General features: G+C 37.2%; 1 protein-coding gene across 1 annotated transcript; it reads left to right on the forward strand.

The window, feature by feature from the left end:
* Positions 1–2900: 2900 nt before the first annotated feature.
* On the forward strand, positions 2901–59580 carry LOC128664631 (zinc metalloproteinase-disintegrin-like VLAIP-A). The gene is made up of 12 exons (XM_053719446.1): positions 2901–3025; positions 11011–11089; positions 25285–25361; positions 30769–30943; positions 34856–34918; positions 35347–35415; positions 37318–37487; positions 38017–38098; positions 41566–41696; positions 43978–44155; positions 53598–53687; positions 59365–59580. The coding sequence occupies exons 1-12, from the start codon at positions 2901–2903 to the stop codon at positions 59578–59580; spliced, it is 1455 nt and encodes a 484-aa protein (XP_053575421.1).
* The last annotated feature ends 12509 nt before the right edge of the window (positions 59581–72089 follow it).

The following is a 72089-nucleotide window of genomic DNA, read 5'->3' on the forward strand; positions in this document are numbered from 1 at the left end:
TGGACTACCTAGGAGGCATTTTTATGCTTACCTACAAATGAGACACTATATAGACCAACTGATTAAAACTGACTCACATTTTTGGGAACCACACGCACCTAACCCTTCTATGGTATCATTTAAGTTAGGTAAATTCACACTTTCAGGAATATACAAAACATTACTTGGCAAGATTGAGACAAAAAATTTGGGAACACTGGTGGATAGGTGGAGCACGGACTTGAGTAGGGAAGGCCTGCCAGAAACAATTCTGCAAAGCTTAGAGAGTGTGAGAAGGGCGACCCTATCCATGACATTTAGAGAGTCCCAGTTCAGAATGCTACACAGAGATTACCTGACTCCCCGCAGGACATCTAAATGGAATTCTATGGTAGTGAATGAGTGTAGCAAATGTAGACTGACGGACCCTGATTTCCTTCACTATTTTCTTATGTGTCCGAGGATTGGACAGTTTTGGGGACGCATTGCTTATTGGATCAACAAGACCTTGTTGACCAGAGTCGAAATTGGAATAGAACAGGTATGCTTTTTGAATTGGGGAGAGCAGAACCCCAAAATGAACCCCTTACTAACGACAGTAATACTAGTCGCAAGAAAAGTTATACTGAAGGTCTGGACTGACAAAACAGCGCCCTCCTTTGTGACGTTTAGACACAGCCTCTTTAGGCAGCTTCTCATAGAACAAATAGACACTAAGATGGACACTAACAAGCGCCTAAAACACTTTTTGAACAAATGGCGGGTTTATATAGCTACACTGAGTATTGAAAACCAGAGGCGGATCTTGACACCCTTTGCTCATACTGAACTCATGCTAACAGCCTCCCTGAGGGGTGAATGGGGATTGTTATACCAACAAATAGGCGATGGAAAGGGAGGGAGGGATTAAGACATAACAAGGTGCTTTCCTGTGTTTTTTTTTTTTTTCTTTTCTTTCCCCACCATCATCGAGGCCGGAGGGGTGACCACAACAGTGTCACTAAAAGACATACTATTGTCAACAGTGGACTCATACTAAAAGATTCTGTTTGTTATTATTTATAAAGTTAAATGAGGAGGAGGTATATTATAACCACCAATGAAGCTCAGTCACTAAAAACACAGAAAATTGTATGCTAAGTGAGACAATTCCTTGCTAAGTACTGACGCATGATGTTATGGAATCTATTGTCCTCACCAATGATAAACTCCTAATTGTGTAATCTTTCTGTAGATTTTGTTGTAAACCTTACTGATTGGTACACTTGAAATTGCAATGTTTGTAACATGTATTTCACCTCGTATATCCTCAATAAAAAGTTAATATTAAAAAAAAAAAAAAGTTAGCAAAAATATTTAGCTCTTTAGGGTTATGAACCTCTAACCTTAAGGTTCCCAGTCAAGAGAGTTACCACTAGGGTAACAGAGTATACTGGCTTCAAAAGGAAAAAAGATATACTTAAAATTAAAATATTTAAAAACAATTGTTACAATAAAGGAAATTTTATAAGAATAATTTTGCAAAATAAGAACAAATAAATGAATGACAATGTCCGTGAGACTGCGTGAGGGAGGAGAAAAGTCAGGTACGTCAGGGCTGAGTGTCGGAAGAAGATGGAGAAAGGAGGAGTGGTTAACTACGCTAAAAGTAATGTTGTTACAGATACAGAGGTCTTAAGCTTTAAGGTAAGGCGGGAAGGAGGCAACGGTGGGAAAGAGGGAAGTGAGAAGGGAGCGTGAGCGTCCAAAATGGACGAAAAAGAAACAGTGAAGGAAAAATTATATTAGAATATAGAAATATCTGAAAGATAATGGAAAAAATTTACACAACCAACGAAAATAGTAATCGAAAAGAGGGGAAACAAAACATAAAATAAAACGCAAAAGAAAAATGTAAACTAAAAATAAAGAAAAAAATAAAGAAAAGATAATAGAAAGGAAAATGAAAATTTAAATAATAAATATAAGGGAAAAACTATATAGAAAAATTATAGAAAACTAACAAATATTTATTAAACTGCAGAGCAAACTTTGTGAATACTTATCTTCTTGAGCAGCAAAAAGAAAGAGGACAGTTTGGATCTTATTGGTCATTATTTGGATATGTTAATGACTCTGATTGGTCTTTTTTGTCACTGTCCACTCAAAATGTTATCTCATTGATCACCATTTTTCTGGCAGTTTGTTCTCTGTTTTATTTCTAATGTATTATGTTGTTTTACCATTACTTTTAAATGCTGTCCTGAGCAGTAAAGAGAAGGATTAAGCAAAATATGAGTCTCTGGTCTTGTAATAAAATCAGCAGCATCTTACTACTTGGACTTAAGGGGTAGTTCAAGTAGACCTACTACAGCTGAGACCTATTAACACCCTCACATCCCTTGTTGTTTGATTTATTCCTATCCTATCCTGTCCATGAGTCAAACAACAAGGGATGTGAGGGTGGTAATGCTACAAGAACTGATAGCAGGAAGAGGACCTAAATCTGTAAAGAAGCAATGTATGTATTGGTAAATGCAGCCCTACCCCAAAATAACATTATAACAAACACACATCTGTCTTTTTTATTAACTCCTATATGTTATCCCTTAAATGCATTTCAGACCGACATGCGTCTTACATTTGCAAAATGGTAGCATGCAAAATAATTCACGGTAAACTATCAATGACTAAACATAGATTTTTTATAACTAAAATAAATCTCTTTATGTCTATGAGCATTTTGTTAGATACCAAAATTATTGACATAGATGGTGCTTATCATCAAGCCAAAGTAACAACCCTTTTTGCCAAAACACACAAGAAATAAAATAGAAATCTTCATATACACATATGCAAACAAACACAATGTAATTTTTTTCTGGGACAATCAAACCTTTATGATTCATAGTATTGTTGAAATTGTTTGTTTAAGTGAGGTGATGGGTATAAAAACTGGGATGTTCACAGTAGCAATTGTAGACTCAGAAGAAACCTTCTACATTTACAATGATAATGCTGAGATCTGCGCTGCTTCTTGCTGGACTACTGAACCTCCAGGTTTTAGGTAAGTAGCTTTTTTATGTAACATTTTTTTTAAAAAATTATGAAATAAGAAATTAAAAATTCTAAAGAGCCTATGGAGAAAAATGATTTCTTGAGCATAAATACATCTCTAGAAAATCTATCTATCTATCTATATATTTGTGTGTGTGCTGTCATATGTGTGTATTTTTTTTACACTTAGGAATACCAAATAAACCTTTAAAAACAATCAAAATTACCTTGAGTACAATCTAACTAACATTCCCATTAAATTGCCTTATTCTTTACACACCATTCCAATCTAGCTACAACAAGAGCTTTGAAAAGTATCTTATCATGGAGAGAAGCAAACTATTTGGATTTCCTATTTCCAAACTTAGCTTTTTCTGCATTTCCAAACACTTAACAAACTTAGAAGCATTACTGCATTAGCCAATGGCAAAGCCATACATCACAAAAACTTGTGCCACCGTTTTTATCAGGGTTGCTGGAGGGTAAGAATAAGGATAGATGTCAGCAATTATTAAAATTAGTTTTTCTAAGTTGCAGAAACTGCAAAAAAAGAATTGTCTATCACTAATTATAAAACAAAAATATGAAAGCGCAGTGATAATTAGTTTGTGTCTTTTCTTTTATTCATACTCTATTACGCATTATTTTTATAAAATCAATTGTTTTTGTTCATGCACACACACATATTCCTTTAGAAACACTCGAACCGAGCAGGTATATCCTTTAAATAAACATAGAGCTAGCAGTGGCTAAATGAATAAAGCCCAATATTAAAGGTCTATTCTGGTACAGTGAGCTCTATGTGTCATCTGTAAAGATATTGGCTGTTACGACATGATATTTTTTGATAACCAATAACAACTACAATTTGCAACGTCTTCGGACAAATACCAATCTAATCAAGAGGGTAGGATTTGTATGAAGATAAATATGCAGTATTATTGTCGGCGCAAACCCCCTCTGAAGAAGCATTAATGTGAAATGCATATCAGGAGAATTTGCACAGGAGTTGAGTCACCCTTTTTTTAATTAGCTTACTGAGCAGTTTATAATTTATGAAAACTTTAATATCAAGAAGTTACAAATAATTGTAGTAATATCCATATGTGCCTAGTGGTATAATATATATGTAAAACCAGTTATATATTTTAAAACTATTAAATGAAAAAGCCCAAGAAAGTGATAACATGGTTAAACCTGACACTTCAGTCTGCCAAAAGTAGTGACAAACCTGGTAACCTGGTGATAGAGGAATCTGAGGATTCAATATGACCTTAAAAAGTGGAATGACATCTTATATCACTCATACAAAGTACAGATAAGTGCAAGCATGAGGGGAAATACTATTAATTTAGATGGTACCTCACACCTATTATTACCTCACATGCAAAAACCAACAACTCTACACTGTGTTGCAGAGGCTGTGGATCAAAAGGCACCTACCTACATATGTGGTGGGAATGCCTAGAGATAGCTGCTATTTGGAACAGATTCTTTGCCTACCTAAGCAGAATTTTAAATAAGACCTTAACTCTAACGGCCCCACAAGCCTTATTACATGAAAGAATCCATACGTTTAACACTCATATTAACCAGTTTATTAAACTAACATGCACTGCTACAAGACTCTGTATAGCAAGACACTGGAAGGAGAGAGCTCCCACGTGGGAGGAAATAGTGGATATAATATCACTCATTTATAAGATCTCAGAACAGACGGAATTGCTCCAAGACACTACAGAATATGGTTTTATTGGATTTTACATGATAACAAATAACTCGGGTCCTTTAGAAGATTACTTTTAGAATTAGAGGTAGATTTATCAAATGTAGGGAGGACATGATCACTGTCGGCATTTAGTGAAATGCTTGTGCAATGCCGCCCTGTGCAAATTTGCGGCCAATCGGCCGCTTTGCCGGGGGTGTCAATCATCCTGATTGGGATGATTGCTGTCCGCCACCACAGAGGTGGTGAATGAGTTAAGGAGCAGTGATCTTACAACCGCTGCTTCTTAACTTAAGTTTCAGCTGGACCTGAAACTTCAGGGGTAGATTGCGGCATCCGCTGCTTGATAAATCTACCCCTATATATATCGGTATGACCTTAGGTATGGAGGATAGTATACTTTTTAGAGGTCAGGATATAACTTAGAAGCAGAAACTTTTTTCAATAGAATTACACAGAAGACCACCTAATGAGTGATACAACGAGGCGACATCTCTTCTCTTTTTTCATTTCTCTTTTCCCTCTTTTTCTTCTTCTCCCACTTAATTTAGATTTGTGTCAACATACTTTATGTTATTTGCATCTATGAAAAATATGTACTCAGTAGGACATTTATAGTTTTGTTTTTGTGATCTGTTCTGAATGGGTTGTAACAATTACAGCCATCATACAGGTAACATCCTAAATTTCCACTGAAAAAGACATTGTAATATCTTCAAAATATCATATATGTTTTGCTAACTCTTGTCTATTTTTGTTACTTGACACACTTAAAACTTAATAAAAAATATTTAATCATAAATGAAAAAGCCCCTTGAATAGAAAGCTCTCATATTACCAGAATAGATCTTTAATATAACACACACTGCTCAATCTATGTTTATTTAAATGATATATCTGCTTGGTTTAAGTGTTTTTTAATGGAATGTGTGTGTGCATGACCAAAAAGAATTGATTTGATAAAAATAATGCGTAATAGAGCATGAATAAAAGAAAAGACACAAACTAATTATCATGTTTTTGATTTATAATTAGACAAAAAAACTTTTTTGCAGTTTCTGCAATTTAGAAAAAACTAAGTATCTTTTTTGCCCTAATTCCATAATATGAGCTAGATTAAGAGTACTCAAAAAAGGTGCCATTACTCATTTATTTATTGATAACAGTAACTGAGAAAATCAAAAGGACATTATTTACGTTTAATGTATTTTGCAGCCCCCTATTGTGAAAACTAGAGTATTTACATGATGATTACAAATATTACCTGTTATAAATTGGCAGAGGTGGTGGTACTCAGTACTGATGAGTACCCCCACAAAAAAGCCCAGCATACATATACATATGTACAGTATATGTATGTATCTCTATGTTAAAGTCCTTTGCAGTTCTTTTTTTTCTAACACTTTAAACCTCATACCTTAGAGTCCTTATATTTTTTTTAAACCATTTTTATTAGACAGTGTTATTATGAGTATTACTGTGCTTTTTAATGTATTTTTGATGTGTTTTGTGCCATGTTTTTGTCTTGCACAACAGTTAACCAGAGCTCTGAAGTTGTGCTATCCTAATTCAATTGCCCTCAAGTGAAGCCATTTACTTTCAACTTGTAATACATGCGCTACTTCTGACACGTGCCAAGAGCCGCAATAAACCCCTTTTTGCTTGCGCACTACTGTTAGCACACATGGGCAGGCTGGACTGGGAATAAAAAGCAACACTGGAAAATATGAAGACCAGCCCTATGTTCCGTTGAGATGGTAGAATGCACATGCCCCATTTTTCCCAAAGGGAATTACTGGGACACTCCTTCCCCAATATTTTTTTCAGAATTAAAGTATATTACTTTGTATTAAAAAAAAATGTTAGAATGATGCTATATATCAATCCTACAACCCAATTGCATCAATTAATCACCCCTTTAAATTGTGGCTTTCCAGCCCCAGGTGCTGCAGCCCACCGGGAAATCTCCTGGTAGGCCAATCTGGCACAGCAACATGGGCGTTCCATGGGCATATATGAAATTATCTTTCAAATCCCAGTGTTAAAACATTTTCGTACTACAGTTCTTACCGTTTTCTTTTTCCTACCAGTTAAAAAGGTTTCACCAAAATACTCAAAACACTAATTATTCTGAAAAGAAAACATGCATATGAAAATTACAGCAGATTTATGGTACAATGCACTAAAAACAGTGTAATTTGTTTTGAATTAAGCATAATATTCATGTTTTAAAACACGCCAGTTTCCCCCTCTGTGCTTCACTCTACACTGTGAACTTTTACCTAGCAGAGAGCTCTCATTATTTGTATGGGGTATAGACCCTTTTTTATAGAATTCCATGGGGGCTGCCTCTGCAAGTGTTGGTGTGGAAAACCACATCTTGACCAGCTAATTTTTTAGAATCGGAGCCTTAGGCCCCTATTTAAGAAAGTCTGGCGGACCTGATCCGACAGTGCGGATCAGGTCCGCCAGACCTCGCTGAATACGGCGAGAAATACGGTCGCCGTATTCAGCATTGCACCAGCAGCTCAAAAGAGCTGCTGGTGCAACGCCGCCCCCTGCAGACTCGCGGCCAATGGGCCGCCAGCAGGGGGGTGTCAATCAACCCGATCTTACTCGATCGGGTTGATTTCCAGCGATGTCTGTCTGCCTGCTCAGAGCAGGCGGGCAGGTTATTGAGCAGCGGTCTTTGTGACCGCTGCTTCATAACTGCTGTTTCTGGCGAGCCTGCAGGCTCGCCAGAAACACGGGGCATCAAGCTCCATACGGAGCTTGATAGATAGGCCCCTTAGTATTGTTGTAATTAATTAAAATTAGCATGCTCACATACAATATATAAACACACAGGCACATAAGAAAAACAGATATGTTCCACAAAGGCTCCTTAGGGTATGAATGTGTAGGACCCTAGAGAAAGGGGCAAATAAAACTAGTGGTCCAACAATAACTACTAGGAATCTGTTCCCAATTCCTTACCCTTTTGTCCCTCTCTCACTACCCAGGATTAGCCTCACAGGCTTTTGTACTACTTACCAGACAGTATTTAATTCATCATCTATATTAGCAAAATCATAGAATCAATGCTGCCTATGACTGGCTACTGTGGTTGTTTATAACAAATGTTTAGGTCCCTAATCAATTTGTTAATGACAATTGTGTTTGTAATCCCTTCATATCCCTATAAACCCATAGCTTATTCATTTGCTTGTTATCAACCAAGTGTAATTTTAGAACTTAAAGTTAATGAAACTCATGATTCAGCTAGAGCATACAATTTAAGCAATGTTTCACTTTACTTCTATATCACATTTGCTTGGCTCTATTTGTGTCCTTTGCTGAAGAGCACACCTAAGTAGGCTCAGGTTCAGCAATGTGCTTCTGGGAGTTAGCTGCTTATTGGTGACTGCACACATATGCCTCTTGTCACTGGCTCACCCAATGTGTTCAGCTAGCTCTCATTGCTGCTCCTTCAACAAAAGATATTATGTGGTAGATTTACCAAGCAGCGGATGCTGCAATCTACCCCCGATGTTTCCAGCTCGCCGGAAACTTAAGTTAAGAAGCAGCTGATGATTGCGGCCAATTGGCCACGAATGTGCAGGGGGCAGCATTACACAAGCATTTCACCGAAATGCTTGTGGAATGTTAAATGCTGACAGCGTATGACACGATTCTCTTCCATGAATCCTGTCTGCCCGGCATTTGATAAATCGGCCACCAAATGTCTGAAGCAAATTTGGTAATATAACTAAATTAAAAAGTTGTTTAAAATTGAATGCTCTGTCTAAATCATGGAAGAAAAAGTCACGTTAATCATTCTAGTATAAATCATTTGCGCTCAAGCGATCACGTGTACTTTCAACTCTTAATATGAGTGGTAAACTCGATGAGCAAAAAACCTGCAATATCACTCGGGCACAACCGTTTGCGCTCCACTCGTAATCTAGCCCTAAATGTTTTAAGGACAAATTACATTTTGTGTTCAACTTCACGTCACTTTAGCTTTTTAACAATCTATGCAACTCTCTGACCCATATTGTAATAAATGGGTCTTTATGAACCATTATATTTTTTGATTCACAGTCTCCAAAAATAAGTTTGGCTTTTTTATTTATATTATTATGTATTTCTCTTTTAGCATTTCATCAGGTGGTCTTTCCAAGAAAACTTCATGTCCAGCACAAGAGGGATACACAGGTACTTCCTACCATTTAAATACAATACAACATTTTTCCTGCAATAAGAACTTATGTCTCCCAACAGTTATCTTTCTGGCCAAACAGTAACCACAATATGTTCAAGAACCATGTCTCTTCTTCAGGTGTAATGAGAAATACAAAATCAGCAGCACTATATAAAACATTTGAAACCTTATTCCAAAACTGGAAGAATTTACAAAGACAACATTTTGGGCACCAAGCCCTTAGTCATGTCATGTATAGATATCCTATAACACACACCTTTAAATAATCTGCCAGGTAATATAGACAACCCCATTTTAACCCTTACTTCACTTTAAGGGGTATTATTTCTCCTCAATACTCCCACGTAGTCATGTATATTGGAAACAAGTTCCAATCAATCTCCCTATTCATCCCCTTGGGTATAGGGAGTCTAAATTGTATATCCAAAAGGCTTCACGTATATATTTCAAAAATAGTTCCCTATTCCCAACCTGACTCATAGGTGGGATATGTTCAATTATTTGGAATCTTAGCTGAGAGATAGAATATTCAGCAGACAAAAAATGTTGGGCCACTGGCGCCTCATGATCATTCCTCCTAATAGATTACTTTTGCTGGACAATTCTGTCCCTCACCCTTTGTGTAGTTTCTCCTATGTAGATGACCCCACGCGGATATTACATTAAATAAAAAACATACGTGGGATTACATGTAAAAAAAACACAAATTCTTAACAACAACAAAAAAAACACACATGCTTAATATTCTCTTCAAACAAGTCTTGATGGTGGAGAAACATGCATAAACACAAATGTCTCATAATATTATGTTTTAGTTGTTTTTTTTAAGACATTTTTGCTTATGTCCGTTTTTCATCTTGTGGTACTTTACTTGGGAGTAAATATTATTTTCCTGTTTTGTGTGGCTATCATAAAAATAAAGGTATCAAACACGTTTTTCCTAGACTGTAAGAAAAAGCACAGGCTAAGCATCCAACCACATCACCATTTTTATTTATTTTTTTTCTTTCCATTTTCTTTGTCTCGGTCTTCAAAGAGCAATTATGCAGATGTTGTGCAATATGAATTGCAGTTGAATGGAAAGACTTTGATTTTACATCTTGAAAAGACAGAGTAAGTGAAATATGAAATATTTATTGTATAACATACTACTTTTTCACTTATGTAGATTATTAGAATTAAAAGTCCCACATAGTAGAAAATATTTTTATTATTAATTGCACTTTAATTACTTTTCCTGTAATTTACCTCTGAAAATTAAACTGTGCTTTTCTGCTGCACCCAATGACACTGGGGTTCATATATCATGCTAAAGTATAGTACAGTTTGTCTTATCATCCTATATGCTACACACTAACTGCTTAAATCAGTGCAGGAGTTCATTTAAACCTGGGAAAGCAAAGGACAAGGTAACACACTCAAGAGGGTTTACACAAGGTGTATACCTGGATAAATTATAAATGGGCTAATTTTTTTTATAACAAGTTTTTAATTTTGTCAGGTTCAAATAGACATTTTTAAATTAAATTTGCCCTCTTTACTTAGTTGAATGCAGATTGTAACCCATTATGATTAAATTAAGAAGTAATATACTGTTTCCTTTTTTCATTGTCCTTGGATACAGCATTTGGAGAAGAGAGGCGCCTTTATATTTTAAGAAATTGCTCTATATTATTACAATATTTTATTTTTTAACACATTTATTTCTTTACAATGTATTACATTATACAGAGTTAAACCCATAGTAAAAGAAAGGAATTTGTTAAAAAAAAATATTGTATCAAAATAGTGGTTTGTTTTACACTAGAATGTCTCTTCACATTGGAAAATAAAATTTGAGTTTTCCTATTTTTTACACTTGATTATGCTTTGTCTTTGTAAATGACCATATAAGATGTATATATTCTAATCTTGTGTATACTACAGGGCTGTCATCAGAAAAACTGGAAAATAAGTTTTTTTTTATTTTACATAAATATGCAAATTAGCACTGAAAGAAAATAATATCCTTTTACAGATACATTCTGTAATATTGACAAAGACATATTTTTTTTGTTTCCCACAGAGATTTGGTATCTGATAGTTACTCAGAGACTCACTACCTCCCAAATGGTGCACCAATAACAATCATCTCTGACAATAAGGTAACGCAGGTTTTACAATCTAGAGATCATAACACTAACAATCTAGTTTTCATAGGGTTACAGAGTAAAGAACCATTGGCCAGATTACTGCATAATACACCAGATGTAGAATTTAGTAAAAACAAATGGATAATTAAGAACACAAAAAGTGTGTAGATACTTAAACTGATGGTAATCTTTCCCCTTTGTATAAAGAGATCTGGAATGTTAGCGTTATTTTAGATGGAGCATAATTAATCAGCTGTAATGCAGATGTGCTATTATTTACTTTTTAATGTAGCATTGAAATTCAAGTCTACCACTCTGGCCGCTCACTTGAAAAGTAATTTTTTTTTGGTGAGCTAATGGTTTGAACTGTTCACCAATCTGCACTCTTTGTGTTTAGCTCAATTAACCAGAGGTCAGATCTCTGGTTAACTAAAAAAAAGTTGCCCCAATTGCCCCCCAAATAAAGAGTACAGTAGTTTAATATTACATAAAAATATTAGCATTAGTGAGGTGATGTGGGGTGTTATTAAAAAACGGCACTGGAAGTGCCTTTATATTGCGGTCTATGGGAACTGTGTTTTTACTGTAAATATATATGTATATGCTTATATACAGTACATATATATTAATGCGTGACTATGTGTATATACACATATAAACACATAAATATATATGCATATACGCAAATACATATATATTTCTATTTTGCTGCCCAGTACTGCGCAAATTGTCCCCTGCACTGCCCTAGGTGCTTTGCTGTGTCTCACGGCATAAGAATGAGGCTCCCATTGGAGCCCATAGAAAGGCGCTCTCATGAGTGCAAGGCTTCCAGGCAATGTAAACATGAGGTTGCGTTCGCATTGCGCCTAACTTGTATTACCAGCGCACATTTACATGCCCTGATATGACTGAGTGGCGCGCAAATATTGCACTCGCAAAAGCACAATTTTGTGCCCCACTCGTAATCTAGGCCTAAATAAGTAGCACTCATTTTGAACCATCGTTTGTAAATAAGTAGGGCAACACTCAAAACAAATCCAATACAATCCGGGACACCTGAAAAATTAAGGACAGACTTCCCAAATTTGAGACTGCTCATGAAAAATCTGGACGTCTGATTACCTTAACCCCTTAAGCCAATATAATGTATATATACGTTGTGCAGTACTTTGCTTATCGTACCATACAACATATATATATATACGTTGGAGCTGCTGTTAAGTTACAGCCAAGAGCTGGAGTTCCTGAGCTCCAGGCATCTGCATGGATATGGAACCGTAGCACGATTGGTGCTCCAGGTCCATATGAAGGCAGGTGCCAGATTGCTACAGACGGTGACACTGTGTGTGTCATCATCTGTAACAATCATCTGCTGGTGCCAGCAGGAGGTATGGAAGGGAATCCGGTAGCCGTGTGGGCGGTCCAGCAGTGGAGGGAAGGGGAGGAAGTGGGATGGGGAGCTACACTACAGAAAAAAAGTTGGGGTGGGGAGTCCCTAAATAATTATATCATGGGGAAGGACCACTACACTACAGAATTAAAAAAAAAAAAAAAAAGAAAATATATACAGGTAGCCCTCAGTTTACGCCGGGGTTAGGTTCCAGAAGGAATGGTTGTAAATTGAAAATGTTGTAAATTAAAACCCAGTTTATAATGTAAGTCAATAGGAAGTGAGGGAGTTAGGTTCCAGGCCCCTCTCAAAATTGTCATAAGTAACATCAAATACATTATTTTTAAAGCTTTGAAATGAAGACTTTAAATGCTAAACAGCATTATAAACCTAATAATATAGATTGTATCAACATCAAACTAAGTTTAATGAAGGAAAACATTTGCTAAACATCAACTAATAAAATAATTACGCAACATATTGTATCATCATCAAACTAAGATTAATGAACAAAAACGTTTTTTTACTTGCATTTTTCTGCAAACAGTTCTCTGCATTGTTAGCATGTTAGATAATATTGGGTCTGCACCTATTCTATGCATTTCAATCTGCAGTGATTAATAGGCAGTTAGGCACCCTCACCTCAAGCAGCTGGACAGGAAGATAAAAGGGAAGTGGCTGCTAGATCTTGTTGCTTGATAGGTCTGGTCTGCTCTGTGTACACAGATCATTTTCAGTCTGCTAAGCTTGCATTACTTTGCTGCAACACAAGCGGACAGCTCCACCTACTGGCTATTTTAATTAGTTCACTGCTTTCCAATGTTTTTCCGTCTGTCACATGACTGAAAAAAAGGTTGTTATTCTGAAATAGCGCAAATTGAACCTGCGTAAACCGAGGGCCACCTGTATTTAGATATTTTATAGGTACTGGCAGACAGATGCCAGTACCTAAGATGGCAGACACTAGTTATAGGGGAAGGGTTAGAGAGCTGTTTGGGTGGGATCAGGGAGGTTGAAGGGTAAGGTAGAATCCTATACTTCAGAAAATAGAAAAAAATATATATATTTTTTAAAATGCCTTAAACCTTCATATTGGCAGGCTGTCTGTCAGTACCTAGATGGTGGTGACCAGTGAGGAGGGGAAGAGAGCTGTTTGGGAAGGATCAGGTAGGGATCAGGGGGTGGGAAAGTAAAATTAACCTTATAAGCTAACTGATTAACCCCTTCACTGCAGGGAATAATATAAGTGTGGTGCGCTGCTGCAATTAGCAGCATTCTAATTACCAAAAAGCAATGACAAAGTCATGTATGTCTGCAATTTCTGAACAAAGGGGATCCCAGAGGAGCTTTTACAGTCATTTGTGGCATGATTGCACAAGCAGTATGTAAATAATATTAGTTTTATTTTCTATGATCGCATTTGGCAGTGAAATGGTTGGTGGCATGAAATATACCAAAATAGGGCTAGATCAATACCTTGGGTTGTCTACTTACACACACACACATATATATATATAGTTTTGACAGGTAAAAAAAAAGCTATGCTCTATTTATGTTTAAATGGAGTGACAGCAAAAATGCTTAACATTCTCCAGTAGTTTTTCTCTGAAAGTCCCAGTAGTGAAGGGGTTAATTAGCCACTGTCTGTAATAGTACTAGCTGTGCAGAGTATACTGCACAAAGCAATGAAGAAAACAGTTTTCTGTTTACATTAGCAGAAATAAAGTGAAGGGACTTAAAATAATGAAGCAGAAGCTGCCTCCCTGCCCTGATAGATGTGCTCTGTAGTTGATTACAATTCCTGCACAGTCTGGGTTACCTTGGCAACAAACTAGTTTCTTCAGTGAGGGCAGCTGAAACTTACATTACTTCACTGCTCCCTGACAAGTTGTTTTATCTCCCTAAACTAACTTTCCCATATTAGTTATTTCTGCTAAAGTTAGGCAGAAAACTGCTGCCTTCTATGGTGTACAGCATATACTGTGCACAGCTTGTACTGCCACAGCAAGTGGTGCCTGCTAGATGAGTAGGTTGCTCTATGCAAGTGTTACAGCTTCTTAGGGAACATAGAAAATAAGTGAGCTGTGTGTAGAAGAAACAATACTATATTATCATACAGTTCATAACAGGGAATGACACAGGAAAGTGCACTCTCAATTTTAAGAAATTTAGTTGCAAACATTTTTTTTTTTTAAATTCAGGTTTCAAAAATATTGTACAGACATCAAGCAGTATATGGCCATGAGACAATGGCAGATACATTTTATAAAAGTTCACAAACAACAACGTTATATGATTGATGTCCGCACTAGGACACTTGCAGGAACATTACACAGTTTTGAACAAGATGACAAAAAAAATATAATGTATGTACAGATACTCGTCGACTTACGACCTATGCGACTTACGGCCATCCGTACTTACGACTATCGGTCGCACTGAAGAGGCGATACGTGCGCAAAGGCGGTACCGGTCGCAAAGGCGGTACTTACGACCATCGGTCGCAAAGGCGGTACTTGCGTCCATCGGTCGCGCTGAGGGTGATGCTTATTTGCGTATGTGCGTAAAGGGGCAAGGCAGTGCTTGTGTGCGCAAAGGCGGTACTTACGACCATCGGTCGCAAAGGCGGTACTTACGACCATCAGCAAGACTGCTTGTGTGCGCAAAGGCGGTGCTTGTGTGTGATGAGAAGTGACTGTAAGCAGCAGCCTTTGTATGGGTCTGACCATGTCGCAGTCCAAAAGGCCGGTACCGTGTAGTGGCAAAGAGGCTACAAAGAAGAGGAAAGCTCTTGATTTGGAGTTAAAAATGAAAGTAATAAAGCAGTATGACGAAGGTAAAAAAGTGAATGCGATTGCCCGTGATATAAAACTGTCGCATTCCACAGTTTCCACAATCATTAAGGACAAGGAACGCATACGTGAAGCTGTAAAAGGTTCCGCACCAATGAAATCAACAATAATAACAAAACAACGTCAAGGGCCCATTCATGAAATGGAGAAATTATTAATGTTGTGGATAGAAGATCAAATACAAAAACGTACACCCATAAGCCTTCTAACAATTCAGATGAAGGCTAAAAGTTTGTTTGAGACTTTAAAGGAGAAAGCTGGTGAGGATTACAAAGAGAATTTCCAGGCAAGCACTGGATGGTTTAAACGTTTTAGAAGAAGATTCAGTCTGCATAATGTGCGGGTTTCAGGAGAAGCAGCAAGTGCAGATTCAGAAGCCGCTGCAAAGTTCATTGACACTTTGGATGAATTAATCCAAGAGGGAGGGTATTTACCTGAACAAATATTCAACGTTGATGAAACGGGTCTGTTCTGGAAACGGATGCCTGAGCGCACATACATTCACCAAGAATCCAAAACCATGCCAGGTTTTAAAGCATTCAAAGATCGTGTAAGCTTGTTACTTGGAGGAAACGTTGTTGGTTTTAAGCTTAAGCCATTTCTTATCTATCGCTCAGAAAACCCACGTGCATTTAAAAACATTAATAAGCACACGCTGCCTGTGTATTACCGGTCAAATGCTAAATCGTGGATGACTCAGGCATTGTTCACAGACTGGTTTGTTAACTGTTTCATTCCCCAAGTTCGTGAATATTGCTTAGGGAAAGTAATCCCGTTCAAAATTTTAATGATTTTAGACAACGCACCTGGACATCCACCACACCTGGGTGACCTTAATCCTGATGTAAAAGTGGTTTATATGCCACCTAACACAACACCACTCATTCAACCTATGGACCAAGGGGCAATTGCCACGTTTAAAGCATACTACCTCAGATCTACATTCGCCCAAGCCATAGCTGCTACAGATGCTGATGATGACATAACATTGCGTGATTTTTGGAAAAGTTATAACATTCTTCAGTGCATAAAAAATATTGCAGCAGCGTGGGAGGATGTAACAGAAAAGTGCATGAATGGAATTTGGAAGAAGTGCCTAAAACGATATGTGACCAGATTTGAGAGATTTGAAACAGAGGAAGAGCTTGATGAAATTCGAGAAAACATTGTAAGACTTGCAAACAATCTTGAATTGGAATGTGAAGTGGAAGATGTAGAAGAGCTGTTAGATTATGAGTCAAAAGAACTTTCAAATGAAGATCTAATAGAACTGGAAGCAGAGAGAGTTGCAGAGGAAAATAGGAGAGAGGAAGAAGACAAAGAAGAAGAAGAGCCAGAGAAGAAATTCACTGCAAAGGGGTTGGCTGAAGGCTTTACATTGCTAAATAAAGCTGTCTCCTGTTTTGAAAACATGGACCAGAATGTTGAAAGATTTAACAAGGTTGACCGTCAAATTCAGGAAGCTGTGCGTGGCTATCGTGAAATCTATGAGGAGAAAAAGAAACAAACGCGTCAAACAAAGCTCAGCATGTTTTTTGAAAAGAACACTGCATCTGAAACCCCTCCAGCCTCAACTCACCAAGATGATAATACTGTAACTCTGATGACATAACTGTAAAAGTACAGTAAAAGAAAAATTTAAGTTCAGTTACTTTTCTAAAAAATTTAAACTAAAATACTGTAAGTGTTAAAGTTCCTGCAAACTACTGTACAGGTACAGTAAATGTTAAAATGTTATGTTAAATGTTAAAATGTTATGTTATTATTTGCATAGTACTACAGGTAGAGTACAAAAAAAAATGTTATTTTATTACAGTACAGTATAGGTACAGTACAGTAATAGTACTGTATTTGCACAGTAAATATTATGTTATTATTTGCACAGTACAGGTACAGTACAGTAAAGGTTATTTTATTATTCATACTGTGATGATACTGTATTAGTAAAGGAATTTAATTTAAAACAACTCTGGTGTTATTGTTATTATTAATCATGAAATGTCAGCCCAACACATCACACAATAGACCATATTATTTACATGCCATATATTTTGTCCGACTTACGTCCAAATCGTCTTACGACCGGAAGGTCAGAACGTAACGCGGTCGTAAGTCGACGAGTATCTGTATAGTAAAAAAGAAAAAAAAAAAACATAGCTGTGCCTAACAGCTGCAAAACCTTTATAATTGTTTAGGTTCCATTACCTCCAGATACTCAGTAGGCCACATATGGACCTATATTAGACGTTTCCCATCATAATGGAAGGATTAGGATAGGTCTAGAGCCCGCTTTTTTGACTCATGAAAAGATCCTTATACAATTATTTAAATAAGCTGTAAGTGAGAACAGATTCCTTTAACTGCTTATTAATAGCAAGAAAACATCAGTAAATAATTATAGGTAAGGTTAATAATAAATTATGAGGGACCTCATAAAGTAAATTTAAAAAATGTTACTTGAGTGCAGGAGACCCTATACATATAGGACTTGATTACGAGTAGAGCTGTATTTTGCGCTCAAACCTCTAGAAGTATGTTTTTTGCGCTTGTAGATTCACGCTCGTATTATGAGTTGAAAGTAAAAAGTTTGCGATCTCGTGTTTGCAAAGTAGCTGTAAAAAATAGATTTTGAGAAGTCGTGAACGCAAAATTCCATTTCCCTGTAGACTTCAATGGTGCTGAAAAGGTTGACACCCACAAGTCATGCAAACACAATCACAGTTATTTAAAAGAAGATAATATTGCATATTTCATAATCTAATGTTCTGCAAATAAGCAGAATATGTTCTATTTATTCTTAAAGAGATATTTAAATATATATCTGATGGATTTTTGCCAAATATATATATATATATATACATACATGATTATGTTTTAAAAGCGTTAATTTGCTAAACATGTTAGGAAATTTGCCAGAGGAGTTTAGGATCCTCGTTTTTTTAACATGTGGGACCAATTTAGATAGCACAAGGAATGTACTATGTTGGGGGCTAATATGCATGGCAATAATTAAAGTGGGCATTTGAATAACATAATTTAATTGATCTACCGGTGTGCCTGAATTTAACTCGGCTTTATAATTGGGCCACATAAAATTAGCACTACCTAGTAGTAGTATATTAAATTGACTGATTGAATTTATAAAATATTGTCTGTTTATTACCCTTGGCATTTCATATAGTGGGTCTATTATAGACTTAATATTCACAGACACGCAATTGGATAAAGAGCAGCTTGCAAATACTTATTTAATTGCTAGGGCAGCAGAGATATTCAACTCTAATCTCTTCCCTACTCATTACCTGATTTTCACATTGAAGTCACATAATGTACATAAATATATACATAAGCTTATAACTATATCACTGATTCCTCTGTATTTATATTGACTAGATACACAATTGTCACAATTATTTAAAAGTGTTGATTTGATAGTAGCGAATACTTCATAGCTACTTTTATGGAGGAATCGTGTGTCTATATATGCAGCTATTTAATTAAAAATTTAGTGACTGATTATATGTGAAGGTGTATATACTATATTTTGATAATACCAAATTTGGGGAATTTAGACAAACATTTGCCCCCCAATTATACTACGGATTTTCAAACACTCTGAGTGGGGGTTTTTGCCTATGAAATATCCATGATGTTTGCAATTCAACTATTAACTCTACTTTACCTTCATATTTAGGTTACACCCTCTTGCATAAATATCATTAATAAAGTGATAATACTGAATATGCGTAAGCGGGTTACCTATATTGTGCCCATCAACAATTAATACACATTACAGCACCTAAATAACCTGGTGCTAATCATCTTGGTTCTCACACTGATTTTACTAATAAAGTTTTATTTTTATTTTAATACATTCTCATATATAAGTAAATCCACTTGTCAAATGTGTAACATTTTTGTTTCTGAAACAGAAACAATTAGATTTAGCTTTATAGTGGAATATGATGGTGAAGAGTGCTATTATGTACATACCTTTAGTAACTGGTGTTGCCACTAACCCTTTGCATACTTACTTTGTGTACAGCACCTTACCCTTACGCTATAGCATTATAGAAATGTATTCTTTTTATAGGGTCATCACCATTTAGTAGTGCCATTCTCTTTCTCTCTTTCTTTACTAGAAATTATTATATATAGGTATAGATTTATACAGTATACAAATACGTATATATATATATATATATATATATATATATATATATATATATATATATATATATATATATAATTATATAATAAAAACAAGAGAACCAGAGCAAAAACTCAGGGACTTCGCTACGGCTTGCCCAAAAAAGAGTGTGCAGACAAGACTTCCTCAACTGTATACTCAAGGGCTAAAAATTTGGCTGTATTTATCAGACAAATAATAATAAAAAGTAGCTAAAAGAGGTTAGTGCAGCTAAGTCACAAAAAGTAAGTAATATCCCTATTGAACTTCCAATAGACAGAAAATGAGAAAGCAAGAAATTTGTGATGAAAGCGCATAAAACCTGCTGTCTATGATCACCTAAGAGTACCAGGTGACGCTACACTACAGTGAAAGTTGAAACTGTAGAAAGATAGTATTGATATTAAACGAATGAAAGAGGATTGAAATGACAAAATCCTGAGTGAATTATTCAGATGCAAATACAAGTTAAATCTAATACTTAAGAAAAATTCATATATACAAAATACTAGTTAATCTAATGGTAAAGGAAGATAAAAAATTAATTAATTAATAATATTGGTACATAAAAATGATATACCGTATACACAAATAAATAAATAATTAATGATAAAATATATGGGAGTGTACCTGTAAATAGTAACCAAAAGTTATACTTAAAAAAACTTTAAAAGCTAATATTGACAAAATAGATACCAATTAACATCCATGTGATGGCATAACAGAGTGAAAACAACCCAAAACAGAACAAAAGTGAAAATAAATATAAAAATAAATAAAACAACAGTAATACAAGTAATGTAATTTCAATATATATAAATATCTCCCAAATCAGTCTATAATAAGAATATAGGAGTCCAAAAAAACTGATGTTAGAAAGTGCTATTAGAAGATGCTGCTGTTATAAAGCATATTCATCATCTATGATCCAACAACGTTTTCTATAGCGAAATTCTCCAGAAGCAAATATATGCAGATGATCAACTGTGCAGATGTCTCTTTCCCAAAATGTTAATGGATGGGTACTCACCAGATTTCACCTCAATCGTATGAGGTAAGGGTATAGCCAGCACCGGAACTCGTCTGTGTTTGGTGGAGCCTGAGAGGCAACTCGTGATATATCTCTTTTTCTGCTTCTCCTTTTGTCACCAGAGAGACAAGGTGATTTGTCTGTATTGCTCCGATGTTGATTATATATTAATAAAACAAAAAGGAACACCAACAGTGTAATTCTGAATTTATTAGAAGTAACACACACACATCAAAGGATTAGTTGTAAATATGCTTACTAGAAATGCCCTCAACAAATGAGGTATGAAGCGAGTAAAACGTAGTGTATTGACACAAATGATATAAATGCTTCAGAGTATTGGCAAACTACCAGGACCGGGTAGCCCGTATATGACTGCCTTACGCGTTTCAAAGTTTATCTCCGTGGGAGTACTTCTTCGTCAGAGGCTAATAGTAAAAACGTTGGTCCTGGACGTTGTTTTTAAAGGTTAAAATAAGTGGGCGTGTAGTCCTGGTAGAAGCCGATTGGAGGACCAGTGGGAGTTGGACCTCTAGTGATAACCAATTGCAGACAAGGTGACTCGGAGCATGGCCCGTTACTAAATATGCCTAGATGCTCCGGGGTGAGTTACATATATGATATAGGATTATGGGCTATAGTTACAGAATATGATTAAATGGAAACTAGATGATTTAACTAGAAGTCTGCAATAACGGATTACTACTAGATGATGCATATTAATAAAGTAACATCAAAGTCGAAGTTAAAAGACACTCCCAAATGTGATCGTCTAACAAAATGAGTGAGATAATACAACAACAATAGTTAGGACAATAAAATGAAAGCAAAATGATATGTGGTATCAGTCCTAAACAGTTAAAACCTAGAATTGATATTTAAATATCCTAAAACATATATGTGCATGTATATATATATATATATATATATATATATATATATCAGTGTCAAAAATTCCTGCCTGACATTAAAAAAATTATTAGTAGTTAATAGTATAAATTAATATAATATATAACATTAATATATAATGATTTATAAAAAAAATACATAATAAAAACCTGCACTAATTCATACGCATAGGTCAAAGGTAGGTATAAAAATTCATAATAATGTAGTTGTTAGGGGAAGTCTAAATATTTTTTAGCATAAAAATGCTATTACACTATGTATATATGCATGACATTGTTTTTTCAAGTAAAAGACTACATGCAAAGAACATACCAAGTGTATTATGTCTGTAGATATATATAGAGAATATGAAATAAGAGGAGAAAAGAGAGGAAAGAGAGAAGTGTGTAAAATGGAGAAAAAGGAAGAAAACTCTTCCCTTTACTTTCATAATTTAAGAAAGTTCATTTTACAAATTAGAAAAGCAGACACATTGATATATTTATTTAATCCTTGGGGTGTAGTGTGTCCAGACAGTGAATACAATAGGTTTCCCTCTTTCTCAGAGTCAGAAACCTATTTCCTCCCCTTTCACTAATTTTCACTTGTTCTAGAATAGTGCCCATAAGGCCCTGTGGATTTTTATCATGTTTCCTTTTATAGTGTTTGGATAGGCTGTGGCCTTCAAAGCCTGTTTCAATGTTATCAATATGCTCAAAAAGGCGTTTTTTATAGGGTCTTTTTGTGCGCCCTATGTATTGAAGGCCACAGCCACATTCCAGGAGGTATACCACATAGCCCATAATCCTACGTCATATATGTAACTCACCCCGGAGCATCTAGGCATATTTAGTAACGGGCTGTGCTCCGAGTCACCTTGTCTGCAATTGGTTATCACTAGAGGTCCAACTCCCACTGTTTCTCCAATCGGCTTCTACCAGGACCACACGCCCACTTATTTTAACCTTTAAAAACAACGTCCAGGACCGGTGTTTTTCCTATTAGCCTCTGACGAAGAAGTACTCCCACGGAGATAAACTTTGAAACGCGTAAGGCAGTCATATACGGGCTACCCGGTCCTGGTAGTTTGCCAATACTCTGAAGCATTTGTATCATTTGTGTCAATACACTATGTTTTACTCGCTTCATACCTCATTCGTTGAGCGCATTTCTAGTAAGCATATTTACAACGGATCCTTTGATGTGTGTGTGTTACTTCTAATAAATCCAGAATTACACTATTGGTGTTCCTTTTTGTTTTATTAATATATAATCAACATCGGAGCAATACAGACAAATCACCTTGTCTCTCTGGTGACAAAAGGAGAAGCAGAAAAAGAGATATATCACGAGTTGCCTCTCAGGCTCCACCAAACACAGACGAGTTCCGGTGCTGGCTATACCCTTACCTCATACGATTGAGGTGAAATCTGGTGAGTACCCATCCATTAACATTTTGGGAAAGAGACATCTGCACAGTTGATCATCTGCATATATTTGCTTCTGGAGAATCTCGCTATAGAAAACGTTGTTGGATCATAGATGATGAATATGCTTTATAACAGCAGCATCTTCTAATAGCACTTTCTAACATCAGTTTTTTGGACTCCTATATTCTTATTATAGATTGATTTGCAAGATATTTATACATATTGAAATTACATCGCTTGTATTACTGTTTTATTTATTTTTATATTTATTTTCACTTTTGTTCTCTTTTGGGTTGTTTTCACTCTGTTATGCCATCACATGGATGTTAATTGGTACCTATTTTGTCAATATTAGCTTTTAAAGTTTTTTAAGTATAACTTTTGGTTATTATTTACAGGTACACTCCCATATATTTTATCATTAATTATTTATTTATTTGTGTATACGGTATATCATTTTTATGTACCAATATTATTAATTAATTAATTTTTTATCTTCCTTTACCATTAGATTAACTAGTATTTTGTATATATGAATTTTGCTTAGGTATTAGATTTAACTTTTATTTGCATCTGAATAATTCACTCTGGAATTTGTCATTTCAATCCTCTTTCATTCGTATTTAATTTCAACTTGTAAACGGAGCGGAATTTAACTTGAATGCAATTGGGGTAAAACCTTGATATTGCTTGAGCGCAAATGATAGCGTGTCACTCGTAATCTAGCCCATAGGGTATTGGCAATGGCCAGTATACACTATAAATAATCAAGTGCCTAGTTGGAGAATTGACCCCCTAGATAAAATAATATAGCATTATACTGAACTCTAATAATTTGAACACGCTCAGTATTTACTGCACCATTGTCTTTATCTCAATAGAAAGACAAATGTATTAATATTAGGTAGAAGCTAAGCCTTACAGAAGATGTGCAAAATGTTTATCAAATCTTACACATAGGAGCTTGCTATAGAGGAGTACTCTTGTCTGACTAGTATAGGAAGTTTTCTCATGGCTCATGTCTAGGTGGGGTATCATAATTAGGGACCTCATGTTAAAAGGAAAAGTATTATAAATTATAATATGGTCATTAACAGGTAAAATAAACTACTAGAGATTGCCCATACCTCTTAAAGAGTGTTGAAAGCCTCAGCGAGTCACTCGTCTAGGCTCTGGAAATGATTCTGAAGCAACAACAACAGGATATCCATCTCCCATTTATCTAGTGCTTCCATGGCCCTCAGATCAAAAGTTTGATCACCCCTCTTGTGAAAAGTAGTACTAGGTAAATCCTTGTGAAGGTAAGCGAATGGGGTGCTGGAATACCAGGCTATCCACGTCCGCTCTACACAGAGTTACTGGGGGGTGTCAAGGTCTCACATATAGGCTGCCGACTGGAGCCTCGACAATCTAGATTAGTCCTAGGGGGTCATAAACACAGCATTCTTGAGATCAGTCAGCTCCACTGATTACACCATGGTAAGATTAGGCTTAGGTTATGTAGGACACTGTTTAAACCTAGGTGATATCCGGCGGATTATATAGTGTTCTCCAGGAGCTCCTGATAATGCGTCATGGCCACTGCCCGGACATGCCCACAGCTGCTGCAAACATTTTAATATATATATATATATATATATATTGCAAAAAATTTTTTAAATTTTGTACTTTGTTTTCTGACCACAACTTGGTATCAGTTGTTGAAGAAGCAGCAAAGCACTTCTGGTAGGTTTCTAAATCAAAACATGGGTAAGCAAATGACAATGGGTATATATATGTATCTAGGTTTTTTGCTGCTCCTGAGCTTTTCTAGATAAATCTTTCAGCAAATGTTAACAATAAAAGGAAGCAATTTAAATAATAGAAATACATTGGAAAATTGTTTAAAATTGTATGCTCTGTCTAAATCATGAATGTCTAATTATGACTTTACTTTCCCTTTAAGGCCAATGTTTGTTAACCCCTCTATCACCTCTGAGCTGGCAGTTTAAAATCACCCTGGACTGATCCACCAGACTGATTTACAGCCCCCTGCTTTTGCATAACTGGTTGCGTGAAAGCAGGGGGCAGTGTTGCATGAAATGAATGCTAACAGCATTATACTGAATATTAACGAGATCATGGGTGGTTAGCTTCCCCATTTGGTAACCTTGGTTATCCGGACAATGATAAATTAGAGCCCTATGTGTTGTCAAATAAACATGATAAAAATAGAATCATTGTTCTGTTTTAAGTCTGGCAGTCATATCCAGTAAAAATAATATCTATGAAAATGCTATACAAATTTGGTTAAAACAGTAAAATTAAATGTACAAAATACAAATTAAAGCAGTCAATACAATGAATGGTTTAACAAGCAAATAAGATTGAACAAGGCAACACATTTTATAAATGAGTATAAAGCATTAAAAGTGTTTCTTTTTTGCAGGACCATTGCTATTATCAGGGTCATGTGAAGGATGACAATGACTCACTTGTCAGCGTTAGTGTATGCAGCGGGATAAGGTAAGATAGAGAGAAAATAGCTCTCTTCTACCCTTACCCCTATACTCACACAACTTTTCAACCTCTCCCTCAGCACCGGTATATTTCCCTCTTCTCTAAAACATGCACTGGTCACACCTATCCTCAAAAAACCTTCTCCCGATCCAACCTCCCCATCCAACTACTGCCCTATTTCCCTACTCCCTCTTGCCTCAAAGCTTCTTAAAAGCTAGTATATCCACGTCTATCCCTTTTCCTCACATTAAACTCCCTCCCTGACCCACTGCAATCTGGATTTCGCCCCATCACACTACAGAGACAGCAATCATTAAGGGTACCCATGACCTACTTACAGCAAAATTGAAAGGCCACTCCTATCTGCTTATCCTCCTTGATCTGTCTGCAGCTTTTGATACTGTTGATACTGTTGACCACCCTCTTTTGCTTCAAACTCTACAATCCTTTGGCATTTGCAACACAGCCCTCTTGTGGTTCTCTTCCTACCGCTCTAACCGTACCTCTAGTGTAGCCTTCTCTGGGGCTTCCTCTGCCCTGTTACCACTTTCTGTTGGGGTACCACAAGGCTCTGTCCTCAGTCCCCTCTTCTTCTCAATCTACACATCATCATTAGGTTCCTTAAAAAATTACATGAGTTTCAATATTATTTGTATGCTGATGACACCCAAATCTACCTCTCTGCACCAGACCTATCTCCTTTCTTGCTAACCCATGTAACGAACTGTCTTTCTCATATCTCATCCTGGCTGTCCTCTCACTACCTTAAGCTAAATCTCTCCAAAACTGAGCTCCTTATTTTCCCTCCTTCTTCCAAAATCTCCACTTCCATTTCTCTATAACTGTCGATAACACCATCATTACCCCTACCCTGCATGCCCGATGTCTTGGGGTCACACTTGACTCAGATCTTTCCTTCACACCTCACATTCAGTCCTTGGCTAAATCCTGCCACTTTCACCTTAAAAACGTCTCTAAAATTAGACATTTCCTTACACAAGACACAACTAAGATTTGAATCCACTCCCTCATCATTTCCCGCCTCGACTACTGCAACTCCATTCTCTTTGGTCTCACTAGCTGCTGCCTAGCTCCTTTACAATCCATAATGGATGCGTCTGCCAGGCTCATCTTCCTTACACATCGCTCTTCATCTGCTGTACTTCTCTGCGAATCCCTTCACTGGCTTCCTCTTGCCTCCAGACTTAAACACAAAATTCTGACTCTGACATACAAGGCCCTCAACTGCACTGCTCCCCCCTAAATCTCAGACCTTGTCTCCAGATACTCGTCCCCTTTGCTCTTCTCACAACGTCCTTCTCTCCTCCTCTCTTGTTACCTCCTCTCATTGCCATTTACAGGACTTCTCCAGACTGGCTCCCAACTTGTGGAACTCTCTGCCTCCCTCCATAAGACTCTCCCCTAGTTTTGAAAGCTTCAAGAGCTCCCTAAAGACTCTACTGTTCAGGGATGCATACAACCTACCTTTCCTAATCCCAGTTCCTCTCCTCCATTGCTATCGCCTTGAACCCCCTTAGCATGTTAGCCCAACTGTTTGCAGATCACCTTCATAAGAGCTGACTACAACAGTGCGACTCTCAGCAGGGCCCTCTACCCATTTGATCCCTATAAATGTTACCTTGTATACCGCCTATGTTTATAGCACTGCGGAATCTGTTTGCGCTCTACAAATAACTGATAATAATAATAGGATGACACTAAAATACTTGGGTAGAATGAGACGCTTAAATTCATTTTTTTCTCAGTCCCATTTACAAAGGGGCAATTTAAATTGCATTCCAGTTTTTTTGTAAAATGAATGTACTGGAGCTCAGAGAGTTAAATTCCGCTTACAAGTTGCACAGAAATTTAGTAAATGCTATTTTCAAAATTACTATAGTCCGCTAGAACTTAACTGGTTTTCATACAAAAATAAATAAATACATTAAAAAATCTTAGTTGAATGTCCTTTTAACTTAAAGGGATATGAAACCCAAATATTTTCTTTTGTGATTCAAACAGAGAATACAATTTTAAAAACGTTTGCAATATACTTTTATTATCAGATTTTCTTCATTCCCATGGTATTCTTTGTTGAAGCAATGCCTAGCTAGGTGTCTACAGCACTACAGGGCAGGGAATAGTGCTGCGATCTAGTGCTCTTGCAAATGGATACATTCTTGCAAAAGTGCTGCCATATTGTGCACCAGATACTTGCATGCTCCTGAGTTTACTTCCCTGCTTTTGACAAAAAATTCCAATAGAATGAAGATAATTTGATAGAAGTACATTAAAAAGTTGTTAAAAATGTCATGCTCTAGCTCAATCATGAAATACAAATGTGGGGTTTCATGTCCCTTTAAGGATATGTCCATTCATGTCTATTGTTCTGAATGTAGCATGCTGGGCACTTTCAGTGTCTCATTTCACTGTATCCCCCGACTCTGGAATTTGTGCCTTCTAATGGACCATAGAACAACCAGACTCCAAATTTCTATATTCAAAATATTTATTAAAAGTGAACAATAAAAAGCTTGCACAGGCTATTAGAACCAATGCAACATGTTTATCAGCTCATAAATGTTTCATCATGGCCACCGCCCGAAAGTTCCCATATTTAGCAGATTGAAGGGACATGAAGCCCAAACATTTTCTTTCATAATTCAGATAGAACATACATGTTTAAACAACTTTACAATTTACTTCTATTATCAAGTTTGCTTCATTCTCTTGGTATCTTTTAATGAAGGAGCAGCAATGCACTACTGGGAGCTAGCAAAACACATCTGTAAGCCAATGACAAGAGGTAAATATGTGCAGTTACCAATAAGCAGCTAGCAAAGCTCATGAGCCTTCCTAGGTATGTTTTTCAACAAAGGGTACGAGAAGAACAAAGCAATTAGGTAATAGAAGTAAACTGGAGAGTTGTTTACAATCATATGCTCTATCTGAATCGTTAAAGAAAAATTTGTTTTTCATATCCCTTTAAAATTTCATAAGAGCATGCTGATTCCCTGCTAATGGACTCCATGGGCTCTATTTAACAAGGGCCGAATGGCCCCTGTTCCCCTTGTCTCCGCGCGAGCCTTCAAGCTCGCCGGAAACAGGAGTTAGGAAGCAGTGGTCTTAAGACCACTGCTCCTTAATTCATACGCCTCTGAGGTGGCGTATAGCAATCCGCCCGATCATGTACGATCAGGCTGATTGACACCCTCTGCTAGCAGCCGATTGGCCGCAAATCTGCAGGGGGCGGCATTGCACCAACAGTTCACAAGAACTGCTACTGCAATGATAAATGTCGATAGCGCATGCTGTCGGCATTTATCGATGTGCGGTAGACATGGTTCGCTATAGCGGATCATGTCCGTCCGCACAATGATAAATAGACCCCCATATAAGAGTAATTTCTCTAAATTAATCACTGCAGTGAAAAAAAAGATTTTCTTTAAAAATAAATGTTTTAAAAACGCACTCTCAATGTGTTTGCAAAATGACTTGTTATGCTACCTTACAACATTCCTTTGCTGTCACCAATTGAGAGACATATAGAAATTACCTTTCATAACATCTGGCTACCAATGTGCAGCATTTAGGAGGGTAAGGATTCTGAATTCTATGGAATGTACTCCAGACTCTCTGGGGCAGGACTATAACTACAATTTTCAAATATAAATTACAGGAGAAGCAGGAATAACCCATAATGGAAGTACATTGTAAAAAATTTTCACTAGTATAATTAATCTCAAACGTTACTTTCTCTTAAAATGTTTAATTTCCTTTAATTAGCTGTGATTGTCATCCATTAAATAAAATGCAAGTTTGGAATGCCAGGCATCTGTTTGAAATGTAACAAAGGTTTTCATAAGCAGGGGATCAGCTTCATAGTAAGTTTGAATGATGGGTTTGGCTTAGTTATTTCCATTACATATATATATATATATATATATATATATATATATATATATATATATACACATATATATATATATATATAGATATCAAAATAACAAGAGTATTGCATTGAGCAATGATACCTTTTTTATTGGACTAACTATACATTTATAAGTTGACAAGCTTTCGGAAGATTTCCTTCCTTTATCAAGTCTAAAGCAATACTGATGACCAATTCAATGGAATTTACAGATTGTATCTTAAAACACAGAATAGCTAAGAAGACAGTGCAGGGAGAGGAGGAGGTGTCGTAAAAATCATGAGGGGGCTTAGGTAACAGGCAGACAGTGTCCAGTGTAGGAGAACAGACAGGGGAAATATATAGCTTTACATAGAGCATATACTGACATAAAGTTATATATCAACATTGAATCAATATCTCTAAAGATGTGAAATTGTATATACAGGGGGAATACAAAAGTTAAAAAAAACACGACACTTTTGTCTTTTTTTAACTTTTGTATTCCCCCTGTATATGCAGTTTCACATCTTTATAGATATTGATTCAATGTTGATAAATAACTTTATGTCAGTATATGCTCTATGTAAAGCTATATATTTCCCATGTCTGTTCTCCTACACTGGACACTGTCTGCCTGTTACCTAAGCCCCCCTCATGATTTTTACGACACCTCCTCCTCTCCCTGCACTGTCTTCTTAGCTATTCTGTGTTTTAAGATACAATCTGTAAATTCCATTGAATTGGTCAGTATTGCTTTAGACTTGATAAAGGAAGGAACTCTTCCGAAAGCTTGTCAACTTATAAATGTATAGTTAGTCCAATTAAAAAAGTATCATTGCTCAATGCAATACTCTTGTTATTTTGATATCTAAATCTCTGGACTAACACGGCTACTCCAATCAACGTATATATATATATAAACATTACCCATTTCATAAAGTTTATAAAGGACAAGAAATCATCTATGATTTTGTAGAGTAGTTTTTCAAAGAATAGAGGTGTGGCAGATGTAGCTGGTGGTGACAGATGGATTTTAGCCTTGACAAGTATCTTTGGTTGAGTTATTTTTGTGAGATTATATTTGATTTGATATTTGGAGAAAAAAAATTTATGTCCCCCCCCCCTGCATACAATTTGTTTGTGTGTTCTTTGGGTTTGACAAAAGGTTATTTGTTTGTCTGGACTCAATTTGATATTGAGAATAGACATAAAAATCTGATGAACCACTGTGTGCTTTGTTATTTGTGAGTCCAATAGATGCTCCCTGCTACAAGTTATGTAAATAATGAGAAGATTTGGGAATTTCTTTACCATTAATCTGACACTATTTTTCCCTAATTGAAAACAGATATATCTTCTTACTTCCAGATGTACTTTATAAGTTGTAGATTATAATTAGCAATATGTTTATATGATGAGCTTTACAAATACATTACATAGGTTTAGGGTCTCACTTGAGATATCTATAAATTTACTTCAGTATATTCGTTGTCTTTGTAGTGGAGTAATATTGACACAAGGACTCAGGATTCTGATAGATCCCTTAAAGAACACGGATCACGAAGAACATGTTGTGTATTTAGATCAAGAGGAGACCCCAAGAGTTTGTGGAGTGACAAATAACATCTGGACAGAAGATGAACTACTAAAATCACAAACCATCAACGATTCTGAGGTGAGATAAAGAATTATGCTAACTATAGTGGCTATTTTTGTTACCAGTCAAAGGAAATAATCAAGTGTATATGATCTCCTCAACCTCAATGATGAAAAGAAAATGACATATAGAGTAACATAGATACTGTTTATTTTTCTAACAGTTAAGAGAAACTTCTCATGAACGTTCAAGGAAATCTTAAATTTTACCATTTGTAATTACTAAATTTGTAAGGTTGGCCATAAGGATAACAATAGAATTATAGTAAACATCTTAGTAATTTTAAAATTTTTGGTACTTTTGCATTTTTAAAAATCAATTACTTTTTGAAATATAGCACATAATCTTCTTGAGAATATATGACGCCCAGATGTTCCAATGAGAATATTTTGGCAACTCACTGTCAGTCTGATGTTCACAAACTGCATTCACACAGAGCCCATAAACATTAATACATTTGGCTCATAGTTTCCTGAATGATGATTTGTTTTTATCTTTTAAATCTTAATGTTAACAGGGATATCCATTTTTATTTTGTACTTGAGTAAGTTATAATGGAATATACATCACTATAGTATATGAAGAATACTATTAAACTATAGGGGGTGTATTTCATCTGTCTATAAGTGACTTTTAAAAGGATGATGTTGCTGTGATCATCCAATTTCTCTAGAAACTAAAAAAATTCTTACTGCCAGTCCAAACACTAAGCATCCTAAACAATCACAAGCAAGTGGGGATCACCTTTATATTGCTTAGTAATAACAGCAGGTTCATGCATGAGTACAGAGTAAGATATAAAGCATCTGTGTCCAGAATTTTAGAATAACAGGCTATATTGGATTCTTTTTTTTATACAGAGGGGTGGTGAATAGTCTTTTTTTACTCACAACAATAATATTTTCTAATACATAAACAAAATCTTTACCACACTTAGATTCCTAAGATTGCATATAGAATTATGGATCAAGGCAATCACTGGATTAAAAAAAGGGAAAAAATAAACATAAAAATCAAAGGATAACTATTTTGAAGTTTGTCGACTTTAGCATCAACAGACCTGTTATAAATGTACACCAACTCTAGCTGTAATATAATTGTATTTTAAAGTGCAGTAGTTTAAAGTTACATTAATGCTCAAATTATTATACATTAGAAGTTATTCACTGCATTGTAGATTTGCATATAAAATTAACGTAATTGTTTTAACCACTTAACAATAAGTTCTACTTTAATGTACACAATTTCATGTATAAGGCACTTAAGGGAACAATAGAGGATAATAGCAGGACGCTCATACTATTACACAATCATCTCATCTTATTAATAAAGTACCTTAGCAACCTTATCAGCATCTGTGAATTACAGCCGATTGACTTTCTCCCTCCCAGCCTAATGAAACAGATGAACTTGGTTGGTGTAGCTACATGAAAATTGGGCTACTTGGACATTTTTGTACAAAACACTTGGGTAAAGATTCAATAATCGGTCTTAGCCTTGTCTTCTTCCTACCTAGCCTTTTGGAACAGATTAAATTGGTTGGTGTGGCTACTTGGAAAGCCAGAACATATACTCAGGCATTACTCAAACTGTTTGGATTTTCACTTACATTCCCAGACAGAATTATATTTTTGGATAATGATGTCCAAGCTCTAGGTCAGAATGTCCTGAGCCTCTAGCTTGAGGTTTGAGTATTCTTATGTCTTCTATATTTTGCTAATTGCCATGATTTATAACTTAGAGGACACACCTGCTGTTAGTACAGGTTTTTTTGTTTGTTTTCTGTAATATTAAATAGATGCCCTATATAGGATTACATGTTAAGACAAATGTATATAAAAAAAGACGTCATCTGCCACACATGCTATGCATTCTCTCATTGGTATATGCTTGCTGTTGGTAACATAATAAGAGAATAAAGCTTTCTTGAGTCTGAAGTATTCTTGTGTGGTGTCTTCCTAAACTAAGAAGAATATTGGCCTAGCAAAGAATCTGCAACATTGATAAACTGGTATAAATTCATCAAGCTCATCACATTAACATTTTTCTTAGATGTAATTCTTCAAATGTGGTATATAAGGCTCTTGCAGAGTGACCATCAACTTTAAAAAGCTGAAATTGCAGTATAAAGATAATAGATTTTGAATTAATTAATGAATTAAACTAAAACGTTGAATAATATTTTTATGGGGTAGGGTATGGTTTTTAGAACCAAGGGGATGTGGCTGGAATATGTTTGAGAACCACTGCTTTAATGTTTAAATAATCTGTGCAGAGGACCCCTTGCATATTAATAATTTAATAAATCTTACATTGCACTAGACACCAATACATAATACAGTTTCTTTCACCACCTTAAGTCATGTGGATAGCTCTACATCGGAGTCTGATATGCGTTTTCAATCATTTGGTGACAAGTCTTATATGGCTAAATGTTGGGCGAAAATATATTGTATTATTAGGATTTTGACTTTTGAAACAGAGAAATGGAATATTGTTTAAGTAAAACAAACCTACTGATATAAAATTTAGACGGCCAGAATGAAAGGTCAACCGAATAAAAATGGAATACCCGAAAACATGAACAGAATTCAATGAACCAGATTCAATGTCTGGTTACTTTGCAGTAAGTGTAGTAAATAAATGGAACTTAACTACACCTCCCCCTATATTTTTAAACAAGAAGCTTTTTACCTTTTTTAAACTACACCTCCCCCATATTGTATCAACAGGAAGCTTTACCTTACCTCTCTCTTTCTCACAGCCTACATTCTATCACCAGTATCCCAGCCCTGCACGCACTAGCCCTCCAATCCCCCCTCCACCACCCACCTTGGTGCTTACCTTAACGTGAATGTAAAGTTTGACGAATGTGTGCCCGGTTTTTAAAAATCCTTTTAAAAACAGGGGCACTTTCATTCATCATACTTTACATTTCACTTGTTTTGTTAAAATACCTTTTATTCTTGAAAGTCATTCCAGTGCTTCCCCCGCCCGTCGCAAGTCTCTTCATATGTCAAAAATGACGAATCCGGCTTACTCCAATCATGGCTTGGCCTCAGGCAATGTTTGCTCTGGGGGGGAAGACGTGATTAGAGGAAGCCGGATTCGTATGAAGAGGCTTGCGACAGGCGGAGGAAGCCCCAGATAAGCTTTCAAGAATAAAAGGTAAGTATTTTAACAAAACGAGTGAAATGTAAAGTTTGATGAATGAAAGTGCCCCTGTTTTAATAGGATTTTTAAAAACCGGGCACACATTGTTCAAACTTTACTTTCACTTTAATATATAAACACCTCCTAACAGCAATTAGGTGCAGCTGTCACTAATGAACCAGGATAGAGACACTACTTCACACTCACAGCCTCTGTACTGACACTTTACCATATTCTGTTACACTTTCCCAATCCTCATTTGCTCACTCACCACACATTTCATTCACTCTCAGTTTACACTGCCTTATATCAGACATATTTTCCTTCTCCCTTACCTTCTGTGCCCATTCCCTCTCCTTTAGATTGTAAGCTTGAGAGCCTCTCTACCTGTAGGCCACTTTGTATTTAAAGTGAACTACTACTGATTGTGCTCAAGGGCAGTGCATTCCTCTCCTTTTGTATATCTCAATTATTGCTCCTACAACTGTATTGTACCCCTACTGTACTTGTTTGTTTGTGTACGTAATGCATGCCTGTAATGTTTTATTATTACTTGTATAGCGCTGCGTAATCTGTTGCCGCTTTATAAATATCCGATAATAATAATCATTGACAGGGACAAATATTTTAAGACATTGCCCAAATATCCGAGCAATAAGTAGGACTTTCCTGGCAAATGATAAAGCTGGGTGTTTTGGTCAACCAGTAAACAGACCAACAAGATAAACTTTTATATGATATTTGTATTCTAAATCTGTTTTCTTTTTATTATTTCAGAAACAAGAATTATTCACATCACAGAAATATGTCCAGCTTTATATAGTAGCAGATAAATCAATGGTAAGTATAATATAAGTAGTGCATACTTTTCTGCATATTTTTTTATGGGTTTTAAGTTAAAAGCTAACTCAGTGGAAGATGTGATGAACAGCCACAATCTCAAATTGTCTTTTGATTTTTCCTCTAACCCTAGACTACCAGACAGGAAAATCAGAAATAACTCTTAGATCATTTGCAAACCACTCACCATATGCTGGTGAAACACAAGATAATGAACACAGATATCCTCATTTAACCAAAAACATTTAAAAATTGCAATTGTCACCATTGGTGTTTAAATAAAATCTGCTAATGGAAAAAAAAAACGTTGTGTGTTACATCTTCCTGACTCATTCAGACTGTCTGTTATATAAAAATATATATGTCCAACAGAGTGAAAATACTCCATGTTCTCTTCATACGTTTAATTTCATTTTTATTTATTTCAGTTCACAAAATACAACAGCACAGAAGCTGTCAAAAAGAAAATTTTTGAGATTGTTAATTATGTCAATATGGTAAGTTCACACATCTGTTCTGCTTTAAGTGGTAGAAGCACATATCTGGCTTCTAAAATGGGCATAAGATCATGATGAATCATGATTTATTTTTAGAGTACACTCAAAACTAGATATTAGAATTCTAAATAAAAATGGACACTGTGGGGCCGATTTATCAAGCACCATATGGAGCTTGATGGCCCTGTTTCCGCGCGAGCCTTCTGGCTCGCCGTAAACAGAAGTTATGAAGCAGCGGCCTAAAGACTACTGCTTCATAACTTGTCCATCTGCTCTGAGGCCGCGGACAGGAATCAACCTGATCAAATACAATCAGGTTGATTGACACCCACTGCTAGCGGCTAGATTGGCTGCGAATCTGCAGGGGACAGCATTGCACCAACAGTTCACAAGAAGTACTGGTGCAATGATAAATGCCGGCAGCGTATCATGTCTGCTCGCACTATGATAAATCTACCCCATTATCTTATTCCCAAGAGCTTCCAGTGTAATTTAGGGGGGATTCTAAACCATCAAATTTGTGGGCGCAAAAACTAACAACAAAGTCAAATATTGTGCACGGGGTATAGGTGTGGAGTCTGATCTTATGCTATCTGTTGCTACTTTTTTGTTTTTAAATTAGTTGTGGGGGGTAAGTATGGTGCATCACAATTTGCAGCATACATAGAGCTGGTATAAAAGATGTCTTGATTTATCACCAAGTAACCTGAATAAGACTGACAAAGTCGTTTATGATAGGCTGGGAATGAAGGAGAGAGATGATAGGAAGGACACTAAGAAGTTGCAGTAGTATATGCTAGACAAGGTGTAAGTGAGTAAATTAGTATTTTGGTGTTGACTTGGGTAAGAAAACACCAAATACTTGGATAAATGAAGTGAAAAAGAATACCAAGTATGAGTCTAAGAAACTGAACCTTGGTATAAGTGGTTAATTATAAGTCCAATACAACTAAGAATTCTGGCTTGGTACATGTAGAAGGGGGCAAGTTGATTTTAGGTAAAGAACTATAGGAGGTATGAGGACATCCACAAATTGCTGAGTGACTGTTTGTGATCTATCTGGTTCAGTACAGAGGATACAATGTCTGAGGAAAAGAGATAGAGTTATATGTACTGAACGCTGAGCCTTGTGGTACTAATAGCGTTTCAGAGAATCAGTTTGTGTGATACTGAAGGAAACTCAATGAGAACTGGCAGAAATGAATAAAGAGTCTGTTAAAGTAGGTGATAATCCTCAAATAAGGTGTCAAATGCTGCAGAGAGATGTGGAAGAATAAGTAGGAAACAGTATCCCTTTATTTAGAGGTAAAAAGGTAGTTACTTTTGTGAGTGCTGTTTCTGCGTAGTGTCTATGCTGGAAACCTTATTCACCTGAGTCACTATCAGGATGACTGTGTGTATAGAGTCTAGTTCTTCACTGTTTTTTTGTATTCTTAATGAAAGTAGATTAGCTTAACTAAAGTTTGCTTATGCTATCTGTTATGTGTTGTTAGGACAGCGCTAGTGGTGATGTGTTATATAGACTTTGGGGTAGATTTATGAAGCAGCAGATGCTGATTCCGACCCACTCCACTTCAGTTCTCAGTTTAACACTTAACCATCACCTATAATACCTCACACTGTAAAGCATTAAGAGGTTAAGTAAAGTTGCAATAAGGTCTTTACTCACAGTGATTCAAATTGTATACAACTCACACAGCTCTACTCTGAGCTCCACCACTTCAAAGAAAATGCCTACACATATTTTACCCAACAGAGCTTCTTACAGGTTGTGGTTACACCATTTCAAAGCCAACTTGACTGCAGTTTAAAATTTCACATATAAGCAGGCATTCAAGAAGAGTATTATATTATTTAGTGTAAACAGATGATTATTCTATGTTTTATCTTGTGTTCATATAGGTATACAAATCTATAAATACTTTTGTGGCTTTGATTGGCTTTGAAATCTGGGATGCCAACAATCAAATTGAAGTACACACCTCAGCATCAATTACTCTGGATAGATTCTATAAATGGAGAAAAAACAATCTTCTACCTAGAAAATTACATGACAATGCACAGTTACTCACGTAAGTTATCCTCCTTGGTCACTTCTGTGCTTATTCAATTTAATACCTGGGGATTGCATTTTACTAGGTTTTCTCTTAGAACGAATGTACACCAAAGAAAATAGGCATAATATCTTTCCAAAACACAGTGGATGGAACCTATGTAAATAATGACATGACTGTAAATCTCCCTAAGGGTGATGGGGAAAACCAGACGTGGACTCCTTACCTAAAGCACATAGAGGAATGTGGCTGCACATCATTGACGAGGCCCATAGAAAGCCAAAACTATGGTCTGGGGTTGCCATGTTCCTTGTTCAGAGATGGATTGCCTGGTATTTTGGGCTTGACTGACTTTGTTAGACTGGATCAGACTGATATACTTCAGGAAAGTTGTTCTCTGTGAAAAGCTCAATTGGGCTAAATGAGGCTGCTCCAAGGTTGTAAATAGCCATAGAACAAGCTACTGAGCTGTTGTGCGTTCCTGAGAGAGTGCTTCTCTTTTTGTATGTATGTCCATGGTTTACAGTAATGTATTTGTCTCTCTCAGGAATACAGACTTTGAAGGCCCAACTGTGGGAATGGCTTATATTGGAACCATGTGTAGTGATTTATCTACCGGAATTATCCAGGTGAGTAGTAATCAAGCAGTGTGACGCAAACAGAGAGGGACATTTAAAAGACATGTTTATGCCAATGCAACTCATACGTATAAATGGAATCCTCCAGAAATCCAAACATATGTGAAAAGTAAAAAATAAATAACAGCAGAGTTTCCATCTGTCCTATTTTGTATGGGCTGATTTTAGTTTGGGAGCAGTGTCCCTTTGCCATCAATGTATCTTCTCTTTATACATCCAAAAATCAAACTGTGAAGCCAGAAACCACCTAAGCTTTGCTCATAAATACTAACCATGCTCACCTGCACCATAGTGATGCCTCCAGACTCCACTGAACCTTTACCTTTTTTTTAAATTACTGTGAAACCATTGTGATGCATTATAGTGTAGCATGTTCCAAAGATTATTTTTAGTAGCGGACCTACTCAACAGAGGGCCCTGCTGCAAGACTTTTTGTTGGGGGCCCCAAAGGTAACTTAGTAAAAAGCAAAACTAATAAAATACATTCTGCTCTGTATAATGATTTTGAGGATAGATAGATGGACCTGTTACTTGCACTAATAAAAGGCTGCCCTATATTTGGATTGTACACATTCTGCATACGCCTATGTATATACAGGCTATTATGGGCCCCCTCCATCTCTTGGGCCCTGATGCCACTGCACCTGCTGCACCAATGGTAGTTCCGTCCCTGATTAATTTTATATAGTTGCCGGAGTTATGTTTTACAATATAGGGGCCAATTTATCATTGGTCTGTCCGACATGATCCGCTTAGCGGATCATGTCTGACAGGCATCGATGAATGCCGACAGCATAGGCTGTCGGCATTTATCACTGCACAAGCAGTTCTTGTGAACTGCTTGTGCAATGCCGCCCCCTGCAGATTTGCGGCCAATCAAGCAGGGGGTGTCAATTAGCCTGATCGTATAGGATTGGACGGATTGATGTCTGCAGCCTCAGAGGCAGCGGACCAGTTATGGAGCAGCGGTCTTTAGCCGCTGCTTCATAACTGCTGTTCCCGTCAAGCCTGAAGGCTCGCGCTGAAACAGGGGCATCAAGTTCCATTCGGAGCTTGATAATTCGGCTCCATAGTCTTGAAAAATCACTTGTTTTTTTGGATGTTTCAAAGATATATGTATAAAGATAATTGTTCATTTTTTCTGTGGTCCCACATTCCTAATTACTAGAAAATAGTACATAATGTTTTATCTGTTTTATGGCAAAAATATTAATTAGTTTTGTAAACAACTACTAAAATGACACAAACATTTGGTTGCCAAGGTATTATTAAAGTTATACACAATAATATTTTTTACTGCTTGTGATCTTTTTACTTATTAGGAAGTTGCTTAAAAAGGACGTTCTGTTGCCCTCTGTTACATGGATTCACCTGTTCCAGGGAGGCTAATTTCATACTCAGTTGTGTTTCAGATAATTATGGCTGGTTATATTAAAGGAACGGTCTACTCAGGCAAGCAGCCAATAATAGTTAATTGTAAAATGAAAGCAGTTGCAGCGACACCCTTTGAAATAGGCTGAATGCTCTCCCAAGCCCTTGGGAGGTTGATTTTTGTTGCCTCCTGTTTATAAAGCTTTTCAATAGCCAATACTGCAGTATATAATTTTTCAGAATAGGTGGAAGTTTCAACAGGCAAAAGCAGCTAATTCAGCTGAAAAAATAAAGGTAAAGTAGCTATATGTAAACAATATAATAAACTCTAGCAGGCAATATATATCATTGGGAACACAGTAACTCCAATAAGGGATTAAACACATGGGGCTTAAGCAGCGGATGTTGCTTCAGGGGCCCATTATTTCAGACTCACCTGAAACGGAAGTTAAAAAGCAGCAGTCATAAGACCCCGCTCCTTAATCTGTCCGCCTTTTAGGTGGCAGATTGAAATCATCCCTTTTCGATCCCTTTCCAATCGGGCGCGGCATTGCACAAGCATTTCACCAGAAATGCTTATGCAATGATAAATGCGATGTTGAGCGTACATGATTCGCTATAGCAGATCATGTGCACTTGATATTGAATAAATCTACCCCATATTCAAAGTTGTTCTCCATTGAGACTCTAGATGATATTACAGCTGGTAAGCAAAAAAAAAGCCTGTATATATTTACATTTACTCATCTGTACAACCTTGAGAAAGAATTTACTTCAGTTTAATGGTCTAAACTCAGAGTAAAATAAAGGGATTTGTGTAAAAATAAACTATAGTAACAAAACATATTATTAATTTTTACATTAGAATCTCTATTTTAAATGTTCTTTCCTCCAGATTAAGGATATGGAATTACTGTTATTTGATCGCAGACAACAGACCAAGAGCTCCATTTATTAAGCAGCGGATGCTGCCTCAGAGCCCCACCGTTTCAGGCTTGACCGGAAACAGAAGTTAAGAAGCAGCGGATTGAAATTAGCCCGATCAGATGATTGACAACCCCTACTAGCTGCCAATTGTCCGCCAGTGAGCAGGGGGCGGCATTGCACAAGGATTTCACGAGAAATGCTTGTGCAATGTTAAATGCAGACAGCGTATGCTGTCAGCATTTAGAAAGGTCGAGTGGACATCATGATTCGCTACAGCGAATCATGTTCGCTCGACTATTAATAAATCTACCCCCAAGAATGAAGAAATGTGTTATTTCTATGGAGCAACATAAAATCATGTATCAATAACAAATAATAAAACTGGGCCTTTCACTCATCCCTAAGGATGGGCTAATGTTTTGGCTCATTCATTAAAAATAACAAATTTTGGCTCTATTAATTTGTTCTTACTGCATTTTTTTTTTGCACACCAATGTTAACTTTTTCAATAGTTATATAATATTTGAACAGTGGAATAATAACTTCCCACAAACTTCATTGTAAGTCTATAGGAATCAATATTCAAATGTAAAATTCATAATATATGTTTGCAGACATTTGTTCTTTTATTCTTTGTGATAATAGAGACTTCTGCCCATCTCTACTCATCATAGAGAAATAGGGGCCGATTTATCAAGCTCCGTATTTCTGGCGAGCCTTCAGGCTCGCCGGAAACAGAAGTTATGAAGCAGTGGTCTAAAGACCACTGCTCCATAATTTATCCGCCTGCTCAGAGGCCGCGGACAGAAATCAACCTGATCGAATACAATCGGGTTGATTGACACCCCCTGCTAGCGGCCGAATGGCCGCAAATCTGCAGGGGGCGACATTGCACCAGCAGTTCACAAGAACTGCTGGTGCAATAATAAATGCAGCGGGCGTATGCTGTCGTCATTTATCGATGTGCGGTGGACATGATACGCAACATTGTATCATGTCCGTTTGCACATTAATAAATATACCCCATAGAGTTATCCAACAAAAATCCCTTTCCCACTTTGAGCTCCTATTGGTTCTTTAATTCTAAAGCTGACACAAATCTTTTATTTCATTATTATTATCTCATTTTCTCCTATAACCTATCCTCCTCTCTCTGTTAGGATCACAGTAAGATATCAACCTCAGTTGGTGCCACATTAGCTCATGAGATGGGACACAATTTGGGGATGAACCACGATGACAGTTCCTGTGGCTGTTCTGCTACTTCTTGCATCATGTCACCCACCATCACGTAAGCTCAATTATATATCTTTTTGCTCAATAATATAACTTGTTCCCAATCAAACTACTTAACCATAGCTCTCCTGAGTACCATGGCCTGGAGAATCAAACTCAGTATGTTTTTTTCTAATGTAATTTTTTAATAGTTACTTTAACATATTTGACCCTTTGAGTGCTAAGCACTTTCCCACCTGGGTGCTAAGGTGATTGAAGGTTTTGTTTTGTTTTTTAAATTTTTTTTTTTTTAACTTTTATATATTTTTTTTCAGATCCCCAAGACTTACAACATTGGAAAGGTTAGGCGATTACCTTTCCAATGGTGGGTCTTGGGGGTCTGTAGCTGCTTAGATGCCTGAGATACAGGTGTCTAAGCAGCATGCCCCCTTTCCCTTTACTTTGTATTGTCACTTGTTAATAAAGTTGCGCGGGGACGTCATCACGTCATTGCGTGTGACGTCACCACGCAAAACCCACGGCGATGCCTGTCACTATGCAGGTCCGATTGCCGGGGTAGGAGCGGGTGGGAGCCCCCAGATCTCCCTCAATGTGGGAGAGTGATAGCGACGGCTCTGAACCGTCGTTAGCACCAGAGTGGGAAACTCTGTGACGGCTCAGAGCCGTCGTTAGCACTCAAGGGCTTAAATTACACGGAACCCATTTTTTTCTTTCATGATTTAGATCAGGGGTGGGAAACCTTTGGCTCTTCAGATGTTGTGGACTACATCTCCCATGATGCTTTGCTAGCATTATGACTGCACAAGCATTATGGGACATGTAGTCCATAACATCTGGATGGCCAAAGGTTCCCCACCCCTGATTTAGATAGAGCATATCTTTTTAAACAATTTTCCAGATTACTTCTGTGTATCCTTTGTTGAAGAAGCAGAATTGCACAACAGGAAACAAGGTGAACACCTCTGTTGAACCAATGACAAGAGGCATATATGTGCAGCCACCAATCAATAGCAACCTCCCAGTAGTGCATTGCTGCTTCGGAGCCTACCTAGGTATGCTTTGCAACAAAAGATACCAAGAGAACAAAGAAAATTAGGTCATAGAAGTAATTTGGAAAGTTGTTTAAACGTGCATGCTCTATCTGAAACATGAAAGTTTAATTTTGACTTTACTGTCCTTTTAAGTATTCCATTATTGCCTTTCTGTTTTTTTTTTTATTATTATTATTTGTTTCTTTATTTGTAAAAAAAAGGGGCATTCCCTGATATGTTAGAGCATGCAAATTTTGCATTACTGACTCAATCTTAAAGTGATGGTAAATCCTAGCGTTTGTGAAATGCTAGGATCTACCAGTGCAACAAATAAAGGGGACTCAGTTATAATGTATAAAATACTTCATGCTGAAATTTCCTTTATTTGTCTGCAATGTTCACCATGCTGATCTCCTTAGGCAGCCCACGGCAGAACACTATTTTGTCAATGAGGTAAAGTTTCCACCTCTTAGCCAATAGCCGTGTGGCCCAGCTGGCATTATGCCGGATAGCTAGCACGCTATTGGCTAAGATCACCTCACTGCAAAATAGCGTTCTGCCGTGGGCAGCCTGAAGCGATCAGGGCGGTGAACGCTGAAGACAAATAAAGGAACTTTCAGCATGAAGTATTTGATACTTCATGACTGAAAGTCCCCTTTATTTGTTGCACTGGTAAATCCTAGCGTTTCAAAAACTCTAGGATTTACAATCTCTTTAATATGTTTACCCCCCAGCAAACTGGTTAACATATACAGTAGATAGAGACCCACTTGGAAGTTTCAAGCATTGCAGCTGCTGAGCAGAAGAAGGGCCGTGATTGGTGCCTACATGCGACAGCTGCTTATGATTGGCTCACCAGCTTTGTTCTGTTCAGGAGCTGGAATGCGAGTAATTCCTGAGCAGTAATTTACCTTTGCAGGGCTTAAACTTAAACACATATTATTAGGTCACACTGTCACAAATTAGAGCGTGACATTTTTATATTAACATGTCCCTTTCATTTGCTCATTCTCTTTTAATCCCTTTTACAATGTTTATAGATTTTAGACTTTTTATCCCTATATTTATTTTAAAAGGCCATAATAATGCAAAAATTGTATACTGTAAATCATTAGAGCATATCATTTTAGCACTAGCGACTTTTTAAATCCATGTGTTTTACCTTTGCAAAGTACCACCCAAGAGTCGCAGAGAACTGCTGGTTCCGTGGCACAGCTGGTTCATGCACTTTTTTTTTCTGTTCTCTTTTCTCTGTTCATCATTAATTTATTGTTTCATTTCTTGCTTTTATGTCTCACAATGTAGTTATACTACACCAAGCCTGTTTAGCGCCTGCAGTCTCCAGTACTTCAATCAATTTATTCGGAGTAAATTACCAAAGTGTTTGTTGGATAAGCCGCAACCAAATGACATCCAGGCTTCACCTGTGTGTGGGAATAAATTCACAGAGATTGGAGAGGACTGTGACTGTGGCACAAAGGAGGTAAATTTTGTAAACTACCTATTATAGGTACGGTGATCATATTGCCGCTTTAAAAAGGGACACGTGAAAAATACATATTCTTTAAACAGACCTGAAAACAGCCGACATATGTATTTTTCATATGTGTCCCTTTTTAAAGCGGTAATATGGTCACCCTAATTATAGGTCTATTTCACCTATGTAAATGCCTATATCCAGCTATAGGTAATGCTTAATAAACTATATACCATACATGTTTATTTAGCTTTCACCACAGAGAAGGCTGCACAGTTGCCATAACGTGATCCTAGATTTGCTTGGACTTGTGAAAGAATCCACTGAAGTGTCACTCACCTTGACAAATTATCCTAATCCTTTAATGGTTAAAGACCAAATACATTTTTAGACATTTCTTTTGTCCCTGTTGTAATTCAACTTGAGAAAGTTTAAATATCAAAATGGTCCTCTCAGTAAATACCTTGATACTGTAGTATAAAATGTGATTATTTTCCTTAGGAGGTATACATTTCAATAATATCCTTAAAGGATCAGTAAATACCTTGATACTGTAGTATAAAATGTGATTATTTTCCTTAGGAAGTATACATTTCAATAATATCCTTAAAGGATCAGTAAATACCTTGATACTGTAGTATAAAATGTGATTATTTTCCTTAGGAAGTATACATTTCAATAATGTCCTTAAAGGATCGGTAAATACCTTGATACTGTAGTATAAAATGTGATTATTTTCCTTAGGAATTATACATTTCAATAATGTCCTTAAAGGATCGGTAAATACCTTGATACTGTAGTATAAAATGTGATTATTTTCCTTAGGAGGTATACATTTCAATAATATCCTTAAAGGATCGGTAAATACCTTGATACTGTAGTATAAAATGTGATTATTTTCCTTAGGAATTATACATTTCAATAATGTCCTTAAAGGATCAGTAAATACCTTGATACTGTAGTATAAAATGTGATTATTTTCCTTAGGAGGTATACATTTCAATAATGTCCTTAAAGGATCGGTAAATACCTTGATACTGTAGAATAAAATGTGATTATTTTCCTTAGAAAGTATACATTTCAATAATGTCCTTAAAGGATCAGTATATACCTTGATACTGTAGTATAAAATGTGATTATTTTCCTTAGGAGGTATACATTTCAATAATGTCCTTAAAGGATCGGTATATACCTTGATACTGTAGTATAAGATTTTTAAAGGGATACTAAACCCACATTTTTTCTTTCCTGTTTCAGATAGAGCATGCAATTTAAAGCAACTTTCTAATTTACTCCTATTATCAAATTGTCCTAGTTCACTTGTTATCTTTATTTGAAAAAGCAGGAATCCCAGCTAGGGAGCCGGCCCATTTTTGATTCAGCAACCTGGATAGTGCTTGCTGATTGGTGGGTAAATTTAGCCACCAATCAGCAAGCGCAACCCAGGTGTTAAACCAAAAAGGGGCTGGCTCATAAGCTTTACATTCTTGATTTTCAAATAAAGATAGCAAGAGGACAAAGAAAAAATGATAATAGGAGTAAATTAGAAAGATGCTTAAAATTGTATGCTACAGTATATCTGAATCATGAAAGAAAAAACTGAACACATGGGTAAGCCAATGACAATTAGTATGTATATGCAGCCACCAATCAGCAGCTAGAACCTAGGTTATTTGCTGCTTCTGAGCTTTCCTAGATAAACCTTTCAGCAAAGGATAAGAAGAGAATGAAGCTATTTAAATAATAGAAGTAAATAGGAAAGTTGCTTAACATTGTCTGCTCTGTCTACTCTAAATCATGAATGTCTAATTATGACTTTGCTGTCCCTTTAAGTACTGAAATTTTCAGTATAGGTGGGAAAACAAAAGGCAGAAATGACAAAAGAAAGGTAAAGGGGTTATTGGTAAACTGTTTTAAAGCAACATGGAACCCAACATTTTTCTTTGGTGATTCACACAGAGCATACCATTTACTTCTGTTTCAGATTTACTTTGTTCTTATGGGATTCTGTGGCAAAAAGATATTTAGATATTTAGTGTGCACATTTCTGGAGCAGGACATGACAGGAAACACTGCTGCCACCTACTGTACTTGCAAATGTATAGTTATTAAACTGCTGCCATATATTGCCCCAGTCACATGCATGCTCCTTCACCTTCATACCTGCTTTTTAACAAAAGATACCAAGGGGCCGATTTATCAAGCACCGTATGGAGCTTGATGCCCCTAAAGACCGCTGCTCCATAACCTGTCCGCCTGCTCTGAGGCCGCGGACAGAAATCAACCCAATCTAATACGATCGGGTTGATTGACACCCCCAGCTAGCATCCAAGCGGCCGCAAATCTGCAGGGGGCAGCATTGCACCAGCAGTTCACAAGGAACAGCTGATACAATGATAAATACGTATCATGTCCGCTCGCACATTAATAAATATGCCCCCAAGAGTACAAAGTAAATTTTATACTAGAAGTGCATTGGAAAGTTTTTTTTTTTTATGTATTCTCTATATGAATAATAAAATAATTTATTTCATGACCATTTAATACACTGCAACATGTTAAATGGATCGTTAAATAGATCATTGGGAACACATTAAAGGGGAGAACATTTTACAATATACTGTCCCTTTAACAATCAAATGCCTCTATGTGATATATTGTATGATACAGTGGGCACAAACTAGTGAGCACAATCTCTACAGTATCTATACTATCCTAAGAAGAAGACTGACTAAGATTTGAAGAGTTACTTTGTCTTTTAGTGAAATATTTCTGCAGGGTTGCAGAATTATATGGGAAATGTGAAGATTAGCTTTGCATTTAATTTAAAGAGACATGGAATACAAAATTAAACTTTATTGATTCAGACAGTGCAAATCATTTTAAGACTCTGTTAAATTAATTTCTATTATCAGATTTACTTTCTTCTCTTGGGATTCTTTTTTTTAAAAATCATATGTACATATTCTAAGCAGAAGCAATGCACTACTGGGAGCTAGCTGGTGATTGATGGCTGCATACATTTGTCTCTTGTCATTGGCTTATTAGATGTGTTCAACTACCTCCCAGAAGTGTACTGCTGCTCTGGAGCTGAGTTTGCAGGAGTTAAACACATATGTGTTGATCACAACACTTCAGAGAAAAACATATCTAATCATTTGCAACAGCAAAATACTATTAACCTCTATGGATATTGTGTAGATCAGTCATTTGATACATTTTGTGATCAACCCCATAGTTATATACAAACAATAGTGGAAAAATAAAATAATAAAAGCATATTAGACCATTTACTTAGTGCGCTTTATGTCCCTTTAAGAGTACAGAAATGTAGCAAATATTGTTTATTTACTATTTGGTGTATTTGCCTCAAAAGACTCCATTTTAAATTTACCAAGCCATATTTTCCCTTATTTAACCCCTTAGTGACCAGAGCACTTTTCCATTTTCTGTCCGTTTGGGACCAAGGCTATTTTCACATTTCTGCAGTGTTTGTGTTTAGCTGAAATTTTCCTCTTACTCATTTACTGTACCCACACATATTATATACCGTTTTTCTCGCCATTAAATGGACTTTCTAAAAATACCATTATTTTCATCATATCTTATCATTTACTATAAAAAAAATTATAAAATATGAGGAAAAATGGAAAAAAAAACACTTTTTCTAACTTTGAACCCCAAAATCTGTTACATATCTACAACCACCAAAAAACACCCATGCTAAATAGTTTCTAAATTTTGTCCTGAGTTTAGAAATACCCAATGTTTACATCTTCTTTGCTTTTTTTGTAACTTATAGGGCCATAAATACAAGTAGCACTTTGCTATTTTCAAAACATTTTTTTTTCAAAATTAGCGCTAGTTACATTGGGACACTGATATCTTTCAGGAATCCCTGAATATCCATTGACATATATATATTTTTTTTTAGAAGACATCCCAAAGTATTGATCTAGGCCCATTTTGGTATATTTCATGCCACCATTTCACCGCCAAATGCGATCAAATACAAAAAATTGTTCACTTTTTCACAAATTTTTTCACAAACTTTCAGTTTCTCACTGAAATTATTTACAAACTGCTGGTGCAATTATGGCATAAATGGTTGTAAATTCTTCTCTGGGATCCCCTTTGTTCAGAAATAGCAGACATATATGGCTTTTGCATTGCTTTTTGGTAATTAGAAGGCCGCTAAATGCCACTGCGCACCACACGTGTATTATGCCCAGCAGTGAAGGGGTTAATTAGGGAGCATGTAAGGAGCTTTTTGGGGTATTTTTAGCTTTAGTGTAGTGTAGTAGACAACCCCAAGTATTGATCTAGGCCCATTTTGGTATATTTCATGCCACCATTTCACCGCCAAATGCGATCAAATTAAAAAAAACATTACATTTTTCACAATTTTAGGTTTGTCACTGAAATCATTTACAAACAGCTTGTGCAATTATGGCACAAATGGTTGTAAATGCTTCTCTGGGATCCCCTTTGTTCAGAAATAGCAGACATATATGACTTTGGCGTTGCTTTTTGGTAATTAGAATGCTGCTAAATGGCGCTGTGCATCACACGTGTATTATGGCTAGCAGTGAAGGGGTTAATTAGGTAGCTTGTAGGGAGCTTGCAGGGTTAATTTTAGCTTTAGTGTAGAGATCAGCCTCCCACCTGAAACATCAGACCCCCTGATCCCTCCCAAACATCTCTCTTCCCTCCCCTACCCCACAAATGTCCCCGCCATCTTAAGTACTGGCAGAAACTCTGCCAGTACTAAAATAAAAGGAAAATTTGTGCATTTTTGTGCATTTTGTTTTAGCATATTTACATATGCTTCTGTGTAGGATCCCCCTTAGCCCCCAACCTCACTGATCCCCCACCCAACAGCTCTCTAACCCTCCCCCTCTGACTTAATGTGCGCCATCTTGGGTACTGGCAGCTGTCTGCCAGTACCCATTTTAGTGAAAATATGTTTTTTTTATTAAAAAAAATTCCTTTTTCTGTAGTGTAGCTTCCCCCCCCCCAATACCAACCCCCCACCCCTTCCAGATCGCTTAAATGCTTTTTTTAAAAAATGTTTATTTCATTTTTTTATACACTTTACTCTTTACTTTTTTTCTGTAGTGTAGCGGTTCCCACCCGCTCCCGCCCCGTGCACGCGCCCGCCCGCCACCCACCGTGCACGCGCGCGCGCCCGTGCGCGCCCCCGAAGGCTCCGCCCCCGATCCCGCCCCCCTCCTCCTTCCAGATCTCACCGATGGCCGCCCACCCGCCTCCCAAGTCGGCTCCCACCCACCAACGATACCGGCCATCGATGTCCGGTGCAGAGAGGGCCACAGAGTGGCTCTCTCTGCATCGGATGGCCAGAAAGTGTTATTGCAGGATGCCTCGATGTCGAGGCATCACTGCAATAACCGGAAAGCAGCTGGAAGCGAGCAGGATCGCTTCCAGCTGCTTTCCAGACTGAGGACGTGCAGGGTACGTCCTCAGGCGTTAACTGCCTTTTTTTAGAGGACGTACCCTGCACGTCCTCGGTCATTAAGGGGTTAAAGAGACACTAATGTCAAAATTGAACTTTCAATAATCTAATAGAGCATTAAGTTTTAAGAGACTTTCTAATTCACTTCTATTATCAAATTTTGCAAATTTTTTTATAGTCACGCTTTTAGAGGCACAAGCGCCTACTGAGCACGTGCACAAGTTCAAAGGTTTATGTATACTAGTCTTTGATTGGCTAATGGCTGTCACATGATACAGGGGAAAAATACATTTGTAAGAAAAAAATCTGCTTATTTGAAGTAAGTGTTATTGCATTGTCTTTTTATTATGCACTTCTACTGTATTTAGTGGTTGTTTAAGTGAAGCATTTAAAGATATTTTTTAATGTTAAGTGAATTTGTGCGTTAAAGGGACAGTGTACCTTATTTTTTTTTACTTTTATTTTGTTCCTAATAATCAGTTTTGCCTGCTGGAGTGTATTAAATTGTTTATAAAGAGCTCCTTTAACTAATTCGGCATTTGAAACAGCTGATTTTGCCTGTGGTATCATTACATGTACTGAAGTTTCCTATACTTAAAGGGACATGAAACCCAATATTTTTCTTTCATGATTCAGATAGAGAATACAATTTTAAACAATATATTTATACTTTATAAGAGAGATTCCATAGTAACCGCAATAAGGTTACTACCTATATAGACAGGGATTTCAGCACATCTTTTTAATAAACCACTGAAACAAATGTCCAGCTCCGCTTAATAGCGGTAGGTGGATACTGCCCTCATGTACCACTCACCTGTAAGCCATCTCAAGAGTGTCTCTGATAAACAAAGTAAAATATGATTAGAGCTCATGAACCAATAAAACAGAGAAGCGTTGGTTGGGAAATGTCTAAGCACAGATTTAGCTGTACAATTTTATTAAATGAAAATCACATGAAGCAGCATAATAAATAGTCCAACTGTGAGCTAGCTGAACTGACAACACCTCCACTAGTGGGTGGTTACGAGCAAAGCGTAAAATCTTAAGGATTCCTACTGGCTATTATTACTGTACGTATCCACCTATGAGCCGAAAGAAGGCTTTTCTTAACACGGTTGCCTTTAGAATCGGCATCCGCTTTTGCCCTGAGGAAACCCCTATGACTACTGACAGTCACGTGGGGGGTGAAACGCGCGTCGGCAGTGACGTGAGGAGCGGAGGTGGACGTGTCTGTTGGACAGATCGCTGTTAGCGTCCACGCTGTTTAAAACCTTGGATCACGGAGAATGAAGCAAGCTGATCCAGTTTACACTGAAACAACGCTGGGATATCTAACCACCTAAAGCAGAACATACGGTTGTATTACAAGTATAAAGTCTTAACTTTGACACATCAGTCCGCAACTCTTTAATATACCGGAAGGTTTTGGATGCACTGTGTATAAATACGGATTTACTTTGCGGGACAATTTGAATTTTGGAAACTGAAATTCTGTCTATGGGTGTTAAATATACACTGCTTTATTACTTTAATTGTATCAAACCGTCTTATGTATTTGCTATCTTACTGTGACAGATAACACTAAAAGGCTTTGGGGGAGCGTTAACATAGATCTAGGGAAACTAACATTCATGACACCTGTTACCTTTTTAATATTGGTGGTGCCCGCTGAATACTGGAGTTGTTAATCCTCTTCCCCATAGCCTCTACTTGCTATTTGATAGCCTGATAAAACGCAACCATTGTTAACATACCATTAATTTTATGGAAAATCCAATCCGCCTGTAAATTTGGGTTATACACACATAGATCCAGAATTACTATAACAAGACGCCTGATACCTTTAATTATATTGGTGGTGTCCGCTGTTACTGGAGTTGTGGTATTACCCTTTACAGTCAAAAAAGTCTTTATTTATTTAGATTGGAATTAACCTGTTATTTACTGGTTGTTTAAGTATTGTGCACAATACTGGGAGATATTCCCACACATATGGATGTATTGCTAATGTGATTTTGTGTATGCTCTTGCAGGCTACTTTACTGACATAGATCCTCATGGTTCACTATGGTGGCAGAATTTACGCTTTGCTCGTAACCACCCACTAGTGGAGGTGTTGTCAGTTCAGCTAGCTCACAGTTGGACTATTTATTATGCTGCTTCATGTGATTTTCATTTAATAAAAATGTACAGCTTAATCTGTGCTTAGACATTTCCCAACCAACGCTTCTCTGTTTTATTGGTTCATGAGCTCTAATCATATTTTACTTTGTTTATCAGAGACACTCTTGAGATGGCTTACAGGTGAGTGGTACATGAGGGCAGTATCCACCTACCGCTATTAAGCGGAGCTGGACAATTGTTTCAGCGGTTTATTATTAAAAAGATGTGCTGAAATCCCTGTCTATATAGGTAGTAACCTTATTGCGGTTACTATGGAATCTCTCTTATAAAGTATAAATATATAATTACTTTAAGGGTCTGCACATCATAATGTTTCCTTCATAAAAGGTTTTTTCACCTGGGCATTGCCTTTCAGCCTAAGGTAAAGATACAAACTTTAGTCCTTACTAGCCTCCCTATCCCATTTATATTTTGAATACAATTTTAAACAACTTTCCAATTTACTTCTATTATTTAATTTGCTTCCTTCTCTTGTTATCATTTGCTGAAAGGTTTATCTAGGCAAGTTCATGTGCAGCAGAGAACCTAGGTTATACCTATTGATTGGTGGCTGCATATATATATTGAATGTGATTGGCTCACCCATGTGTTCAGTTAGAAACTAGTAGTGCATTGCTGCTCCTTCAACAAATGATACCAAGAGAATGAAACAGATTAGATACTAGAAGTAAATTAGAAAGTTGTTTAAAATTGTATTCTCTATTTGAATCATGAAAGAAATTTTTTGGGTTTCATGTCCCTTTAACCCCTGCATATTGGGGTGCAAGTGATTAGATTGGAACGGAGTTCTGATGTAAACACTTGCTGTAAAAAATGAAATCATTCGATCGTTGATGCGAATCATGGGGGATTGCCTATGCTGCTAGGCGTGCCCCAATCCGATTCTTGAATGCGTGAAAGGAGGAAGCTGCATGCTGCCATAGAACGTAGGACGTTCCATGCCATACATCGGCGTTGTTAGGACAGCATGAAACATCCTGCAATTTTAAACAACTTTCCAATTTACTTTTATCAGCAAATTTGCCTTGTTCTTTTGGTGTTCTTTGTTGAAAGCTAAACATAGGTAGGCTCATATGCTAATTTCTAAGCCCTTGAAGGCTGCCTCTTATATCAGTGAATTCAGTTTTTCACAGCTAGACAGTGCTAGCTCATGTGAGCCATAAAGATAACAGTGTGCTCACTCCTGTTGAGTTATTTAGGAGTCAGCACTGATTGGCTAAAATTCAAGTCTGTCAAAAGAACTGAAATAAGGGGCAGTCTGCAGAAGCTTAGATACAAGGTAATCAGAGGAGTAACAAGTATATTAATATAAGCTTTTTCATTATGCGAAACTGGGGAATGGGTAATCTTTTTAAACAATAACAACTCTGGAGTAGACTGTCCCTTTAAGTATAGGCTTTATAAAAGCTGTGTAAACATAGCCAGCAGAAGAAATGACACTCTCAGTGGGGGTTAGGAGAAATAAGCAATATAAAGAACATGTGTGTTTACAGAAAGTGATAAAATAAAGACTTCCTGGTTCTCTGCAAGCTCAACCCATTCTTATGGGTTGTGGTTTCAAAGAACAAAACCAGCTATTTAATTTACAGAAACAAGCCTAAAGGAACAATTTATCATACGTTTTATATATATGCAGCTGGTATAGCAAGTAATTGAAAACGATTTTACAGTACACTGTCCCTTTAACAGTTATCAATTATTATTGAGCAATAAACGTGTATTTATTTATTTTAGTTACTGTTACTTCTGGATTTAAATAGATGTGGTTTTGCTTTCTTTAATTGACAGGAATGTACCAATGAGTGTTGTGATGCAGCTACTTGCAAGTTGAAACCAGATGCAAAGTGTGCAGAGGGTGAATGCTGTGTGAATTGCCAGGTAAGTCTTACAAGGAGGGTTATATCTTATCACACACATGATCACCCATATTTATTGGCCAGGTTAACTAGGCAAAATAGCTTATCTTCCATGTAACAGAGAGTGCCCTCGGTAATGGGGTTCTGAGCCCTAACCTTCCTACAGACCTTGGGTCAATCCCAATTTATTGTCTGTACTGCAGAGAAAAGCCCTATTTTTAACATGGAGCTGAAAAGTTCTCAGTGATCACAATCCATTTTCAGGAGACTTTTCAATAACTTTTCGATATCAGTGTTGTCTTTTCTAATTTAACGCCTCAAGGCATTTTATAAAGCCCTGGTACGGCCTTTTGGGCATCTTTGCAAGTATTCCAAGACTATTTGGAATCAATCTATTTTGTTGCACATGTGCAAGACACACGGAAATCACCAGGAGACATTATAGATGTGTATTAGCATGCATGGCATTGATTCATTAAAGCTCTATTCACCTGTATTGTATACTTTGTCTGCAGTGGCCAGGGCACACATTTACATATATATTCAGTACATAACAGGAATAGTGAGATCAAGACCCCAGTAGCTAGAAACTGTCTGCAGCAATCACTTTCTATTAAAGGGACATTCCAGTCAAAATTGGAATCCACGTGGATGCATTGCAGTTTTGAATAGAAGCATTTTTGTAATAAACATGCATTAGCAAAAATGCTTCAAATAAAAGCTGTAGCTGTTTCAAACGTGCATTTAAGTATGTACTATGCACCAGCATTTTAAACACAGCACTTGCACGGAGATCCTAAGGTGATTGTACCAGCTGGTAATGACTCAATTTGATCATTGCTGACATAATACAAGCCCCACTGGTGCTCTGAGCAACTGCAGTATTTAAAATGCTGGTGAACTGAAAATATCATGTTATGCTTTACATGCAGGTGCAGAGAAAAATGTTAACACTAAAATAGTGATAACTTTTACTAGAATAAGTTTAACCAATACATGTATATTGCAAATAGGTTTCTATACAAAGATGTAATTTATCTATGTGTATTTAAATTTTGACCAGAATGTCCCTTTAATGTTAATTTCTAAAGCTTGCAAACTTTTTTTTGAAGAAAGTAAGGGAAACTAAGAAATCAACAAATCTCCCTTAGGAAATCAACAAATTATACAGCAGTTACTGAAAAAAAACTTTATTTTACAATTTGATAAATTTTAGTGTGACAAAATTCTTTATACAAATCATCTTCATTCACACAGTCACAATACATTCAACAACGTTCTGCAGATTCGTGAATTCTATTTCTCATTTAAGACACATTAAACTGTAAATATTAAAAAAAAACTATACTTTTAAAATATTAAAAGTAACAATAGAACGATTTAGTAAAATGCCCAGTATTCCCATCATGCTTAGATAACAAAGGGCATTCTGATTATTTTGCAGTGAGCAAGGTTAATCTCACACATTTAAATGTATATTTCCCTTTCATATTGAACAAAGGGGGTCATTCAAAAGAACTTAAAGGGACAGTAAAGTCAAAACTAAACTTTCATGATTCAGATAGGGCATGCAATTTTAAACAACTTTCCAATTTACTTTTATAATCAAATTTGCTTTGTTCCCTTGGTGGTATTTTTGAAAAGCTAAACCTAGCTAGGCTCAAACGGATTTCTAAACAGTTGAAAACCGCCTCTTAGTTCAGAGCATTTTGAAAGTTTTTCACAGTTAGATTGTGCTAGTTCACATGTGTCATATAGATAACATTGTGCTCACTCCCGTGAAGTTATTTGGGAGTCTTCACTGATTGACTACACTGCATGTCTGTCAAAGGCACTTAGATAAGGAGGCTGTCTGCAAAGGCTTAGATACAAGGTAATCACAGAGGTAAAAAGTATATTAATATAACTGTGTTGGTTATGCAAAAACGGGGAATGGGTAATAAAGGGATTATCTATCTATTTAAATAAGAAAAATTTTGGTGTAGACTGTCCCTTTAACTGTAACCTTAAGAGGTGTGAAAGGGCCATTGTATATGTCAGTTTTGGGTGGATTCCCAGTTTCCATACTGATAACAAGTACTGAACACACGCAAATACTTTTTATAGGAACTTTTATGTTGAAAACACATTGAGCATTTAACACAGATCAATTTTGGATTGTGATCGCTCGAAAAATACGCTAACCAATTCAGCAGCAAAGCAAAAAGTCTTTTTGGGAGGACATAACCAATCGATTGTGATCAACTCACTTGTAAGCTACAAATAGCTACAAACAACTGAATTACAAGTATCTAGAAAAATAGTGTGTGTTTTTTTTAAACACACTAATCTTTAATAAATATTTGGCTAATAATCTTGTTTTTGGGTGATAATTTTAGGATAATTCAGTTAATAATTTTTTTACATTTTTTTTTTACTGGTTCTTAAAATCAGTTTCTCTCCTTTAGCAATCTAACATCAAAATGTAGGTTTTGGCGATAAAAAAAAACAGACTTTTTTCATTGGTTAATGAGAATGCACATACAAGGAAATAACAAAAGAACCTTGCAATTGATCATAAAGTATTGTCAAAAGTACACACAAGGTTAACAAAGTATAATAGTCAACTGAGCATTGGCAAAATATTCAAATTAAAGTACAATTGTATTGTGGCACAGTTTTGACCTAATAAGGGTAATCAAACATCTAAGGCGCTGGCAGTGCTAAGAGGAGCATTGAAAAAACAAGTGTTATAAAGCGCTAAGGTCTAAAAATTAATCCAGGCCTCTCCCTAACCACCTCTCCAAATGGCTATATAGAAAACAGAGTATCAAAATATAAAATGAGAGGGCGCTAAAAGCAAGAATAAATACCACACTTAATCTCTAAAAAATTATGAGTTTAATAAACATAATTAAACATATATATGGCAAGTAAAAATTACTAACATCAAAAAATAGAAGGGACGTCTCCCTATAAAAAATAAATCTTAAAAATACCACCAATATATTCAGAAAAAATGTTAAAATTCCATTTATCATCCGTATGTATAAGGACAAAAAAGTATAGTCAAATCGATGTAGACCACTGGTAAAAATTGATCCGCAAATGCTCAGGGACCAGCAGTTGATAATGATCCAAAAAAAGTGATTAACAATGTTGCATAACACTTTCAGTCATTTTGTGGCAATTCTTAAATAGATGAGTGCCTAAAGTTTAAAGACAGCGTTCCACCTTTTATATGCAATTATCAAAAGTACTTATGTATATGTTAAAAAGGGCGCTCCAGGGCGTCTTACCGTTTTCTTTTATCGGCTAAGAGCAGGCCGCTCAGCTTATGTAGTGAAGGTTCACCCGTGGTGATTGAGTGATATTCAAGCTTCCAGGTAAACTCCCACTAAGGTTTAACCGTCTCACAGCAAGCCGTTCTGACCACACTGGTGGCGGTTTCCTCTCGGTGGTTGAGCACGGTAATGGTCCGTGTCACTGGCTGGATCTGTCCTGACTGAGGTTAACACCTTACTTTGTACCTTTTAGTAACAACGGCTTCAGGACAAAATAGAAATTCTGGCAGCATGAAGTAACGGAGAATGTCAGTGAGTCCCGCACTTAGCGTGTATCACGCGCGGGATAAAAAGAACTAGGTACCTAGTGTCAGATATTTGCTCTTAGCAGGATAAGCAACTCTCCTTCTACGCGTTTCACCCAGCTGTGGGCTTTCTCAAGATAAAAGTTGCTCCCAGAACAAAGTTTAAAAACCTGCTGCTTCTCTTCTATTGGTCCGAGTTCTAATTGCTTTAAAAGGTGGATTTCATTTTAAGGTGGATTGTCCGTTTCTTCAACATTCTAAGAATTTGGCACTTGTTTAGCCATCTTGGAATATTTAAAAATGTTATAAATATTTTGATTAAAAAATTGGTATAACTTTAAAACATTTTATTTGGTGGTATTATAAAATTGATTGGTGGTATTTATAAATATATTAAAAAACTAAATAATATTCACAAAATTGCAATAATATATAGCAACACAAAATTGATTATTTTGTCCTTATACATACGGATGATAAATGGAATTTTAACATTTTTTCTGAATATATTGGTGGTATTTTTAAGATTTATTTTTTATAGGGAGACGTCCCTTCTATTTTTTGATGTTAGTAATTTTTACTTGCCATATATATGTTTAATTATGTTTATTAAACTCATAATTTTTTAGAGATTAAGTGTGGTATTTATTCTTGCTTTTAGCGCCCTCTCATTTTATATTTTGATACTAAGAGGAGCATTGTTAGTCCATGTTTAAACAGAAATTTAACCAATTTTCAATTAAATAGAAAGGAAATATTAGGGTTAGGTAAATAAAACAGGAATACAGAACATAATATGAGGGTAGACTAATTAAGAAGAAAAAAGTAAACTTTTACAGGGCATGTAATTAAATGTAAATGTTAAAAATACAATCTTGAAGGATTAACATATAGTAACTGCTTAGAGGGTTCATCTCCCCAGAAATCCTAAATTTAATATTAGCTGCATTTAAACATAATATTAAAGGGACAGTCTACTTAAAAATGTTTATTGTTAAAAAGATAGATAATCCCTTTATTACCCATTCCCCAGTTTTGCATAACCAACATGGTTATATTACTATACTTTTTACCTCTATGATTACCTTGTATCTAAGCCTCTGCAGACTGCGCCCTTATTTCAGTTCTTTTGACAGACTTGCATTTTAGCCAATCAGTGCTAACTCATAAATAACTCCACAGGAGTGAGTACAATGTTATATATATGATACACATGATCTAGCGTTATCTAGCTGTAAAAACTGTCAAAATGCACTGAGATTAGAGGTGACTCAATGTAAACTGTGTGCAAATTATAATAATAAAAAAAAAACCTTTGTGAACTACTTGATTTTGTGTGAACTACAAGTAAATAAAGAATATGTTAGTATAGTTTTAATAAAAAATGTATTCCTGTATAACAATTTTCTTGTACTTGATCATGCACATATTAGAAAATGTATGTGATATATTAATTACTATCCCTTTCTTACAGTTCTTTTCAGATTTTATGGATATTATTAAAAATTATATACTGTATAGGCAATTATATATATATATATATATATATATATATATATATATATATATATATATATATATATATATATATATATATATATACCAAAGAGAATCGTATAGATTGATATTATAGATTAAAATCACCTACGGCAGAAATGGTGAACCTATAGCACAATTGCTCAAACTGAAACTTATAATAAATGTACTAGCATTCTGAGTTTCAAGTACTACAATACTGCTTGGTTTCACTGGTTGCAATTGTAATACTTAATAATAAGTATTTTTCTTATGTATCAAGCTATAAAACAGCAATTGTCCATTAAGTGTTAATATTTATATTATAGATTTAGGTATTTATTTAATGTCCTAAGGGCACTTAAGGGAATATTATCACTCACAAAAACACTAAAACCCATAGTGTAGGATATTGTTTCAAACTTCAGTCTTCAGGACCCACAAGATAAGAACAGGTTAGATAACTACAATAACTAAGAACCTGGTTATTTCACATTTTTAACTTCAGACATTTTGAAAATCTGGCCTGTTGACGGGTCCTGAAAGCAAGTTGGCAAAACTCTGACATAGAGCCAACTCTTATCTTTCACCACCCTTGAAATATTCTCTCTTTTAGGTTGTAAAAGCTGGAGTTGTTTGCAGACCAAGCAAGGATGATTGTGATCTGCCAGATATGTGTGATGGAAATTCTCCTGTTTGCCAGACTGATCACTTACAGGTCAATGGTTTCCCCTGCAGTAATGGCAAAGGATATTGCTACAATGGGAAATGTCCAAACATGCTGAGTCAATGCGTAACACTATGGGGACAGAGTGAGTCACATTTATTATAGTCCATAATATTAATAGGCTATGTCATCAATAAACCTACATTATTACTATTTCCTGAATTCAGTATAGACTCTCATTAATTAATTTGCACTATAATATTATATTGTTATGATGTATCTCCACTCAGTAGTCATTCTGCTGTAAATAGAAATAGAATTATATACAATAGAAGTACTTATCTGTTATAATAATATCTAATGTGCAATTGTTTTTCACACATTATGGTTGCATTTGTGTCGTTTTACTGTTTCTCAAATTCTCAATACTTTTCTAATGGATTTAACTTTAAAAAAATCCATTAGTTAAATAAATTTCCCTGCATTAGTTAAATTCCTCTTTATAATTTTTTTAAGAAATCAGATGGGGAATCCAGTTTAAAATCAATTTAAGTAAAAATTCTAGAAATTAACTATATTTGCCCATTAGGAGAAAATGTCTATTGATCCATTAAATGTTTGTTTATTAATAAAATAAAATCAGTTTATATAAATGGAAAACTCCAAAGTAAATCCAGACTTTGGAAAAAATACCAACAAAACATAAATACGAGTATCATAAATAGTACGGACATAAATCCAAACCTGCATGTTATTAAATGTATAATGTTTTTGTTGGGAGATATATTCTTTATTCATGTTATGTACGTTATCCAACCTAACTTCAGTGCATTAATGATAACAATTTTATCTTTCTATTTCCATCCTGGGATCACAAGTAGAGGAAATAAAATGTTCCACACAAACAGGAGGACCCATAAAACTTCCTTCTGACCAGCAACAAGATTCAGTTTTTTTAAACTCTGTCACATCGAAACAGACATTTTATTAAATGTGCTTCTGTCAAGTATGTAGAGTTCTCAAAAGTCAATAGAATATATTAATGCAAAGTATTTAGTTAGGATTTTAAAAGCACATTAAACACTAAGGGCTAAATTACAAGTGGCGTGCTATTTAGCGCTGCTGCTCGAGCGTAAATTTGAAAGTAAAAAGTTTGCGAGCGATTTCCAACGCGCTCTAACTTCAAGACTTTGGATATCGCAACCGGGTTAACTTATTCTCTCCATAGACTTCATTGGAGAGTGCAGAAGAAAAAAATGAACACTTATCGCTCGCTGTAAAATATTCTAAATAATCCATTGAATATACAGTATATATATATATATATATTACAGTATCTACAATCATTTTTAATATTCTTTTATATTTTTTTTTACATTTTATATTTAACATTTCAATAACTCGCCTTACGATTATTAATTCTTCTGTGCTAACACGACACCACGTTAGACCTAAAACACGAAACCTGATGCACTTTACACATATTTTACCTTCCTATGTTCTTCATATAAAAAAAAAATGAAATTTTTATTACTAAATATATATTTATGTTATAATGTTAATATAAAATATATTATAGTCTCATGGTCACACAGTCTCCCTCTGTGACGCTCTGCAGATTACCTGCTGACCCACCCACAAACAAAGCTGCTGCAGGTTTCCCTGCTGAATTCCCACCCCAGACTGCATGTTGAGGTTTCTCCTTGGTGGGGCAGGCAAAACTCAGGTGCCCAAACTCGTGGCACCAAATGCATGGGCGGGTATCCCCCTTGCCCAATGCAACTTCTGCCCCCTTGATGGGAGATGTTCCAGGGGAAGGTACTTCTGTAGAATCGGTTGTCAGTTGCTGGCACATTCCCTCCCTCCAGGGAGGTGATACAGCTTGCACAGTGGAACACTTGGCTACTGGGGCTTCGTTGTTAGTGCTGTCTGTAGCCCCTGCTGCTGAATCAGGTTCCATTTCCAGGATCATTCTTCTGACCAACGGGCTCACTGTCTGGCAAATATATGGCAAAAATTCTGGGTACAGGAGAGGTGCCTCGTTTATGGTAAAGTCAAAAACCTCTAGCACATGTCTCCGCTGGGTATTACTTATAGCGATTTTGTGCTCTCTTTTTCTCTCAGCAGCCTCTCTCTCTCTTTTCCTCTCTTCTTTTCTTTCTCTTTCTGCAGCCACCCTCTTTCTCTCAGCTGCCTCTTGAAACTTGAGGATCAATACTATTCTCAGTTTAGGATCAGCATCTCCCAAGTACCTGAGTGCTGTTTGTAGCCTAGACTCATTTTCACTCACAGGGGTAACAGCAATAGGGATCATCTCTTGGGTTACAGGAGGGTCATCAGTGTTGGGTACCAGGTCTTGAGTTACAGCTTCCACAGTAACCCTTTCTGTGACTGTTTCAAACTCTGTTGTGAGGCCCTCTGCCTCCAGCAATCTCAGTATCAGCTGTTCTTTCCCTTTGTCAAGAAAAGTAATTCCTCTTTTCTTGTAAAGAAACTCCAGAGACCATTCAGGCATTCTCCTATATTCTTCCATACTGAGCACAGCAACAAACAACAAGAGGGAGGGAAAAAGAACTGCTTCTTTGCACTGCAACTCTGCACTGTCTCTATAATTAGGCACTGAGTTCTGTCTTTGGGAAATTACACAAAAACATGTAATTTCTTTTAGTACTATACAAATAGCACTAAAAAACTCTAAATATCCCCACCGCTGCCAGCCAGTTTGTGACGAATCACGCCTTCTCAGCATCACAAGAGAGGGGCATGGGCATGAAGGGGTTAATGGCACACAGCTCTGGTTGCCTTATCCTTGCAACTCTGCCAAAAGGACCTTAAGAGACACCACATTAGCCCCAATCGTGTCCACGCTGCTCTAACAATTTCTCTGCTGCCACCACCAAAACTTTTAAATTAAAGGGGAGTTTTGGGGAACCCCTAAAAACTCACACAATTTAACGCTTAGGTAACGCGCCTTTAACCTTGTCTCAACAGGAGTGTGAATTCAGATATTAGAGCCCAAATACAGAATTTTCTATGTGTTTAATAACAAAAATATCAACACAGGTTACACAGTGCAAAATTATAAAGACACTCAAAACATACATACAAATGCAAAGCTACAGTTCTTTAGAAACCAAATGGGACATGAAAAACAATTACACACAATATCTTACTTATTTCCAAGTTCCTTTAGATATGTGGAGAGCTGCCATTCCAGATGTTATGGTCGCTTGAGTCCCCAGGGCAGTTCTGCCTAAAAAGTCTGTCTCTTGCATACTTGAATCTGATTCTCTTTGTCTTGTCAAAGACAACGCCCGGGTTATAATTTACAACGAGTCTGGCCAATAAAAACAAGTCTTAGCTCCCACTAGTCTCCAAGGGGAGGAGCGTTCTGCATTCCTTTACAGTTACATTTAACAGCACTAGGCTGAGGAGGGGGGAAGGAAGGGGGGGGAAGGAAGGAGGAGGGGGGGAAGAAAGTCTCAGCTTACAGCTTTCTGAGAGCAGACTTCACACACACAGCAAAAAAGCAATTCACCTTAACCTCTTCCACGCTGAGAACACAATACCACCTCTGCTGAGTAACCAATCCATGTATCAACTACTCCACATGATTGTATCATGACAGGTACTTCAAATCCAGAGTAAACTGTAGAGGCCTGCAGGTACCATATATGTAACTTGGCTGGTTAGTCAAAGAATCAGGAGGTTGATGCGTTTCGGCCTTTAGCAAGGCCTTTATCAAGACTATGTCTTGATAAAGGCCTTGCTAAAGGCTGAAACGCGTTGACCTCCTGATTCTTCGACTAACCAGCCTGAGTTACATACATGGTACCTGCAGGCCTCTACAGCTTACTCTGGATTTGAAGTACCCTTCATTTTTTCTTTCTCCTTTGGATTCGCTTTTAGATTAGCTTACTTTGGGATTTTATTCATTTTTGATATACGCTTATATATCCTCCTTTGGGATAACTGACTCTAGACTTACTGTTACTGGACTTTTTTAATTTAATCTGGCCTTTTTTGACATGTCATTTTTTTCTTTATGTCTGAGCCCTGACACCTTCTAGTGCTTTATTTATTGATATTTGGAGCATTTTATTCTTTTTCTTTTTGTTTTATGTCTTATCTGTATTTTATCCTGATCTAACCGAATACGTTGTATCTGTATTAAATCTGTATTAGCATATATATTATAGTTTTTTTATCTAATTTTTTTTAATCTAATTTCTACTCACATTATTTTTTTCGATATAATATTCATTTTTTTTCTATATAATATTCATTGTTTGATCTATTCAAACCTATTGCACTTATTCGCAAAACTAGGAACAGGTAAAGCTTACTGATAGGATGAAGTCAGTGAGCATGTGGCTCTTGCCTGTCGGCTGGGGTTGGTCCCCTTACCCGATACAAATCTAAACTCTGGCTTTCTGATCTTTATTAAGGAGCCTGTTTTGTGCTAACACTTCTCCGCTGAGGCTGAGCGCTACTCTGATAGACAGATAGCTTACTAAGCTGCTCTAATAAACTAAGTTTAGTAACTCCCAAAAGCACAGCGGTGTCTAAGAGTGTGTACTATGCTCTCCGCTCAGAGCCAGCATTAGTAACATGGTAGATGGTCATCACCCGGCCCAGAGACAGTCTCACTCAGTACCGTGACCCACCTGAGCTCCTGTCCGGTCCTGTCTGGTTGTGCAGTCCTTTCTCCTTGTTTTGTTTTTGCCCAGGGTGATTACTTAAGTCTGTGAACCATGACTTGTTCCCAGTTTGTTTGATTATTAGCCTGCATTTGTGTGCGTGGCTGCAGTTGTGTGGCTGTATTAGGGACTCAGGTACTTTTAAGAGACCTTGACGTGGTACCTGAGCTTGTCCCCATTTGGCCAAATGCGATAACTAACTCTTCCAGTTTTGCTTTTAATCCTAGCTGAGAGCTTGTGAGTGAGTGCTGGACTTTGTTAATGTATGTGTTGTACCACCTGAGCTCTGCACAGAGTGAGACAGAGTACAGTTTCCATGGCGTCGGCAGGCAGACATTCACTACATTGAGCAGCCAACAGCACTTTAGGAGCCTGCGATCACGTACCAAAGTACTAACTTAAGGATACATGCAGCAGCAGGTAATATTATTGGATTACTTCTGTACATCACGTGAAGATGTAGGACCCAAAAGAAAGTATTTTGTTGTTATAACTACTGTGAAGCACTGAATGGCCCAGGGGCCAGGGCAAATGCGGGACTGAAGGGTGCTTCTGCCGAAAAGACAGATCTTTGAGCAAAATACCGCTCCACTTGTGATCTGGTCCTTGTTGTTTAATGTCCCTTTAATTTGTATATAATATAGATAAGTAGGCAGAGTTAGTTTATGGGCGTAAGGACGCTATGATAAATCAGTTTAGTTCAGTGCAGAGAATCAATGAGTTTTACTTCTTAGGGAAATTTTCTGAAATACACTTATATATAGTGTACATTTATAAAGCACAAAGTCCACCCAGAGAAGTTAGTTGATAACTACTAATGATTTAAAAATGATAATGGAAAGTATTATATAATTCTTGCAGATCAAATGACCTACAAATATATATATTATAAAAACATATGATGAAGTAAATATATATGACAATAAGAAATTTCTTGTAAAAATGGAACACTCAGGTCGCACACAATAAGAGGCAACAGGGTCTTTATTGAGCAACGTTTCGGGGCTCCTGCCCCTTTATCAAGCTAGCAAAAAATAAGACATGCCAAACATTTATACATACAGGTAACCAATCACAAACTAATGGGGAGGGGTCAAACAGGAAATGGAATCACACATGACCTGATACACATAATTACCACCCATCATTAACCCCTACGCTCCTGATGTAAAAAAGTCACCAAACAAGTGCAGAAAGTTGCTATATATACTATACAATTAAATGCTAAATACATATTATTTATGTCCTACTCATTGGGCAAATTAAATTAATAAATCAAATCAAATTCCCTGCTAAGCCCCTTGGGGTGCATAGTATCTAGTTTCCAAATCCATCTGACCTCCCATCTGACCTCCCTATAGGGAGGCTAGATGGATTTGGAAACTAGATACTATGCACCCCAAGGGGCTAAACAGGGAATTTGATTTGCTTCCTTTCATTTGATGCTTACGTGAGGCCCTAGTTGACTATATTAATTTAATTTGCCCAATGAGTAGGACATAAATAATATGTATTTAGCATTTAAATGTATAGGATATATAGCAACTTGCTGCACTTGTTTTTAATTTGATGACTTTTTCACATCAGGAGCGTAGGGGTTAATGATTGGTGGTAATTATAGGTCATGTGTGATCCGATTTCCTGTTTGACCCCTCCCCATTAGTTTGTGATTGGTTACCTGTATGTATAAATGTTTGACATGTCTTATTTTTTGTTAGCTTGATAAAGGGGCAGGAGCCCCGAAAAGTTGCTCAATAAAGACGCTGTTGCCTCTTATTGTGTGCCACCTGAGTGTTCCATTTTTACTAGATATACCAGGAACCTGGAAAGGGAGGTCCTCCAGGTGTGCACCTAAGTCTATTTGATGTAAGCTATACGGGATATTTCCCAAAGGTGTGTGCTGGTCCTGCTATTTACAATAAGTAATTTCTTGCTGGTGACTTTAGACATAATTTCTGGTAGTAGAGATGCATTGCAGTTTTTTGGGTATGTTTATGTAGCAGCATCAGATTCTTCTCTTCTCCTTTAGGTGCTGGTGTGTGCGGGGATACATTCTTCAGAACTAACATGAATGGTAAAATTTATGGATATTGCCAGAAATATGACAACAAATATATTCCATGTGCTCAGAAGTAAGTATGCACATAAACTTACTGAATGCAGACCAGCAGGTGGGGGATCAGGCAGAGTTTCTATATAATAAAGGGTAATTCTTGATTTGGTGGTTATATCTAGGGTTGCCACCTTGGCTATGTTTTCCTGGACACTTATGAGTTACACATGCTGCAGGGTATGCACAGAGAAACATGAATAGTGCTCTTCAGTGTCACTATTTGTGTGCTTTCCAGAGTTTAAATTCATGTTCCTACCTGCACACCCTGCAGCATGTATAACCCATAAGTGTCCAGGAAAACATGGCTAAGGTGGCAACCTTCGCTATATCTCTATACAACATTGGTGAGAATCATCTGACTGCAGAGTATTAGAGCAGGCTTTGACAGTGTAGGGTGTAAGCTCAAACCCTGGCTGCTGATTCAGGGGCGGAACTAACTGTGATGTAGACTCCGCCACTGCCACCGGGCCCAGGAGGTCTCTTCCTCAGTGGGGACCCAACTTTAGGTTGACGTTGTGTTTTTTAAAAAAAAAATATTATTTTATTTATTTTTTTGTTTCCAAACTAATTCCAGCCAGCAAAATTGCACAAACTTTCTTTGACCTGCCGGCTGCCGCCCAGAACATCCTCCTCCTGACTGACTGCACATGTAGGCTAGTCAGTGGGAGCCTGGGAGTCTGCAGTGCGGCAGTGAGACTGGAGTGGAAGCTGCAGAGAGGAGGCTCAGGCAAGACAAGCGCACCATGGACACACACACTGTGACTGAGCTCTCAGGCTAAGGAGGGGGTGGGGGGCAACCGTGTTGGATCTGCCTGGAGGGATGTCCGGGTCGCCGGCCATGCTGTGCTGAATGCCATGGGCTATCAGCGTTTTCTTGTCCGGTGCAGCAGTAAGCACAGAGGCTCCCTCCCACCATGAATAGAAAGCTGGCCAGAGGGATGCACGGTCTCCGCACAAATACTCCATCCATTCAAAGGAATATTTGGGCGCAGACCGTGCATCCTGCTGGCCAGCTTTCTATTCATGGTGGGAGGGAGCCGCTGTGCTTGCTACTGCACCGGACAAGAAAACGCTGCTTGAGGGGCCAGTGAGTGGTAGTGTTGTGTAGTGGGACAGTGACTCACTTGGCATAGGTGACCTCAGCTACAGTGGGGAGAATCAGATCATGGATAGCTGTAATATCTGACTGTGCAGGCTTACTCTATAATAGACTCTTATTATAGGGCATAGCGCTTTCTTATACTATAATAGACTACCATTGCAGGATATAGAGCTTACTTACTCTATAATAGACTCTTTAACTATAATAGAATATCATTGCAAGATAATGAGCTTGTCTCCTCTGTATAATAATCATACTGCAAACTATAGAGCTGGCTTACTTCATGCAGTTATTGTTTGCTATAGAGACATTACTGCAGAATATACAGCTTACTCACATTTTATTTAACTGACTAGTACTGTTGCTGATTTGTGGGTGCAGTGCTAGGTCCCTCTAATCATTTTACCCCACATATTCTCCATGCAAGGCAGTGTCATTTTTCTTTGTCCATTGCTTTAACAAGCTTTAATGAGCCAGAGGGGGATTTAAATAAGAAAACCTAACTGTGAATGATATAATGAAGACACCCCCACTATCACCTGTTTCACCCCAATCCTTGGTATGTGTATCTATTCCAATTTTGAGCAAATATTTCCAAAAAAATATATTTAAACACAGTACTTTTTCATTACAATTTATGGATATATAATAACTTTAATTGTAAACTGTGCTGTGCTCTTGTTTGTTGTAAAACTATTTTGTATGAGTGGAGAGTTTTGGTGTTACTCAGATTTACTATAGTTGATATTGATATACAGGGTAACATTGTGACATGAGAGGCACACACTTATGCAGGGTGACACTGTCAAATGAGAGGTGTCTCAGCTACAGAGTAAAACTAATGAGGGAAACACATACATTCAGGGTGATGCTATGGCATGATGGACACATATATAGGGTAACACTGTGATATAAGGGACACACTGTTATGCATGTTGACACATATATATATATATATATATATACACACATACATATATATATATATATATATAAAATATATATATATGTGTGTGTGTGTATACAGCACAGACAACTATATATGTGTGTGTATATAGCACAGTCAGCTATATATATATATATATACACATAGGTATATAGATATACTGTATATATGTGTGTGTGTATACAGCACAGTCAGCTATGTGTATATACAGCATAGTCATATATATATGTGTGTGTTTGTGTGTGTAAAACACAATCAGCTATATATGTGTGTATATACAGCACACACAAAAATGTTTTTTTGTTTTTTTCTGTGTTAAATTTTGAGGGGAAAAAACAGAATTTATGTTTACCTGATAAATTACTTTCTCCAACGGTGTGTCCGGTCCACGGCGTCATCCTTACTTGTGGGATATTCTCTTCCCCAACAGGAAATGGCAAAGAGCCCAGCAAAGCTGGTCACATGATCCCTCCTAGGCTCCGCCTACCCCAGTCATTCGACCGACGTTAAGGAGGAATATTTGCATAGGAGAAACCATATGTTACCGTGGTGACTGTAGTTAAAGAAAATAAATTATCAGACCTGATTAAAAAAACCAGGGCGGGCCGTGGACCGGACACACCGTTGGAGAAAGTAATTTATCAGGTAAACATAAATTCTGTTTTCTCCAACATAGGTGTGTCCGGTCCACTGCGTCATCCTTACTTGTGGGAACCAATACCAAAGCTTTAGGACACGGATGAAGGGAGGGAGCAAATCAGGTCACCTAAATGGAAGGCACCACGGCTTGCAAAACCTTTCTCCCAAAAATAGCCTCAGAAGAAGCAAAAGTATCAAATTTGTAAAATTTAGAAAAAGTGTGCAGTGAAGACCAAGTCGCTGCCTTACATATCTGATCAACAGAAGCCTCGTTCTTGAAGGCCCATGTGGAAGCCACAGCCCTAGTGGAGTGAGCTGTGATTCTTTCAGGAGGCTGCCGTCCGGCAGTCTCATAAGCCAATCGGATAATGCTTTTAATCCAGAAGGAGAGAGAGGTAGAAGTTGCTTTTTGACCTCTCCGTTTACCAGAATAAACAACAAACAAAGACAAAGTTTGTCTGAAATCCTTAGTAGCTGCTAAGTAAAATTTGAGAGCACGAACTACATCCAAGTTGTGCAACAAACGTTCCTTCTTTGAAACTGGATTAGGACATAAAGAAGGCACAACTATCTCCTGGTTAATGTTTTTGTTAGAAACAACTTTTGGAAGAAAACCAGGTTTAGTACGCAAAACCACCTTATCTGCATGGAACACCAGATAAGGAGAAGAACACTGCAGAGCAGATAATTCTGAAACTCTTCTAGCAGAAGAAATTGCAACCAAAAACAAAACTTTCCAAGATAATAACATAATATCAACGGAATGTAAGGGTTCAAACGGAACCCCCTGAAGAACTGAAAGAACTAGGTTGAGACTCCAAGGAGGAGTCAAAATTTTGTAAACAGGCTTGATTCTAACCAGAGCCTGAACAAAGGCTAGAACATCTGGCACAGCTGCCAGCTTTTTGTGAAGTAACACAGACAAGGCAGAAATCTGTCCCATCAAGGAACTTGCAGATAATCCTTTTTCCAATCCTTCTCGAAGGAAGGATAGACTCTTAGGAATCTTAACCTTGTCCCAAGGGAATCCTGCAGATTCACACCAACAGATATACCAAATTATGTGGTAATTTTTCTGGTTACAGGCTTTCAGGCCTGAACAAGAGTATTAATAACAGAATCTGAGAACCCTCGCTTTGATAAGATCAAGCGTTCAATCTCCAAGCAGTCAGCTGGAGTGGGTCGAACGGACCTAGAACAAGAAGGTCTCTCAAAGGTAGCTTCCATGGTGGAGCCGATGACATATTCACCAGATCTGCATACCAAGTCCTGCGTGGCCACGCAGGAGCTATCAAAATCACCGACGCCCTCTCCTGATTGATCCTGGCTACCAGCCTGGGGATGAGAGGAAACGGCGGGAACACATAAGCTAGTTTGAAGGTCCAAGGTGCTACTAGTGCATCCACTAGAGCCGCCTTGGGATCCCTGGATCTGTACCCGTAGTAAGGAACTCTGAAGTTCTGACGAGAGGCCATCAGATCCATGTCTGGAATGCCCCACGGTTGAGTGACTTGGGCAAAGATTTCCGGATGGAGTTCCCACTCCCCCGGATGCAATGTCTGACGACTCAGAAAATCCGCTTCCCAATTTTCCACTCCTGGGATGTGGATAGCAGACAGGTGGCAGGAGTGAGACTCCGCCCATAGAATGATTTTGGTCACTTCTTCCATCGCTAGGGAACTCCTTGTTCCCCCCTGATGGTTGATGTATGAACTTGGCCCTTGCTAGCCGAGGCCAAGCTTTGAGAGCATTGAATATCGCTCTCAGTTCCAGAATATTTATCGGTAGAAGAGATTCTACCCGAGACCAAAGACCCTGAGCTTTCAGGGATCCCCAGACCGCGCCCCAGCCCATCAGACTGGCGTCGGTCGTGACAATGACCCACTCTGGTCTGCGGAAGGTCATCCCTTGTGACAGGTTGTCCAGGGACAGCCACCAACGGAATGAATCTCTGGTCCTCTGATTTACTTGTATCTTCGGAGACAAGTCTGAATAGTCCCCATTCCACTGACTGAGCATGAACAGTTGTAATGGTCTTAGATGAATGCGCACAAAAGGAACTATGTCCATTGCCGCTACCATCAAACCTATCACTTCCATGCACTGCGCTATGGAAGGAAGAGGAACGGAATGAAGTATCCGACAAGAGTCTAGAAGTTTTGTTTTTCTGGCTTCTGTCAGAAAAATCCTCATTTCTAAGGAGTCTATTATAGTTCCCAAGAAGGGAACCCTCGTTGACGGAGATAGAGAACTCTTTTCCACGTTCACTTTCCATCCGTGAGATCTGAGAAAGGCCAGGACAATGTCCGTGTGAGCCTTTACTTGAGGAAGGGACGACGCTCGAATCAGAATGTCGTCCAAGTAAGGTACTACAGCAATGCCCCTTGGTCTTAGCACCGCCAGAAGGGACCCTAGTACCTATGAGAAAATCCTAGGAGCAGTGGCTAATCCGAAAGAAAATGCCACGAACTGGAAATGCTTGTCCAGGAATGCAAACCTTAGGAACCGATGATGTTCCTTGTGGATAGGAATATGTAGATACGCATCCTTGAAATCCACCTTGGTCATGAATTGACCTTCCTGGATGGAAGGAAGAAGTGTTCGAATGGTTTCCATCTTGAACGATGGAACCTTGAGAAACTTGTTCAAGATCTTGAGATCTAAGATTGGTCTGAACGTTCCCTCTTTTTTGGGAACTATGAACAGATTGGAGTAGAACCCCATCCCTTGTTCTCCTAATGGAACAGGATGAATCACTCCCATTTTTAGCAGGTCTTCTACCCAATGTAAGAATGCCTGTCTTCTTATGTGGTCTGAAGACAACTGAGACCTGTGGAACCTCCCCCTTGGAGGAAGCCCCTTGAACTCCAGAGAATAACCTTGGGAGACTATTTCTAGCGCCCAAGGATCCAGAACATCTCTTGCCTGAGCGAAGAGAGAGAGTCTGCCCCCCACCAGATCCGGTCCCGGATCGGGGGCCCGCATTTCATGCTGTCTTGGTAGCAGTGGCAGGTTTCCTGGCCTGCTTTCCTTTGTTCCAGCCTTGCATAGGTCTCCAGGCTGGATTGGCTTGAGAAGTATTACCTTCCTGCTTAGAGGACGTAGCCCTTGGGGCTGATCCGTTTCTGCGAAAGGGACGAAACTTAGGTTTATTTTTGGTCTTGAAAAGACCTA

This window comes from Bombina bombina, chromosome 6 (assembly GCF_027579735.1).
Source record: "Bombina bombina isolate aBomBom1 chromosome 6, aBomBom1.pri, whole genome shotgun sequence".
In the NCBI taxonomy this organism is placed as follows: domain Eukaryota; kingdom Metazoa; phylum Chordata; class Amphibia; order Anura; family Bombinatoridae; genus Bombina; species Bombina bombina.

Excerpts from the sequence above, each read along its gene's own strand:
- LOC128664631 (XM_053719446.1), top strand. The coding sequence starts at position 2,901 with ATGGGTATAAAAACTGGGATGTTCACAGTAGCAATTGTAGACTCAGAA. Across the intron at positions 25,362-30,768 it reads AGTGTATGCAGCGGGATAAG|TGGAGTAATATTGACACAAG; the intron begins GTAAGATAGAGA and ends TTGTCTTTGTAG. Across the intron at positions 30,944-34,855 it reads AAACCATCAACGATTCTGAG|AAACAAGAATTATTCACATC; the intron begins GTGAGATAAAGA and ends TTATTATTTCAG.